This window comes from Megalops cyprinoides, chromosome 23 (genome assembly GCF_013368585.1).
Source record: "Megalops cyprinoides isolate fMegCyp1 chromosome 23, fMegCyp1.pri, whole genome shotgun sequence".
Taxonomy (NCBI): domain Eukaryota; kingdom Metazoa; phylum Chordata; class Actinopteri; order Elopiformes; family Megalopidae; genus Megalops; species Megalops cyprinoides.
In genome coordinates, this window is record NC_050605.1 from 13,800,081 (window position 1) to 13,872,006 (window position 71,926).

General features: G+C 41.7%; 4 protein-coding genes across 4 annotated transcripts in view; 2 read left to right on the forward strand and 2 right to left on the reverse strand.

Annotated features, from left to right (window-relative positions):
* Positions 1-15,183: 15,183 nt before the first annotated feature.
* On the reverse strand, positions 15,184-29,525 carry LOC118770606 (overexpressed in colon carcinoma 1 protein homolog). Its single transcript, XM_036518369.1, has 6 exons — positions 29,461-29,525; positions 24,327-24,351; positions 19,673-19,708; positions 19,191-19,270; positions 16,345-16,395; positions 15,184-16,169 (listed from the first exon to the last, which is right to left on the reverse strand). The coding sequence occupies exons 1-5, from the start codon at positions 29,501-29,503 to the stop codon at positions 16,391-16,393; spliced, it is 189 nt and encodes a 62-aa protein (XP_036374262.1). The 5' UTR covers positions 29,504-29,525; the 3' UTR covers positions 15,184-16,169; positions 16,345-16,390.
* Positions 29,526-33,197: 3,672 nt separating this feature from the next.
* Positions 33,198-50,345, forward strand: LOC118770270 (DCC-interacting protein 13-beta-like). Its single transcript, XM_036517838.1, has 21 exons — positions 33,198-33,334; positions 35,279-35,377; positions 35,796-35,855; positions 37,266-37,337; positions 38,926-39,013; positions 39,341-39,382; positions 39,927-39,985; positions 40,077-40,223; positions 40,374-40,456; positions 41,305-41,457; positions 42,326-42,514; positions 44,128-44,170; positions 44,482-44,538; positions 46,212-46,306; positions 46,553-46,708; positions 47,866-47,918; positions 48,040-48,214; positions 48,915-48,951; positions 49,130-49,285; positions 49,387-49,434; positions 49,822-50,345. Exons 1-21 carry the CDS (start codon positions 33,281-33,283, stop codon positions 49,945-49,947), a joined length of 1,992 nt encoding a protein of 663 aa, XP_036373731.1. The 5' UTR covers positions 33,198-33,280; the 3' UTR covers positions 49,948-50,345.
* Positions 50,346-53,936: 3,591 nt separating this feature from the next.
* Positions 53,937-64,675, reverse strand: pik3cg (phosphatidylinositol-4,5-bisphosphate 3-kinase, catalytic subunit gamma). The gene is made up of 11 exons (XM_036517778.1): positions 64,547-64,675; positions 60,009-62,020; positions 59,127-59,192; positions 58,310-58,535; positions 57,606-57,709; positions 56,503-56,649; positions 55,958-56,048; positions 55,595-55,725; positions 54,990-55,101; positions 54,706-54,863; positions 53,937-54,327 (listed from the first exon to the last, which is right to left on the reverse strand). Exons 2-11 carry the CDS (start codon positions 62,007-62,009, stop codon positions 54,046-54,048), a joined length of 3,318 nt encoding a protein of 1,105 aa, XP_036373671.1. The 5' UTR covers positions 62,010-62,020; positions 64,547-64,675; the 3' UTR covers positions 53,937-54,045.
* A 2,777-nt stretch (positions 64,676-67,452) lies between these two features.
* nampt1 (nicotinamide phosphoribosyltransferase 1) overlaps positions 67,453-71,926 on the forward strand; it is a 16,865-nt gene continuing 12,391 nt past the window's right edge. Inside the window, exon 1 of the mRNA XM_036517828.1 lies at positions 67,453-67,590. Within this exon, the coding sequence (XP_036373721.1) occupies positions 67,537-67,590 (54 nt within the window). The 5' untranslated portion in view covers positions 67,453-67,536. The remainder of the gene's footprint in view (positions 67,591-71,926) is intronic.

The window sequence follows — 71,926 nt, forward strand, 5'->3', positions numbered from 1 at the left end:
ATAACACGTAAAAATTGTAATGTATGTAAGTCAGTCTGGATAACAGTGACTGCTAAATGACTGTAATGTAATAAAATGGATTAGAAAACCTGTTACCAGTTGAGGTCTGTCAGCAGAACAAAAGGGCAAGGTAATTGAAGGTATATTTCAGAGTGACACTAGAAAATATTTTTTTTCAGAGAACTATTAATGTATGGAATTGCTTCACTGAAATTGTAGAAGTAGATCCTTGTTCAAGAACCAGCCTGACACAGTGCTAGATGCACTCCTAGACTATAGGGAAAATTACAGGCCTACATATTCTAAATGGCCTATCTATCCTCATCATAATATTTGTTATATTCATAACAAGTGTCCTGATCCAAACCTGTTTTTGATTGTTGTTCCTGATGAGCAAGCATGCCAATATAAATAAGGAACACCCATCTGAAGAGGATTTCTTTTCCCTTGTCATCTAAAGTCATGGCTCTGTCCTAAAGTATTGCTTCACATAAAACAGTTTTAAGACATAACAAAAAACACACATATTTACAGCAAGTGATTTTCAAATAGTCCCCAGTCTCTTTATTTTAATAAAGTTATTTAGTATAATCCAATCTCTTTGTTGTAATTAAACAAGGGGACAAAGGCAGTCCATGCTTCACACAGTTACATAATTAGAAATCAAGCAGAGATCCTTACTAAAACCAGCCAGGTTGTTAATCATGAACAAAACAGGTTATGAAACCTCAGATTAAGTAATTCCTCTGCCTCCCCTGTTTGCACCGCACCAGCTGCTGTCGCGCTGAGGGTTCCTGTGCGCACGTCAACGAGAGCTGGCCTCCAGCTCCGACACCGTGGTGTCAGAATTGGCAGCACCCCGAGAGTGCCCACGGGTACACAACACTCAACAGAGCACGCAGCGGCAAACAAGAGCCCAGTGTCGCACAGAGACGTCATCAGCGGAGACGTGACGTTAGGTGTCACGGAGGCCACGCGCAGGCAGCGGCCAAAATACTATGGTATCATGACACATAGTATTCAACAACATATTGTGGTGAGGGTTGGGTTGGATGGGAACTGATATCACAGATTTGACTAAAAAATTCAAGAATAACATATTATGGGGGATTATTCTCATCATGAATAAGCCATCACTGAAACGGTCAATGGATTTCATCCCCTACACGCGGCATTTTTTTAGTTCCCAAATTCCATTCATGAAGGACATGCTTCCAGAAATGTTTCTAGAAAGCATTCCAGAACCAGAGTAAAATCACACATGTGTACTGCAAAAAGCTTTGGTAATAACCCACAACATGACAAACATTGTACAGCTCTTCAGTCTTCTTGTCATCAGTCTCAGTGAGAGCCAGCATAGATGGTGCAGATGGGTATCAGCCATCCCATAACTGACTGGAAACCGAGGCAGGCTCAGGCAAGCAGAGATCTCCAACAGAAGATGTTATTCAGTGTTCCCACTACTAAGATTACATAAGACCATTCAGACCAGTACAAGGTATCCTCACAGGTTGATTTATGCATACTCAAACATTGTACAACATGGAAGTGAACAGCTTCTGAAACCCAGGAAGGCTGGCAGAGCATAAATCTGACACCTTATATCAGTTATGAAGGTGAACCGTGTTGGAACAGGTGTCAGGCTGCCCAGGTGCATTGCCATGGGCTCCATAACCACAGTAATAAGTAGGCAGAGAGGGTAATAACAGGGCTGCCAGCTGGGTCAGAGACAGACTCATATACCGTTCCTCATTTCTCCCCTGCTCCCCCTCCCAAATCTCACAGGTACGTATCAAGAGCGTCAGAGTGCTGATGAACCAAAGCAGAAGCCAGCGAGAGTTATATAAGTGGTCTCTGTCTGCTCCCAACCTGTCAGCACTGCAGTGACACCAGCCGGCGTGGGAGGTCACGCACTCCCCGGAACAACCGAAAACAGCAAACAGTCGTCCAAGCACGTGGCAGGGGGTAGAGAGTGAGGCTTTCTAATTAAACACATTGTGCCCTTAATTAATCCAAACAGCAGTGTCCCCACAACGGTTCACAGCTATATGTCACAGCGGGTCCGTCAATGCACGGCCCATTCATTAGTGCTTGCCTGTCTGCTGCAGCGCGGGTGATAGCAAGAGCAGCCAAATGAGGGGGAAAGGTCGGAGGAAAACCTGGAACGTTAAAGGTATAACTGCACCCAAGCACACCCGCTGAACTGCAGTTAACCAAAAAAGGTGGAAACTGGCTGATTCTGACTGGTTGCGTAAAGCCGGCCCTCTGTCGCTGTTTTCGGAACATTCTTTTTGGAACAGCATGTGCCATTTTTATTGCATGCTTGCATTCTTCTGCTATCATTCACGAGAAGGGGAGATGTGGAGATGTGAGCGCAGTGCTCAGGGGCACTACAGCAATGACGCCACACTTCCTGTCTGATGACAGCCTCCCTGAAACAGCGCATATGTAATCGTGACAGTTTCTCACCCCAGCCTTTTCCTGAAACAGAATCGACAACAGATGGATTTATTTTCCTTTGCATTTTCACCATACCAATGTCATATGTGCAGCAGGGTGAATAATGGCTATGATTGCCGATAAGTCAGAGACATCATTATCAGAACGCAGGCCGCCACAATATTTTTATCCATCCCAGAGAGGCCCATCTGGTCTTGTCTGGGTTTATTGTCTCAACTATTTTTTTTCCCAAAAGAACTCCAAAAGTGTTGAGCTCAGGAGCAGCCCAATCAAACTGTAATCAGTCTGCAATTTTTCAGGGAAACCTGACTGACCTTTGTGTGCCTTTGAGAGACAGTGAATCCCACATGGCAATGCCTGGGAGCTGTGCAGCTAGATGTTGGAGCTGGACTTTATAGATGCCTAATGGAACCCTGATGATGAGTTAATAATGCACTAACTTGTCCCTTGGAGTGGGAAGTGGGAATTCACTTTACATTACATTACATTACATTATTGTCATTTAGAAGACTCTCTTATCCAGAGCAACTTACATAGGTTACAATTTTAACATTACCCATTTACACAGCTGGATGTTTTACTGAGGCAGTTCTGGGAAAAGTACTTTGCCCAAGGGTACAGCAACAGTGTCCCTGTGGGGAATTGAACCAGCAACCGTTTGGTTATACGTCCTCCTCCTTACCGGTATGCTATACCGCCACCCCCATCTTTGTCTTATGCAACCTCCTTCTGCTTAGGAGTATGGAGGAGGGGTGTGCATGTGTCCCAAACAAAGCCTGGATCAGGCAGCTGTCAGCTAAAATGGCTGGTTCTGGATTTTCCCCTTTGTGTCCACAGTGTACAGCCACACGGACCTCAGTGACGATGGGGTTTAGCTGCACAGAGGGAGACAGTTAGCATTATGGCTCCTAAAATAGGATAATTAGAAACTCGGAGCTCACCACATCCATGTTTACCATGATGTTTGCTTTCCTGTCTTTCCGGCTACAAAGTGTGCTCTGTTGTGATGCTGGAATGAACATTTATGTAATTCTTTTAACTTCATTTTTTGGATGTTTTGGGGGTGGGAGTCATTAGTCGCAGATTAATGCAAAGTAAGCAAATGAATATGTCATTCAGAGTTGGCTGAAGGACTAGACTGACAGATTACTCAAAGGCAGCCTCCCTTTGCATAATTGGCAAAAAAATAAAAAGTACAAAATCATTACATATTTCAAAAATAAAATAACTGAATGGAAGACATTAATGGGGTGTTAAAATGAGTGACTGTGTATCAAAAGACCTGAAAAAAACAGATATTCTGATGGGTGGATGACGTTGTCTGTCTCATACTCTGATTCATATATCATTTGCACTTACATTTAGTCACTTGGCCAGAACTGTTATCCGGACAGAAATACACAGCAATGGTATACAGGTGCATATAATAAGACCACATGAACAGCAATACATACAGAAGATGTCTATCTGCATCAGAATGTGTCAGTATGACACATAATGCCGTAATAGCTGATCCCATGCAGAACCCAGACTAAATGCTTCAATAAAAAACATCAACGCTTATTGTCAAAGTGCATTAATAGTACCCTAAAGCGATATACAAGCAAGGCAATGTTATAACATGTTATAACTAGGAGCAAGGTACAGTTTGAAGAGGTGGGTCTTCAGTCTGGCCTAGCCTCTATCAGAAGCTCATTCCACCACATGGAGGCCTGAGCAGACAGAGGGTGTGACCAGTATGTGTGGCCCAGCAGGAGCATCACAGAATGAATAAATACATTTATTATTTATACAAGATCCTGTGGTTTTAATGTGTACATTGATTAATGTCTGGTGTACAGAAAATGAATGAAATTGATGGAGTCATTTTTAAACAATTGAAATTTTTTTGAAGTCACACTCTTTTCCTTTCCCATAGAACTCACATTGAGGTAATTAAATTTGCTTCATTTCATTAAATTTTCATTAGAACTCAAGCCACTGTGCACTGTTGTTATAATCTTGATAAAGACATCTGGGCCAAAAAACTAACTCTGCCTCTCTGTGCTGATGATTAAAACCTTGGTTGTTTAAACAATATCAGAGACTCAGACAGAATGGTTAACAGACTCTTGTATGACACACACATCTTCCATGAGATGAAAGTAAAGCAATCCTCAAAATAAATCCTCCAGCACCCTCCAATTGCCATTAGGAGCATTTCAAAAGAGGATAATGCCCCTACCGCATATTGCCCCCTGAGAGAACCCATTCATCAACCCCACCTACCATCACTGAGGAGGGGTCAGTGCAGACACGCTGGCTTTGATATTGTAAGTGCAGAGTGCTTTAGTGCCTGCTAGATGACGTACTGAATAGAGCAACTAGTAAATTCCTGGTGATTCTTGCACTATGCATGCTGGTTAATGGACTTGCTTCGTTTTAGATGTTTCTCAACCCAAACCAAAGTTCACCTGAGGCAATTTGCTTCTGATAGCCATGTTTGGCGCATTGCTGCCCCGCACCAGAGTGATGTAGTGGAGGCAACTTTGAGACAAGCCAGTGGAGAGGTCTGCAAGGCTACTGAGTTCTAGAGTAGAAATCATTAGAGGGTAAAAATGGCCATGCAACAAGGCAGAAATGGCGCTAAGCCAGACAAATGACTGACTGTATGTTTTTTTAAAACCCAGAAAAAAATTATCCATTTGTGTTGAAAGCACATGAGTAAGTGAATTAAGGGGTAGAGGGCAGCACTCGCAGTCCACTGATTAGACATGATGCATACTAAGTCTCCTGGAGCCCCACTTCCTGTATGGGGAAACCACTTCCTGCTCAAGGAAGAGGGGGGCAAAGGCCAGGCAGACACCCCTGCCTGGGTCATCCTCTCGAGGACAGTATGCGGTGTTGCACGCTGCTAACAATGCGTCACACTATGAGCAGCTTGGCTGAAAACAGAGTGACCTGGGGTGGACCTCCTCCTCTATAACACTCACTTATCATCAGCAAAACTCAATCAGCAAATCCAAAGGGCAGCGCCAGGGGTCATTTTGTCCACCCAAAGAGGTGGGTTTCTTGAACAGATTACTGCAGCTGTGTGTTATTCAGGTTGCCAGACTGTGATCCTTCCATATCAATACTCTTCGCCAAACAGTCTGACCTTTTTCAATTTGCGCCTTATTGAGTGATGTGAACCTCCAACCCCGCTGTCATTTTTTTTTTTTTTTTTTAAGAAAACGTCTGTGGACTTTGAGGTTACATTCACTGAGTGAAGTGTAGCCTGCCCCTCACCACCTCCATCATCATGGCAGAGTGAGCTTCCTTTTGGAAAAAGAAGAGTCAAATTATCTCTGAGCTTGTGACTGCCTGCATAGGAGAGTGAAACCCTCAGTGAAAGTTTAGTCTGTACTGTAATGCACACAATACCAAGGACGTGAACAGAGAGTGGGGAGGGGGGGAGAGCCAGACAGAATTGCTATAATCACCTTCAGACCAAATCCCTGATGGCCTGTAATCCTCTGTCTCCTGATATTAGCTACAATCAGCAAACAAAGCAGCTGAAAATTCATTATTTCGTAGCAGTACATTGCAGGGCATTGCTTTTTGTGTGAATGACTGGCATCCATTCTGTTCCATCTGTTTTGAAGGGAAAAGGAAAGGAAAAGAGGTTTGCACAAAAGAAACAGTGAATTGTGCAGAACCAACAGCAGATTCAGACAAGTTCTGGTTCTGTTTCCATTTACAGAAAATGGACTGCAGAAACATGTTAACTTTACCTTCTGGCTGGACACAGATGTTGCGCAGAGGTTGTGTTAGAATCAATGAGGTAATAGGCACAACGCTTTAAATTTGGGTTCAGTGTGGTTGCCAAGCTAACAACCAGTTCATTACAGCTAGTTATGTAAAGCAGGTAGTAACACAGTCACTGTAATGAAACACCAGATTTTCCAGAGCAGAGTGGACTGCACAGCACAGTGCAGAACTCAGCCCAAGCCATAAGGACATGCAGTATTTGAATTTTTCCCAGGGATCATATAAACATACATTACAGCGTTGGAATATAAGAGAAGCATCTGGAATGCAGTTACGAATTAAATGAATGCTAAGAAGAATAGCTGGAAAACTGAATAAGGTTGCATAACATACTGAGGCACAGAACTGGAAAAATGTCTTTTAATGTGGCATGAGAACATGATGAAGTCCACCTGAAGAAATATCTTTGACATCTTGAGCAGGCTAGAACAGGTGCATGGAGAAAAAGAAAGAAGCTCTTGATATATTGCTGATGTGGTCATATGAAGCCAGACAGAGCATCTGCTGGTAAAGACATTTTGATGTTTTACACAATTTACAGTATGGTGAAACTGATCTGACACCAGTTATAATTTACATGGACTACACCTATCTTTTAAATTGTAGTATCAGGTAAGGTAGGACAAATCCATCAAGTAGACACTGGCAGCATATACAGGTTTTCACTTTTTTGTGCTTATTCATGAACAGAAAAGGCACACAGTTACACTTTCCATGAAGAACAGTTGTTATTAGTGACTTTCATGCTTAATGACTGATTAGTGACACACACTATCTCAGTGCAGTGTCACAAAGTTCTTAGTGTCTGAGCATGGCCCGTAGACATGAAGGGAAAAGATTGATCAAGACAGGTTGGAGGTTCAGTGTCTATACTGATGGATTTTTCATTGCTTGTCAGGTGGGGCATTCTCAGGCATTGTTGGCCTTTCCTAAAGAGTAATGCTCGGGGCCAACCTAGTGTATGGTTTCTTTTCACTCCCAAGAAACAGGGCACCTATGAGTTTGCAATTTACCGCTTTAAATCCACAGCATGCACTCACAGAGATATCTCTGCAATCTAGAGGAATGTTTAAGTTTTCGTATTAAAGCGCATTCTTTTCTACATTCAGGAGCAGCTGCTTGAACCATGTGGGTGGAAGAGTCCTTCATGGTCAACAACCTCTCGGAGGTCCAGTGGTTAATTTTGGTTCCAGGGGGGAGAGGACCTTATACCACATTGCATGTGCGTGAAGAGAATGCCTAAAGGCTGGTATTGTGAGGTACTTAAAGTACAAAACAACCCCCCCACCACCACCACTACCACCATCACCACCACCTCCGTTCCCCCAAATCACATTATGGATTTCCTAAATGTTTTAACAGAAACACCTGGGTACCTCTGAGCCATTGGCCACGATGGGAATAGCCTATGGATTCCCTGGTGGAAACCATAACAGGGGTTGCGAGAGGAACGGCAATAACAATAACAACCATGACAATAATGATGCAGAGAGGGCAGCGGAGCCCCTGTGGCGCTTTGAAGTGGTCTGTGCGCACCAATGCGGTCGCTGTAAGAGGAGCCGCCGGACCGCCAGCACCCCCGCGGATTAGCTGGCTATGATTTAGCCCTGTTCTCTCCGGGCCCTGGAATGCTGAGGATGACGGATCTATTTTCCTACATTGTTTCACCTGCTCTAAACAGACCCACATGCTCCCAGGGCCGCCCCTCCTTTGTCTTTAATTGGAAGCACATGGAGTGTGGCTCGTAGCTGGACAGTGCAACACTCAATGTGGGGAGGGGGAGGAGCAGGGACTTGGTGGGGGGGGGGTTGTGACCACTCCATCTCAGGATACCTTCCTTCATCAGTCTGAACAGGGGGACGCACATTATCTTCACCTGGCCCTCAGGCTTGCTTTAGCTTTCAATGGCGGTGGTGGAATATAAAGGGTACAAAATGGAATCCACAACTCAAAATCTGGCCTGGACCTTAATGGTCCTTTAAGTAGCCTTAAGAGCCTAAAGTAGACTGACCCTTACCTTGGTGATGGGTGCAATGATCTCAGACTGCTAAGGAATCTGAGATCATCATCATGCATCACAGGACGATAGCACGAGGATGAGAATGCAAGATATCAGTTCAAATCAAATCAAATCAAATACCTGGTTTTTGTGTGCTGATTGTGTTTATGTGCACACGTGTGCGTGTGTGTGTGTGCGTGTGTGTGTGTGTGTGTGTGTGTGTGTGTGTGTGTGTGTGTGTATGTGTGTGCATGCGCACGTGTGTCTTCAAAAACATATCAGGGGATTACCAAAATCTTCATCACAGACACACCTCCACACAGCCAGCATTGAAAAAAGTCTTGTACCAATGCAGAGATAAAACATAGGTGTAGCAATAGCTCTCTGCATGTAATTGGGTTAATAGGTTAACCTGCTTTCACTGTTCATTGACCTTCATTCTAATTTCCACAGAGATCTGCTCTCTATAGGAATTTGCAACCTGAAAACTAAATTTAACAAAACTGCCACACTTTCCTCTCTCTCGCCTGGTTTTCTGTGAAGGTTGTGAGCTATGTAGGTCAGCTGAGATCTCTGATTTGTATGGCAGCTCAGGTGACATATTGAAGATAGGTCGGGGAGGAGAAGTCCCCCCAACTACTTTTATATCAACTTCTGACAGCTCTGAAACCATTTTCCTGATTAAGACTGAAAACCAGCCATAAACATACCCCCGAACTATCGGAAACAAGCTGAAAATGCAGGTCTGTTTCATCACTTTGTCATTAGCTTTGCACCCACGTTCATTTAGCTTGATTTGCTCTTGCAAGCTTCTTGACTCTAATCTAATGCACCTCTGTGGTACTGGTGTTTCTCTCGCATTGTGAGGTACGGTGTCACAGTCCAATGTATTGGAAATGTTTGGTCTTAACACAGATAAGGCATCATTCTTTTTCAGTTTTCTATGAACTCAATATACCTATGAGCACAGAACTGTGATGAAGGCACTGTGAAATACAGAATAAGGTAGGCATATAAAAAAAAAATCAAGAACAATTCCTCTGTTGTGCACTCCTGACACCTAGTGGGAAAATATGTAACTGCAAGATTAACTGTACAGGACCCATTTTCCTCTGGTAGTGGCCTAAATTTCTTCGCATTCTAAACCAGGCAACACCTATTGGAATTTAATGTTTCAAAATTCCTCAAACCTCCTAGTATGGTGAGAATGTGATTAGATTGCATATTCTCATGATCAAAAGTAAAAAAATGTACAGATGGATGAAATATCTCCTCTGTTTACAAAACGGCTTTAATCTGGATGAGGAATTTCTTTGCCCTAGGATGTTGTTAATCTAAAAAAAAAAATTGTCCATGCTGCAGATGTGACTGTTTGCTAATGTTACAGAATGTCTGTGATTTTTCTTACTTTCCTGATGCCAGAGTCAGACGAATTGAAAGGGCCCTTTAATTCAAGCCCATCAAACCTGCCTTATCTCCTGTGTCTGTGCTGAATGAATCACTGCAGGTGAGCAGATCTCACTTAATTTTTCAGTAATTCCCCCCCCCCCCCCAAATTCACTCTGAACTAAATCAGCGGCATCAATAGTAAAGAGAGTCCTTCGTATGATTGTCATTGTCAGAATGACTGATTCCGTTACGGTGCTTAGTTAGGCCATATCATTTAATTACCTAGGAACACAACAATGAACTGTGCAGACTGAAGTGGAATAAGCAGATTTTTGGGGGAGTAATTGATTAAAATCATATTTGCTGTGATGCATGTCATATCTCACTCGATTAAATTCCACTTTGGCTTCTTCTTTGGTATGCGTGTGAAAGTGAGTGTGTATGTGTGGGAGACAGTTCACATGGGAGAAAGACAGAGAGAGAGCGAGAGAGGGAGACAGTGAGAGGGAGAGGGAGAGACATATTTTGGCCGCCATTATACACTCATGATGTATGTATATTAAGCATTTAGTCAAGCCTTCAGTTCCACAAACCCCTTCACTTTGGTATCACATGACATATAGGTAGCCAATCAGTACAGCCACTGCAAATGGAAAATTTTAGACTGACAACAAAGAATTCACGCATTTCCACACCCACAAGTACATACTTGATTTGTATGAGACTGTGCACATGTGTATAATAATTTGATATGAAATACCAAAATCGCTAGTGCTTCTAAAGTCCTGTTGCAATACACAGCTGCACAGCAATGATCATGTGGGAGATTTTCCCATAGTGCAAGACAAACTGAGGTGATCTATACAGGTCAATACTTCCATTCTGTGCCTAGACACATCAAAAGAAGGACAGTGTTAGACAATTGAAAAATTTCCCTCTGGGAAATCATTGTCATGTTACACACCTGAAAGGTCTTTTAATGATTTATAGTCTGTTAACTACACTCTCAATACCTGAGAGACTGATCAGTCAATGTGCCTATTAGCCTTTCTGATACACAATCAATAGTGACAATGTACATACCAACCTCTCGGGTAGATGATCGATAAAGAAATTGTTCCTCAGCAATACTCAGTTCATCTAAAGAATCAAGGGATGCATGGATTTGTTATTCATAATGTTAATCGTGCACAGAATAGAAACAATAGAGCCAACTGTTTTGTCATAAATAATAGTCATACAGAAGCAATGAAAAAGACTTTATTCATAGATGTTTGTATTTGACAGTGGACTATAAATTCCAGTCACTGTTTTTTGTACCTGATCCCAATTATTTAAATATTCAGCTCATACGAGCCTTGAGTTCGGTGAAAATCTGCAATAAATGACCTGCAACAACTTTATGTACCACTTGTGTTGTGTTGATAATTCCATAATAAATCAGGAATATGACCAACCAAATATGACATTTGCTTAAACATACATAATATGCTTCTCTATTCTACCTTTTCACAGTTCAGGAGTATTGGTAAAGTATAAATATAGAGTTCTGCAGATCTGTGAATAGGTTCACTTGACTTGGACAATCTCCTCTACATTTAGTGTTCTGTAAGCAACAATCATCATCTGAAATAGCATCACTTTAATTTACAGTTTAATGGTGATGGACTAGTGAGATGAGAAATGACCACATGAAGGTGTGAATGTGTTAACCTATTCCTGACAAGAATGTTAGTCCACCCTGGAGGCATAGCTCATCTGCTACACTGGGGCAATAATGACCTTGTCTGCATCTCTCTGTTTGATTACTGAAAGTTTCTTGAGACTAAAAAAACATTGGTAAGAGCAGAGCTTTGACTAAAACAAACCTGGACCCTGATGGCTACATTCATTGTTATAGACCAGCGGTTTTAACCAGCCTCGGTTACTTGTGGGACAAATGTGTTTGTCACATCATGTGTTGTGGCAGTCACTTTGGAAAGCCATACTATATTTTCGCCCAGGACTGTGCTGTGTGCTGGATTCCCCCTTCCCCTAATGCACCCTCCTGACTGCCCGTCTCACAATGTCATTGTTTTGACCCGCATGGTCTCAATGCAGTATCCATGTCATTAACCAGCAAAGAATTATGGTTAGGGATCAAAGCAATCAAGAGTTCTACATAATGAGCCTCATAATGAGCCTCATTATCCTTACCAGGACAGCCATATAGAAGGTGAGCCACTGTGTGTTTTTAGACTTTTATGTGACACAGGGTGAAACTAAGCCCAATCATGCAGTCCCCTGCCTTTTCTATTTCCATTCAAAAACTGTGAACTGATGAATAGGGGAAATATTATCATTCAAACAGTTCTACGTATGTTTATATTGTCGCCCCTTTCCAGCACTTCTGAAAGGAACTATATAACAGTGAGGTTGCCAATGTAATAGTATTATATTAATATTAGGATTCTTACCACTGTAACGAATTAGTGTGATATATAGAATTATGCTATAGTATAGGACTATTATATATTTATTAATGTATGAGAACACTGCACACCATTTGAACATGCAGGGCTTTGTAATGCCATTAAACTATTATGGGACAGACAAGACACAGAACATTTTAGACGTAATAAGGATGTGTCAGTAACAAGCTAAAACTGATTTGTCCTCTCTCAGACACAAAAAGCTTTGTCCTGGGCGAATTTGAGCAGACATGACTTACGCATCATCTAGGACAATTATCTCAAATTGTATTAGTAGTCTGGCTTACAATTATAGCTGCACGTGTACATATGGCAGAAAGTTTGAAAAAAAAAGTCCATGAGTACTTGAAAATACACTCCAGGGGTAGGGTTCATTTGGCCATACCGAGCACTGATTTTCATTGCACTACAGTACAAGCTTATGACAACTTTACAGCAGGACACCAGAACAAATGTAGAGATCTTAGAGGCTGAATTTCTTTTGTAGTAAATGTACAATTACCAGAGTCGCGCTTACATACAGCAAAAAAGAAGCAAGCAAGTGAAAAGGGCTGTTGAGTGGCTGTTGACTAATGAGATGACAGGACACTTGTGCTATACTAAGTCAATGTGTGATTATGACTCTTGTGCTGGAGACTCAGCTCTCTGCCAAGAACATCACTGGGGTATGTCAGACACCGACAGCTGGTAAATATTAACTCTTTAGGCTCGGTCTCATTGATCTTAATGTATTAATGTACCAAATCAGTTGTATAGACCAACAGAAGTACATTGCAGGGCAATAGACTGACATGGTTGATGATGGGCATGTAGCACTGATAGGTTTCATGACATGCCCTGTCAATTTATCTCTCCTTGACTCTTAAAGGCAATGTTGCCGTGCAGCCCTACACCTCTATCACATCTCGTTCTCACTAGCATTCCCATTCTCATTTTTAAATAATATCCAACACTTTCCTGCCTTGCGCCACCATTTTAGCTTGCAGTTCATCAATGCACATTGCATTTTCATCAACATTAGACAACTACAGACTGTGTGAACACCCGTACAAAAAAATATTTACCGAGAATATATTTTAAGATCAATTAATATATTTAAAATATTCAAATTATTGCCATTTTGACAAATATTGCTAAATATTTCCAATTTCCATCCCATTTGTAGTATATCCTTGGGCTGAAGATATTCCTCCATATTCCTTAATATATTTCAATGTATTTCATTTTTATATGGGTATGGTGAAAGTCAAGCCATCTGAGCCCAAAGCAGTCCTCATAACCATGCATTAGTATTCCAGTGTTGCAGCTTATTTTGTTGTCTCATTCCTAGCGCCCAAAATTGGGGATCTCGGTGGATTCATGGTAACGCCCTCTACCTTAAAGGGTTATAGAGTAACAGAGAGCAGGGTATACTCCAGGTGTGTCCATGGGGATAAATAACTGGTGTTCACAAGCAGAGAATGTGCCAAGGAAAGCACTCTGGAGAGTGGAGAACTTTGAAAGAAAGGCCTTGTGTCACAGCAACAATGACAAGTGACCTTCCCTTCAGATCCCATGAGTGTGAGCGCTGGCCTACTTACCCTCTCCACCGGGATCCTACTGCTGACACATTTTATTTAAAAAAGTCCTTCAAGAACAACCTTCAGAAAGCCTCTTTTCTCAACCCCTCCACCTCTTATGGTCTATGGTACCAGAGAACATTTGTATTACTGTATTAGAGCCAAATTAATGAACACGGACCTACATTAATGTGGCTATGCACTTTATATTACAATACTGACAAAAGCTTATAGTCTCTAATGCAAGCTCAAACTACTGAGAATTAAACGCTGCGCGCCACGGTGTCAGGCTAAAGTATTTTAGGATTTCTAATTTTGGTTTGCATTTCTCATCCAGTCTATTGTTGACAAATCTGAAATACATTTTTTAAGAATATTTTAAAAGTATTACGTGACAGCCTAGATTAAAAAAAAAAAAAACTGTGTCGCAGTTTTTGTTCTGTAGTCAAGGATTTTCTCTGAGCCTTGAATCCTGGTTGAGGAAATGTTCATACATTGCAGTGCTCTGTACGTTCCACGTGGCAACATGGTGTGTGACGTGACAATTCATTGGTATTGCACAAACACGCGTTTACAGTGAATCACAATAAAGGCGGAGGGTAAAATGAATAAATGAGAAAGAAATATGTAGGCACCATCAATGGCAGCTACTGGGTTACAAAATGTATTACATCTCCTTATAACCACAAGCAGTAGTGGCTGGTGGCTTACGGAGGAGCAGAAAAGTCACATTAAAACGTATAAGGACCCTGACCCCGTTTTATTTTGTGATTAACAAGCTCGCTTTCTAATTTTAATAAGGATCTTCCATCAGTTGCTAATTCTTTTTTCCTCACAATCCTGCAAAATATAGTCACATTACCTTTGTGCTTCTTATGTTAAATACATTTAATTAACAAAGAGCTTCAATTACATTGTAGAACTAAAATTTTTTGGGGGGTTCATTTTAACTTAATACACAGATGCAACCAAATATAAAAGCATACGCTGCTCGTGTTTGATCCTTATTTAAAATGGCTGTTTGTGGACCATTCAAAACTGAAAAAAACAGAATCAAAGATACTTACCAAATTCTCTGGTTGCCCTAATTGTAGTTCACCTGCCACCACCGTGAACGACAAAATTTTACAATGGACTTTAGAGCAGTCAGTTCTTTCTGACACATTTCTGAACCCATTACCAAAAACAATCTGAAGATGACAAGTTCAAAATTGAAACAAACACATCATCTTATGTGGTCACATCACAATCTTGATTCCACTAACAATATCCATTCACAAACCATACACCTGCTGTTTACATCATAAGAGGAAATATACCTATTTCATTTTATTTTTCACCTTTTTACAGTCTTATGTTTGTAGGTTTTTAAATGGCAAGAGGGACAAATTTATTTTAAAAAGTGAGTTTCAGTGTTTAATGTAGCCCAGTGCCTAGTGTGATGGGAGGAGCTGATGAGTCAGAAAAATGTGTGACCCTTCCTGTGCAGCCTCCCTTACATTTTTTGTCCACCTCTGACCTGAAGGGGACAGCACCTGGTGAAATGAGCTCACCAACAACACAGCATCACTGAGTAGGGCATTCTAACAATGGCCCAGACACTGTGATTACAAAATTAAAATTGGGGGGGGGGGTATCCTCATCACATGGAATATAACAGTTTAGCTCTGCAGGGCTACATTTATCGTGTCTTTGGTCTTTGGTTCACCTCTCCCATATGTATAAATGGTATACTGTAAAAAATAAATTAAAAAAAAATGTCTGAGAGCCATTTTTCTTCCTGCGCTCTTTAGAAGGAAAATGAATACCTTTACCAATTATTTCAAACCGTCTAGATCAATCGTTTGCTTTGTGTTCCTCCAGAGCTGTCATCTTCCGCGGTACCCTGAGAGAACAAACCCCTCCAACACCCAGGACGACACGTCAACCACACTGCTCATTGTTCCGGTTTCTATGCAGCAGGTCTTATTCCGGGGGCCCATTCAGCGAGAGCGAAAGAGGACCCTCCCAAGGACAAAGGCTCTTTTGTGCGGGGGCTACGCCGCTCAGAAACGGCCTCCTCAGGCCTTCTTTGTTTCAGGGCCATCTCTGACATCGTCCATGCCTGGTACCTGGATGTTGTTTTCCGTCTTCATTCCTCTGAGTTATTATTTTTTTTTTTTTGGCCATCCCAAACAGGCACCTTCCCTGCATTCAAATGGCCTGCAAGCACCTGGGAGAGACTCAGTCCCACTGACAACCCACCCACAGAAGAATGCCTTAGCCGTAAGTTTGTCTCCCGGTATGTTTGAAACCTCGCATACCCGTGTGATCATTGGCTGCATCTCATGGAATCTGTCTGTGGTTGAGAGGTGCGTAATAGAAGCCCTTCTGTTCATCTGTGTGTTTGCGGGCCTTTGTCTTTATTGCCTGGTGGACTACAGCCTAATTGTAGACGTTTCATCTTTTAATGGTCAAACTCCTCCCCTCTGGTGGCATGTGGAATGCCCTCAGCAAACATAACTTGAAGAAAAACACAAAAAACAGACGAAATGTTCAATTTTTTATGAACCTATTCAGTATAGCTAATGGCTTATTTAATTAGTTTTCCATCAAAAGAATCACTTCAATGGAATTTTACATTTAATGTACCAGATGACAACATTCACATTTGATTTTAAGTAATAATTACCCATACCTGTTCATACTAGGCCTTATTCTTTAATTTTCTTTTTCATTTTTTGCTAATCTGTTGAAGAAGAACAGATTAAATGAGTCTGTACGAAAAACTAAAAAGTTATTATGAATAATGGAGGAAATAATTGTCTTACACAATGAATTATCTAACCGATTTAATTAAAACAAAGAATAAAAGCCCCCATTTCAGAGCACTATTATTACAACTCAGGAAGTGTAATAAAAAAATGAACACTCCGCCCACACAGTTCTGAGACTGGATAATATAACTGTGATACACAGCCAGGCCTGTCTTGTTCAGGTGAACCTGTGAATCTTTATTTTAAGCTTACACAAGCAGCTTACCTGTGCTCTTGAGATCGGGGGGTGTGTATTATTATGTGCACTCTCAGTGCTGAGTGATCAGGAAATTTATAGAGCACCTCTTCCCTGGGGAGGAGGGGAGGAGTGCAATTCTAACCCCGCCCCCCCCCCCCCCCCCCCCAACACCACCACCAACCCCAACAACAACATCAACACCTCCCCCCCCCCACCCCCTCCCCCGCCACTCCAGCTCCAACTCCAAACTCCAGCAGCTTCATTAGGAGCTCCCATTACAGAGCGCCCCTGCAGCGCAAAGCTAAGCATTTCACCCCCCGCGTCCCTGTTGTCTGTGCCATTACCAATTACCAGCTGCTGGCTCCCGGCTCTCCTGGCGCTAACCGCGCAGGGCTGTCACCTCATATTCGCATCAGCATGGAGCCTCTGCTTCATTTCTCCCTGTTTTTCAGATCCACCATCACCTTATTTTAGGATGGCGAAGATTACTTATGGCAACACCGCAGCAAACAGAAGCAGGGATTCTGAGTGAAATACATAGTGTGTCTGTGAACCTCTTGTGAGGTCTAAAGGACTGGGCTGGGTCTCTTTATACTGGTGTCACAGTTCACAGCTCAATGTAGTGTGTAACACACAAGGTCTCTCTCAGCTTTCAGTAAATGTTCATATTTTCATTGATACTGTGCAACCTTCATTCCAGGATGAAGTGGTGAAAAGTTAAAAAATACCTCAAACAGGCAGTTAAAAATTACATTGTCTTCCTTTCTCTGTGTGCTTTGGCTTTGATTTCTGCACTTTGAGGACAGTTACATAAACCATGGCCAATGAGGTAAAGTAACAACAGAGCACATGAGGCCAATGGGGATATTGAGCAGTGCTTATTATGGGGGACTAAATTCAAGTATTTTGACCTTCAGTATCATTATATCACATTTACATTATTGTCATTTAGCAGATGCTTTTATCCAGAGCAACTTACATTTTTACAATGTTATCCATGTATCAATAAATGTTATGGTGCAGACTCTTGTATTATTTGATATAGTTGTTGGCCTTGAGTAGAACTCAACATCACCATGGTATCCACATGTGTACAATTTCTTTAAAGAGGAACCAGATTTCATAATCATATTTTCCATGTGTCATGTAACTGCATAAACAGCCAATATACAGCAAATGTTCTTATATTACATGTGCCTTCCCCCATATTTGAATACTGACTGCACTGATACGGCAAAACCAGATGATATGAGCAGCAGTCCAATTACTTCTCAGATATGTCTACAATTACCAAGCATTTCTGGTAGCTAATTGTTTGGAATGAAAAGCTGAGATTATTGAGATCCACATGAGGCGGACAGCCTATCTGGCTATCACATCTTTTAAGCCCATTAGCTAAATACCTCACTTAGATAGCTTGCTTCAGTATGGAGGGACAGCTGGCTGGCAAGCAATGTCTTTCTCTATTTACGATGGATTATGAGCAGCGTAATATAAGATATATGGTGTAACTGCATGGGTACTGCAGGTAGGGCCAGTCCTCAGAGGAAGATATACCCTCTGACACCTGATCACACTGACAGGACCGTGAACTGGAAGAACACAGCACTTGGTTGTATTTTACAACAACCAAAACAATCACTGTTGACAATTATATATTGCGTATGTCAATATCAGCACCAATACGGCAGAGGAATTGCATCTGATATGCATTACTATGTTGTCATGTAGGCGTTGCAGTCCTGACACAATGTAATGGGGAAAAGGGATTTCAGCATAATGTTATTTAATGGAGGCTTTAATGCTGGCGAGCAGACCCACAGCATGTGTGCTCAGTGAAATAAACACATTAATGGATTGATTAAGAGAGACCATGCAGATGCACTCTCAGCCATGTCCTCACAAGCATAGGAAACGCAGAGTGATTATCAGGTAGACAGTTAGGAAGGCTCTGTTTGGGGGGGGAGATGTGCCCTGCAGAGGCAGTCTATTCCATCCCTGCACTGTTTACCCCTGAAGATCACCTTCCCTCCCACTGTTCAATCTGCTCCTCACTCCGCAGTGGCACCGCCACACACAGGCTGCTCAAAATAAAACCCCAAAGGCTGCCTAGTTTTCAGCGCACTCAATGCTGTCAGTCAGGATGCTGGCTCGCAGCGGGGGGAACAGAACCTGCAGGTCACTCCGTGATTGGAAGAGGCAGGGGTCCATTTCCTGTTCTCCTAAATCTGATTACTGGCCTTTAATAACAATATAGTTGGACAACAAAACACATGTACCTACTAATGACATTTAGTTAAAAGAAAAAAAATGGGCTTTCTGACTCTCATAAAGAAGCAAGTGTTAGAAACGTAATTTCCAATATGACATTTAAGGGTTTTATTTAAATTCAGGATAAACATTCTAAACTTTAATTCTACCTCATTTTCTTGCTGCGTTATCTTTCAGTCTCACAAAAAGGGGCTTTAGGTTGTGAAAGTGGAAATGGGATTATAACAGCGGATTGGCACAGGAGGTTTCTGCCCTTACCTTTGCGTGTGGACTTAGACTGGCTAGCAGCGACGGCGGTCAAGTCGGCCGGCAGACCCACGTACACCCCGCCATAGTTCCTAAAGAAGGAACACAGCTTAGGGTATAAACACACACACACACACACACACACACAAGCACGTGCACACACAGAGATCAGCACACAGACTAACAAACATAGTGCACCTCGCAGATACAGCCGTATTGAATCAGGTAATACCAGTCAGTTCCAGTTCTGATCTTAAATAGAACATTAAAGTGCTAAATTAATCTTTTGTGCAAATGAAGACAATAAATACCTCGTTAGCACATATTTAAGCTTGGAAATTCAAATGGATCAGTTGCTTTGGGAAGCAGTATATGGGCATCCGGTATATGGGTGAGCATGTGTGTTTTCATGTGTGTGTGTCCCATTGTATAATGTATGTAAGTATAATATAACCTTCAGTGGATGTGAGTGAGGAACATGCCATGTCACATACCTTCTTTTTTCATCGTCAGGTGAGGGGTCCTCTGTCCTGTTAAAAGATAAGCATAAGCGATCGTTGACTTCCTTCAATTCTAGCACAGGGACTTACACATGATGCTGGGATGGAAGGACACAGAACAATAACCTGTGTGATACTTAGCCTTCAGCGCTAGAAAAATAAAACAGAAGTGAACAAAGAGAAAGCTCAAGCTGTATTTGTGACAATATGCTGAATAATCTGACCAAGGCAAGTTATGAAAAAGACAGCCGTGAGAGCATCCCAAATAAAAGACTAGGAGATGAAAATGTACACAAGTGAGGTTTGGCGAAGTCAGGGATAGGAGCACAGTCTTGGAAATGGCATGTGTCAGAACTGGAAATACATCTTATAGATCCTCCTTCCAAATTACTGGAATAGTGTCACTCCCATTGTAATTCCATATGCATAGTCATTATCCTGATTAGTGAGTGAGTACAGTGTTTTCAACAGGATGCACCACAATAATGCAGTTAACTTCTGTGGTTTGCTCAGCACTGACTTAAATCAACGAGAGTGAGTTCAAGGGCTCTTGTAATCAAGACATGCAAAGCATCCTGGATTGTGGCTCTCTTGGGGAGAAACAGGCCACTCTTGGCACCCAGAACAAAGAAACACACAAACTCTTTGTGTAAAGCAGAAAAACACTGTTTTCTGTGTTTCGAAAAAAAAAAAAAAAACAATAGAATTGCTGTATGCATCTCTGGTCAAGCATGAAGAAGAACTCAGTCAGACACTACAGTATCAGTAATGTATCTGAGGCGATTATTTATGTTGTTATGTTATGTTATATGTAACTTATAATTCATCTCAAGTGGCTAGGATAGTCAGCAGACCTATATCATGGTGAAGGCAATACGTGTATTTACAAAAGTACAAATTCTTCCTGGTTTTTGTGACCTTCCCTGTCATGGGACAGGTTTGCAAACAGCTTTGTGGCAGCTGGTGAACAACGAATTGGCTGGGGAGGTCATTGCCTGACTGCCTGATAATAGTCCTGTATCTGTTTCTCTTCTCCATTTTAACTAACATATCTCATGTTGATGTGAAGGCAGGGCAATCACATTACATGTAATCATATTAAAAATGCTGAGTTCCTAATGGCTGAGTCTTATTTTATCTGCCATGACCGTTAAGCATACAGTTCAATTGCAAACAGATTCAGAAAAATTTTCAAACAGGTCATTTTTCTTCCTCCCCTGAGTGTCGCTTGCTGACTGTCACCGAAATTTTATCGCATAAATTGATGCACATGTTAACTTTTCAAGTACACAAAGCAGCATGTGCCAATACAGGGAATGGGGCATCTAAACAATTTCTCCTCTCAGGTGTGGTTTGTAACAAAGCAGTCCTGAGCTAGAAATTCAATTAAAGTTGACAATCTGGATGGCCTTGTTTCTGAAAAACCCTTTAATTCTGAAAAAATAATGCCGCCAGCTTTATCTGGCTACATTAAAGCAAAACTTGCACCAATTTGTTTTCCTATTAACTGCAATAACCACCCCCCTACAATAAAAATAATAAATCCTTAATTTATTTTTATCTGAAATTGTGGAATTTCCATCCTTAATTGTAATGAACTAAAATCTCTTACTTGGTAATTGTATTCTTCATGTGCATATGTTACAGATTAGTCACATTCTGAAGATTCTAGGTACCTAAGAAAGATATCACAGACCTGCTATTAGTAGCTAGGAGTTTTCTTTTTGTAAAATTACTTAACTTTTATTATATAAAGACACTGAAATAGTCATCCATGCCTTGTTCTCCTCCTGGATAGATTATCACAATGCCCTTTTGTATGAACAATTGGGCGCTGTTCCGTCTACTGTTAATTCGGAGCATAGTTAGAACTCTAAAATAATTGCAATATTTGTATTACATAAAATATATACAAATACATATTACCCCATTTTGGCACCTCTACATTGGCTCCCAGTCATTTTTAGAATTAAGTTTAAAATTGTTCTCACTTGCTTGTATGACCTAGGAATATATTTTACAGTCATCAGCCCTGTATGTGGATGCTAAACAATCATCTCAAGGTCATCTGTCTGTTCCACCTACCCCTCTGTCGACAAAGGGTGACCTTGCTTTTTCAGTATTGGCCCCTAAATGATGGAATGCACTGCAAACACATGAGAACCGTAAAATGTTTCTTAAATTCTCTTTTAAAGACACATCTTTATTATTGTACTTAATTGTTTATAATTTCACTGCTGTTGTGTACCTTTTCCATCTGTATATATTTTTGAATTTGCCATATTTAATAAATTATGGATTTATTCTGAACCTTTTGCATATAAAGGACAATTCTGCCTGTGCGCTGCTTCATTACGTGCGTGGAGACAAATGGCCTGATGGATTTTCCCTTGTGCCACGATGCTGTGATTGTGCTGAGCTCTGAAAAGCTGCCTAATTAGCCTTGATTGGCCTGAGTGCAGCAGCCCTGCTCTGAACTTTGTGTGGCAGTGGGGCCGGTCAGATGTTTATCAAAGAGCACAGGCGGCAGCTGGCTCACCCGTTCTGAGAACTGATTTGCAGGGGGGGTTTCCTGCCCGTGCGGTCCCGCAAGCCTTGCTGACTGACAAAGCAGTTCAGGTGAACTGAGGACAGACAGTGGCTTTCAGCTCCTTTTCAGCTTGACGGGATGGAAAATGCCCCTTTTCTCCACAATAAATATTTTCCTCAGCAAAGAGACACACCAGTGGGGATTTAATGTGTGGCTACAAAATTGATGCAGGAAACTGGGGTTCAGGATAATGGGGCACTTGTGTCAGGGCTGCTAATAACAGAAGTGAAGGCCTGTCAAATAAAGTGCTAAGTATGATCAAGAGCTAAGACCAGGGAAAAAGAATCCTGAGAGTGCAGGATACTGCGAGAATGGCCCCCTAAATCCTGGCAATGACATCTCAGTTAAATTGGGGCAGGGAGGTAAATGAGAAGAGCATCAATGTAGAAATAAATATTATCAGCTTCTGGAAAGAGATCATAACCTTAAAACCTTAAAAACCCATAACCTGGAGTGTAATAAATATGACATAATATAATGTATATATTGTACATTGTATATTGTATGTACATATCACCCAGGAAGATGTCAGTTATATGCCTGCAGTTACATCTGATACCCAGGAATAATTAGATAATATTGAAATACAGTAAGTACTACAGTGTAGTCCAGTGCTGTGTGCATTTCTGGGCACCACACAATAAGAATGACATAGCAGCTGAAAAATTACAGAGAAGGGAAACGATGGATTCAAAGTGTCAAAAATTTTTGTTACAAAGATAGACCCCAGACACTTCATCTCTTTAGTCTCAGCAAAAAGAAACCCATTCGAGCTTTGAATGAAGTTTTTTTTTTCTTTTTTTCATTTTTAAAAGGGATATTAAAGTGGACCACAAGCCATTTCAAAAAGAGTTATATCAACTGAGGAGAACATAACTGAAAAGCAGTTAGTTAAATTTCACATTGATACTGCATAATTTTTTCTCTAAATGCATTGAATAGCATACCAGGATTTGTAGAGGAAACAGAATGTACAAGATAAGACTTGGCATAGCGCATATACTCCTGACATTGGGCAGAATGATAAATCAGGTAGGGCTGAATAGAATGTTCTTGTCATCATACTTCTTATATTCTTATGTGCTCTTGAAATGATTGATGCATATTTTTCCACCACATTCATACCATAGATGTACAAAGGCAGAGCAAAGTAATGGCATTTCCTTGGAGGAATGTTAGGTCACTTCCACCAATCCTCCACTAAGGACTCCCATTTATAATATATATATGCTGCCTCAATGGACATGATCACAATATACACAGACATGTAAAATGTATCCTTGACTCAAAGCTAAGGTTATGCCTGTGATTTTAAACCAACATAAAGTCACAACCATTGAGTAACCAGATAAACACATCCCATTGATGAGAGAGAATCAAAGAGCTGACATAAGCCTGCCTAGAATGCTATTTCACAAACAGTTGATCTCCACATTGAGGAAGTTACTGCTAAGACTACTTCAAGAAATTAGAGACTAACTAAATTCCCACTAGAGCACTGTTCTCTGAGCACAAATCAAGAATGTTGCAATTATCTTCCAATTCAAAGCACTGGCCACAAACCCATTCAAAGGCAGGGCACTCATCATGGTGTACACCCGCTGGAAACATTGACATATTGCAGTCTAGAACCAAGAATATGGAAAGTGAACACTATGAAGTACAGAAACAGAATGTACACAATTCCATGTTTCTGCAAATTGCATTGCTAAGAAGTTAAAGTTAACACAACCTTTAGATCCAATGAATAAATGAAAAAAGGACAAGTGATTGCTGCTGTAATTGAGACAAATGCATGTTGAGTATAGTGGAATTTCTTCATATAAAAAAGAAAAACTATGAGTGGTGATGTTGGTTGAACCTAGGCTAAACATTGCATGGCTTTGCCTGAATGACACTGGCAGCATGTGGCTTGTAGATGAATCAATGGAGCCAAATGCCAGCCCTGTCTCTCTCTCTCAAGATCAAGTTTACCTAAGGAGTCAAACCTGTATGTTTTGCTCCAGTGCTTTGTGAGCTGTAGTGAGTTTTATTAAGACCTCCCCCTGTAATACTTACACATCTTTTGAAGCTTCGGCAGGACCTGAGGAAAGAAAAGAAATAATAATGTAAGTTTCTTTCTTCCTCATAACATTGCCACAATTTATAAATTTAGATACCAAGTTTTCATATCCTCCTCCTGGAGGTATAGGTTTCTTGTAGTGACAACAAATAACTATTTATGATTATGAGACCCCCCCCCTTTTTTTTTCTTCCAACTTTTGTAAGTACCAATTGTACATTAGCTTATTCCACCATGACAACCTCTGACCTACTGCAGGAGCATAGGGTGTGGCAAATGCAATCCTCCAATACATATGCATGCTTTCACAATTCTGTTTTCACACTACAAGCCTCATGGTGCACCAGGAAGCAGACTCTGAACAGAGGATAGGTGAATCTCTCTGATGTCATCTGAGCATCTCATAGGTGCCCAAAGATACCAAGAGTGTGAAAACAAGCCCTGGCCAACCTATCCCTGACAGAAATAAGCCAATTTCTCCCACTGCTGTGGGCTCCCGGTCATTGTCGGCAGATGACACAACTGGGTTAAACCTCAGGTGATCGGGCTCACCCCACGCTCGGAACAAGTGCCTTAACTGTCTGAACCGCCAGTGAGCCCCACAAAATGTTTTTGTCCACAATTGCTCTCAGGCTGAACGAGATAGGGATAGGAAAGATAATTGTGCCTTCACTGCCCTGTGAGCATGAAAAACTTTTAACTTTGCCTTTTGTACCAACTCCCAGTGGCAATTTATTTTAAGAGGAAATAAGAATTATTTGAAAACACACACAGGCTCACACACTGTTTTCAAACACACAAATACACAGGCACACTTTAACTGGAAGCCTTCCAACCAACACCAACGCTCCCAGACAAACACTTACTCACAGGCAATAAGAAGCAGGCCTGATTCTCAACAGGTGGGCAGGCACGTCTCTCAGTAGTTCGCAAGAGTCACACACAAATAAACAGACTGTAAGCCATGTGTCAAAATGCATTACATCAACCCAACTATGAGTCATCCCTCTAGACACCTCTGCTGTCTGCTGCCGTGTGTTTTGTGTGTGTGTGTGTGTGTGTGTGTGTGTGTGTGTGTGTGTGTGTGTGTGTGTGTGTGTGTGTGTGCTTGTGGTTATTCCTGTGTGTTTGCACTTACCTGAACATGTGTGTGTGAACTTACCAGTTTACATATTGACCTGAACGTACATGATATCATTTTGTAATGTTGTAGCCCAAAAGCAACATACAGAGTCACGTTTACTTGGTATTGTGCTCCTTTTTTAACAGGTGAATACCAGGGCAGAAGTCAGAAAACAAACAGACATTCTGACAACATAGAAAATGTTCAGTCAAAGCTGACAACAGTTTAGCTGCAAACTAAAGAATTACAGTAATAAGCCACTGTACATACGTAGCATATGATCAAAATCAAAGTTACACAATTGCAGATTGTGAGATCTGTAACAGATTGTGCTAAAAAAAAAAAGATAAAGCTACTGAGTTTTGCATCGTGTTGTAGATGCTATGCTACATTGATCAGGAGATAAAGAATTAAAATAAAGCCTTCAATACACTAAGTGCCTCCCACAGTTTTCACAAAGGGTAGAGCAAGTCTCCAGCGGCACTCAGATACTCTCCTGAAGGACTGGCTGTTACCGGCTCTGCATCGCGCAGCTGCTTAACACCCGTATACATTGGGTAGGACTCGACCACCAAAACCCATTTACACTGAAGGAAATTTAACACCCAGAGCTGTTTTTACCTGGAAGTCACAGATAACACTTTCAGTGGGAAAACTTCACCTCAGTTAGTATGTGTTTGGTCTCAAACCAAACACTGCCTATCTTCCTAAATGGGTGCCTTCAGGTAAGTGGACTTTATTTTTTAAGAAAAAAAAAAAACCATCATGGGTTTGACTCCTAGATAAAGGTTTTTTTCAAACAAATTCAACTATTCAATTGTTTGTGAACAGTTCTATGTGGCTTGTGAATGGCAAAGACATCTATTATGGAGGTAGACAATAATAGTTGTGGGAGCAAGAGTGAGATCTCTGGCTTCTTAGCTAACAATAACCAACACCTTTTTGTTTTCATGCACACTTGTTCCATTCATAAGTCAGTGGTTACATGTTATACAAGTGCATGATTATGCTGACACACAGCTCCCTGCCTCTTTGGGCTATAGAAGTCATTCCTAACACTTACAAAATAATTTTTTTCCAAGCTGGTTGTAGTGGGTTTTACTGCAATCAGTCTGAACCTGTTTCAAGTAGCTTCAAGTGTGAAGAGAGCATACAAGTCAATGGGGTCTCAGACCAGTGAAAACCGGTCTGAGAGATGACAAGGAGGATGAGAGAGACTGTGCTGAACCATCACTGGCCCTTACATTAAAAGCCATCTGGAGGAGCTCAGTCTATTTCAAAATGAAATGGCAGGAAAAACAAGATGGGGCCAGCATGATGACATCCAAGGGCTCAGAAAGATGAGGATCTGTTTGAGATATTCCATCCTTCCACTCTATGTAGCTAAGGATTACCATGTGAACATTTAAAAAACCCAGATGATGTTCCCTTTGAGCTCACCCTGTCCACATTATGATAATTTGCAGCCATTCACAGAAATTTCAAGGACTCAGCACAACAAAAACAGAGTATGTTCTACTGTGCAGTGGTTTCTGGGGACTTAATTTTAATTGGCAAATATTCACACAGAGAAGCTTAATCAGTTTGCATACCTCAGAGGCTATCTTGGCAATGGGGGACTGGAAGAAAACACCCCCGCCACTTATGTTACAGTATGTGCACAGTAGCAGACAATATGGTACACCATTACAACCTGTCTGAGAACAAATCTGAATTGCTATTTTTGCCATTTCTTCCTCTGCTGAGACCATGTCTTGCACACGTCTTCCATGTCTTGTGTTAGCATGTAAATTACGCAGACTTTTATGTCTTTAGAAAAACATATTACTATTCTCTGAATATAGATATATAGATATTTGAAATACATGTACATGTATACATGTATATATGTCATTTGTATATCCTTTTCATTTTTACAGAGGTTTTTAGAGGGAATATAAATGCTGTTATGTTGCTATATAAAAAAAACACAAATCTGCAGGACAGAATAATTGTATATAGCATTAACTACATACCTAAAACCAAATTATTAAAATGTCATATTTTCAGAAAAAAAAGTTAAAATCTGAACATTTAGAAGCAGAATCTAGAAGACTGACCATTAGATGACCATTAAAACACAGCTACATAGGCTATAATTTCCAGTGATGCACCAAGGCAGGAAACAAGAAATGAAAATGACAAAGCAGGAAGTGTGGCTCCCACCCCTATCAGAACAGTACTCACTATGCCACTGGGTCAGACAGCAAGACACAGTAGCACAATACACAGTACAGCAGTACGGTAATACAGAGCAATGTGGCACTGCGAACTTGTTGAGAAGGGTTTGTGGGTGTATTTCCTTGTCCATCAGTGGCTTGCCATCACTGACCCTAGCCATAGTGATTTAACTTTCTTCAGTATGTCTTGATGCCCATTTGGAGAAACAAGGTAATTTTCACAAGTTGAACAGGACCATCTTCACCTGTCCATTGTGGCCACCCCCAGGAGCTTCTGCAAGACCCCTATTCACATGCTTACTCCGAGTCACCCTCATACAGATAGGAAACAGCTCAGACCCTCACCTGCCAATGAGGACTAAGCTTGTCTCTCCATTGACACTACTTTTAATACTCTATATAAAAACTCAATTTTCTCAGATCCCCCTCATGAGTGTGATTCTGTGAGTCACACTGGGGTTTTGATGCCTGAGGCTGACGCGTAGCTTCAGTAATCTGCCTGAGGTGTTATTACACAGGGAGCATGTCTACCTCTTCAGTGATTAGCCCTCACTGTTGCCTCTCATTGGCTCAGAGGATGGTGCTGCTCACGGGTCTGTGCCTGATAAGCAGTCCTGGAATATGGTACTGGAGGGCAGTAATACTGGTGACACACATACTTACATAGAGAAGCATACATGCACACACACACACACACATACACAGAAACATATACACACAAACACACACGTGCATGTGCACACATACACATTCAGAAATCCACACTTATACACACAGACACCCACATATAAAGGCTTGCACAAGCACATACATACACATACACACAAACATACACACATATGAGCAATGCACACATACATATTTATACAGAAATAAGCACACAAAACTAAACACACTTAAACACAAATAATACGTATACATAAACACACATACACACACACAAATACACACTCACAAATAGAGGCATACACACACCTATGGACACACAAATAGGAATATGTGCACACATACATACACAAATTGTATTTTCCTCATCCATACAGCAAACACTCATAGGTGAGATTTATTTCACAGAGGGAGCATCTTCCAAAAAAGACCTCTTTTTCAAAACGTTTACATATCACTGTAATCATGCTGTTCTGTGGCTGAGTCTGACCACCACCCCTCCCCCTCCAAACAGCTAAAGAGATATTTCTAAATACAATCTTCTCTGAGAACACGAAGGGAGCAGGTTTGCAATGCTGGGCTGGAGGTAGATGAATACAGCGAGCGCGTTGTCCTTTGTCTCTTACTGGTGAAATGAAGCCTGACGATCAAAACGTGCTTTCATGGGCTGCCGCCCGTCACAACAGTAACATCCACAACAGAGGACAGTGCAACCTCAGACTCCAGGAGGATGCAGCTGGAGAGATACAGCGAGCACAGTGCCGTTCGTACATTCAAACCCCCGTGTCCCTCGGTCTCCTGCTCTCCTGGATTTCTATCACAGATTAAAAGCTTGACTGATGTAAAAACCAGCAGCGAAATCCCTGACAGCCTTCTTCTTTCTGTAGAGCTGACTACACGGCACTGTCAGCGCTGCTCTGGGATCCCGCAAAGGGCTAGCACTGCCTCCCCTCCCCACACATTCCCCTACTCTCCAGCCCCCCGGTGACCCACAACCATTAAAGGGATGACCAGAGGTCATAGCCAGACCCAGAGATGATAGCGTCCTGCAATGACTAACCACAGGTGTATACCTCTTTCTCTCTCACACACAAACAGCGGGCATAACGCTGGCAAACTCACCCCCTCCAGAGGTGCTGGTGGCTGTGGAGTTCCCACAACCCATCTCACACGGACACCGCTCTGACACAGTGAAAGGCAGAAAGAGGAATTAGGAAGAAAAAAAAAAGAAGGAGAAAAGAAGAGAGGAAGACAGGGGGGAGAGGCAGATTAAGGGGAGGTGGAGGGAGGGAGAAAAGGAAAGAAGGCTGCGGGGGTATACAGTGTCTCGAGCTTCCACTGCGTTTTTCCTGCATCCACTCTCTTTAGCGCTCCCTTTGCCTCTTCCTCCCGTACTTGAAAAGTGTGCAGAGGGAGAGGATGGAGGCAAGCACATATAGAGGGAGGAGGAGAGAGGAGAGAGGGGGCAGAAATACAGAGGGAGGGAGGGAGGGAGGGAGAGAGAGAGAGAGAGAGAGAGAGAGAGAGAGAGATGTTCTTCCCTCACATGCTTTGCTCTTTTCTGCCACCGTGACAGGGTTGTCCAGGCAACGGGGGAGTGGGTAAGGGGGGGAAGGGGGGGAGGGATCTCAGCCAATGGCAAGCATCCAGTTTTGTAACAGAAATTAAGGAAATTTATGTAGCATCTCCAACCTGAACATGTTCCACAATTTTTCAGTTCCTCACATGGTACCATGGGTGTTTTAGTAACACTGGAGTGCATTTATGTTTTCTACAGATAGCATGCTCTCTGTATTGATTTTTTCACCGTATCAGTACTTTCTGGACCCATTAACAGTGAACAAGAAGAGAAATAAAAAAATGTTTACATCACACTTACATTAAAACAATATTTGTTGCTGTGCTTAGTAGTGCTGTATAGTGTAGTACAAGCTATGTCCCTTAATGGTTTTTTCACCTGATCTTTCTCAGAGGACTAGATCAGAGTAGATCAGATTGTCACTCCATTGAAATATCTATTAGGTCCACAGATTCAGAAGACATCAGTGTTTCAGTCTTTTAGGGATGACAGTAATTTGATAAGTAAGTAGCTTGGATGGTGACTTTTTTATCTTAACATTTTTTCATTTGACAAGTCTGATCTTGCAGTAATCTTGCAGTGCTGGTTGCTAACAAAGTGCTGTTTGCTATGGCAGTAGTCAGTCTCTCCTGCTCTCCCACTGTGGACCTCCGTGACTAATGGTCCACCTGACTGCGCAGGATGTGGAAGCAGAAATGGATTATATTTTCATCCGCCCTCCACCCCCTCCCCTCTAACCACCCCCCAACCCCCCCTATACCCCCCCCCTCCTCCTATCTCCATCCCAAGGGCTGACAGTTATCGGTACACAATGAGGTTCTGGCTGTGGCAGACACAACCTATAAATACCTGAGTGTCCAGGTTTCCGGGCCCTCCTCCAGTACGTGATGGAGACACTATGGAAAGGGGACACCTGAGCAACGGGAGAGCCTGATAAGCTCATTAAAGAGAGATCTGCTCAGCGTCAGGGTTAGCCTGTCTCCTCTCCTCACTGACACTTTGACATGAACGAGTTTTGAAGGCAGAGACAAGGGCGGACTACAGCTTGCCTTCCGGACAAAAGAGCAGGCCTGCTTTGAAGTCAATTCGGATCAGACTTTACAATTCTCCAGTCCAAAGGTTAGGGCAAAAGTCGTAGATATATTGGTGAGATGTAGATATGCTACAGCTGCGGACTTTGAGGTCGTGAGGGTAGAACGTGGAGAAATCCACATGATTCCTCCAACTCCGTTCTGACTCCAGCTGAATCAGGCAGACCCTTCTCACTGTTATAATACTAATAGTGCCTCTTTGCTCGGATTGGCTGTGCACAAGCTTGAGCAGCACAGTTCACCACATGCGCTTGCTCTTTTCACCACAGGACTTGTAACCGAAAGGTTGCTGGTTTGATTCCCTGCTGGGGCACTGCTGTTGTACCCCTGGGTAAGGTACTTAACCCAGAATTGCCTCCGTAAATATCCAGCTGTATAAATGGGTAACACGTAAAAAAAACTGTAACCTATGTTAGTCGCTCTGGATAAGAGCGTCTACTAAATGCCAATAACGGAATGTAATGTAACATTGTACCCACATTCTTTCCTTCGGTCAAGCACCAACAATATAAAAGAATGCTTTTATGCCACACACCCCAAAGGCTAAAAAGGCAGCTGAAGTGAGTAGTAGCGGTGAGACAGCAGGGCTGGGTGTCGCTGCATCAGCACTAACGCACAGCACACTGGGAGAGGAAAGGACACCGGGGCAGAGGAAGTGGTTGCAGTGGTCAGTCTGCAAGGAGGAGCCAGCCTACCAAAACAAACATTTGAGGTGACTGGGCAAATGAATGCAGCGTTGCAGTCAAATGTCTTTTGATGTGTATATTTTTTTTATTTTTGCACTTTGTGCTTAATAGCTGCCTGCTATTTACTATGTATGTTCTGAAAAGCCCACAGTTTTTAACAGCTTTTAAGGAATCATGACTGTGATTCCTTAAAAGCTGTAAAAAACTGTAAAAAAAAAAAAAAACTGATTGCAATTGCAGTCAACTCTATCAGCTCTATTATGCTTTATCAGCTCTAGTTTAGGTCTTTATCACTGACACTTAACATGTGGTTTTTACTATATGGCTATAGCAGAGACCTCACAAAAGCAGACAGAACATGCATTCAAGCCACCAATGCATTTATATTACCTGTCTTCTCTCAAATACGCTGGCAGTATAGGCTCACAAACTTTCAAATTCATTCATTTCATTTCAAATTCATTTGAATATCCGTGATTGGGGAGTGTCTTAATCTGCACGAGAAAGCATTTCCTAATTCCCAACCTGAAGAACAAAGCAGTAAATGCCTCATCTTGCTGCCAGCCATTACACCCTGCAACTCTCTCCTGTCTGATTGCTGATGGGAAACCTCCTGGGAAAGCTAGATTGCTGCTAGCATTGGTGTGGGTGAGCCAGTAGGGGACAGTCTTCCCTCAGACCTAACAAGAAACCAATGGCCCATCCAAGTGATGGGAACAGTGTGCGTCTTTTGATAACACCTTAAACTGAGGTCCTGACTCTGTGTGGTCATTGAAGATCCCATAGCAATCTGATCTAATAATCCTGCAGGTTGTCATTGTAAAACTGTTTCTTAGTTGACGGTGCCACCTTAGGTCAAATAAATAAATCCTGTGGAGACTGTGCTTCACCATTTCTGTATTTGATCACAAGATGAAACTACACAAAATGGTGTATATGACCAGTAAAGCTAAAACACTATTCTTGTGCTTCAGTCAGTGTCCTTGTAAATTCAGCCACTGTAAAATGGCTATTACAGATTTTAGCTGTAAACGTTATAGTATTACAGTGTAATACATGTAGTCCTCCGTTTTCCCAGCAGAGGGAACTGTTGTTACACAATGAACTCGACTATCTTCACAAGTTCGCCATTGATGAATCATGACAAGAAAAAAAAAAACTGCGGAAGGCAAACACTTGGTGAGTGCTGCGTACACTCTCAGACGAACTGCATCTGCGTGTGTGCATTATTTAATAATGTCGGAGATCTCAGTATTATGAGTTAAGTACATTTATTTAGGAAAACCCTTCCCAAAACTATCAATCAGTCCTTTTGAAACCTATTGAAAATTAACAGTGTGCTGTTTTTATTCAGGTTACATTGAATGCATTCAGCAGTCATTCCTTTGCTAACTTGCTTACTTATTTGGGATGCGACCCAAACTTTGTCGTAGTAAAGTCTGAATGCTGCTCGGTGCACGCAATTCTTCCTTGGCTGCAATGACCGCCTACTAACATTACGCGTCCCGTTCCATGCACCACACAGCTCCATGGGAAAGAGAGTCATTCCTAAATAATTCAAGATCGTTCTCTTTCCTGTGAACAAGATGCCGGCCGTCCACAAACTATTCCTCGAAGAAGCTCTGCAAGACAGTCCGCAGGCAAGTATATAAATCTGTCCTTTATTATTTGCGTTTTTAGGATTATTTTAAAAAGACACGTTCCGTTCTGGCGAACGACGTGCTAACAACTTAAGAAATCTAGTTTGTTTAGCTGTCCACCACACCTAGCATCCTGTGTTTGCTATACATATGGCTTGTTTACAAAGATATTTGGGGAGTACCTAGTCCAACCAAAACAAAGTAACAGTGGCAAGGTAAAGTTTCAAACGTCATTACGATAAGTACCCCCGTTTACTGTATTTGCATACCCCTTGGGAAACGTCATTTTTCCTCCCTGGCTGTGACGTGTACAATAGTTTTGCAGATGATGGGATGGCGTTAGAAGTGATTAAAGCAAATTTTACTAATGTTGCGATGCTGGACGTGTGGATCGGTATTTGAAATGCTATTTTTAAGAAGTTTTGGAATAGTAACGGGCGAAATTATGAGTGCACTCTTGCGAATTTAAATAACGCTGCTCGGGACTGTGAAGTATGGGGGAGCGGTTTTGATGTCATGGAGTCCATAATGTGAGCTAATACATTGATTTTGTAAAGCGCCATGACGGCTCGGTTGTCACTTGATTCTTGACAGACGCAAGCGAAATTGTTTGTGTTGCCTAGCGAATCCCTTTTCACTGGTGATTTCTAGATTAACTCGAGAATACTCGATTTCTGGGAGTTCCCAGTATACACAGCGCGAACCATTTGTTACTTTACGCTGTTTTACTGTATCGCAGCGAATTTGTGAATGTTTAACTTGCTGTGCACGCCCGTTAAAGCCTGCGGTTCCTCAATGCAGAGTGGCCGGGTTTCGCTAATTCCTCCTGCGCCCCTCTTGAGCAACATTTCTATAAACACTGGTAGCTGCAAAAATACGCGCATCCAACACCCTGCTATTTAAATGTGGAGAGTATTGTCAGTGAAGGCCACGCCGGTGTTTATTTTGGGCGTGTGTGCGTTTCCACAAGGCAAGTCTCCTGCTCTGAGCATATTATTGTCTTTCAAGGCTTTGTGTCCAGAACATTCAAAACCACATGCATGTAGGCAATAAAGAACATTTACATTTACATTTATTCATCTGGCAGACGCTTTTATCAAAGGGTCTTACAAGTGAGATAGAGTGTACTCTTACACTCTTGGAATGTGTGTTACAGCATGGAATGTGTGTTGTATCAGTCAGCTTCTTTAAAATTAAGACTATTAACTCGTTTAATTGATAGCTCAAGAAATCTCTATGTATTTTATTTGTTAATGGACTGCCTTGTCATTCGTTTAGATGCATTGACGGTTCATTAGCCGTAATGCAGGCAAAAGAGATGGGCTTAAACCTGGAATGAAATATTGATGATATTCAGATTTCTACAAATAATGAGGCAAGCCCTTGCATTATTCCCAGGACCTGTAGCAAAAAACCCTGCATAGGCAATATACAAATTTATTAGAGATTTTTGTCATATTCTGTCCATCCTCTAGGGATAAAACACACTGTGTAGGATCCATATGAATTCAAATGCAAATTTCCCTGTTTGCATTTCAAATCCTATACTCCTGGTATGGTATTTTAAAACACTTTAGACCATTTACAAAGGACATGCATTCATTTTGTAAGACATTTCAAGGCCTGAAGCATTGGGGAATGATGTAGACTATTGTGTAGTTATTTACTATACTGCCTGTAGGCTCTTGAGAGGAGACCGTAAAATGTAAAAAACAGTCGTAAAATGACTGTAAATGTCATGTGTGCATTACAGTCCATGCGTGGTAGACAGGTGTGTTTAGATTCCATTATATTCTTTTCATGATTTTTACCACACCCACGTTGTCTGGCATAACCTGTATTCTCTGGTAGAGCAAACAGAACTGGTGTAAAGTCCAATGATAATGTGTGTGTGTGTGTGTGTGTGTGTGTGTGTGTGTGTGTGTGTGTGTGTGTGATCCACAGACCCGCTCCTTGCTAAGTGTGTTTGAAGAGGATGCAGCGGGACTCACAGACTACACCAATCAACTGCTGCAGTCTATGCAGAGAGTGTATGGTGCTCAGGTAGGCCTATGTCAAAATGGAGCAGCCGCAACTATTGCCGTATTGTCAAGAAGTGTCACCGGTAGATCATTTTTCAGGACCATGTGGCAATGACACAGTGACTTTAAATGGGGTCAGACTTAACAGCGCAATGTCACACAGCATAGGTCTACTGAACTCACTTCATTTACTGTGTATTTGCTGTCAGCCAATCCGCATACCATAAAGTTGTGGTTTAGTATCTGTGCATCATCCATACAACGTAACACTTTAAAACACTACCTTCTGTGTATGACAGATGAGGTACAGGTTGTTGTCAGTGGTCACTCAGGACACAGCTGTGCTGGGTCAAAGTGCCGATGCCTGCGAAGACTAAGAAAATAAAAACCTCTCACTGACAGCTCTTCCTTGTCCTGTGCTGTTTATCTGTTCCCTTCAGAATGAAATGGTGCTGGCCACGCAGCAGCTCTCCAAGCATCTTCTGGAGTATGAGCATCAGGTGAGCAGATGTGAGCAGTGCGCATTCATGCACGCCCCCATTGTTCTATAAATTAATGACTTCTGAACCAACAAGCATTACAAGAAAACATGAACAAGACAGTGACATTCCATCAGAGTCAGCGGTGCCTTTATACCACACTCACTGTCCCCGTGTTAAGTTTTCCCATCTGTGTGTTGGCCTGGCTTGTTGTGATTTTTATGGCGTTGCTTGGAAGCGTCTACCCTATCAGGGTTGCACGAATGTGTCAACCCATGGAACTACTGCTAAAATCGCGTGATCCTCATGATTCTTGGGGCATTCCGTGCCAACTGTATGAGATCGGAGATCACCTTGTGTTTTTTTTTTCTGATGTAATGAGTTCTGAAATCATTGTATTTTCTTTTAAATCCCCTTTTGAATTGTGACACCTGAGAAAGATCAAGTGAAAGTGAAATACTGACCTTCACTAGAAAAACCGTGTAGGCTCAATTAGAACATTGTCATCCTATGTAGCACCTCATTTACCTCACAGTGACTTGTGCTTTGTTGAAAGAAAGCAGTCTGGATGCCTTAACTCACAGGATGCCAGATGGGTTGACAGACAGGTTTTTGTCCAACTTCAGCCCCACCCTTTACCCTGTGAAGAGTGCAGATCCTTTATTGTATTACTAAAAATGCATTGTTCATGCATACACACTCGCACACCTTTTGTTAACTCCTTTTCAGTTAGAATGTCTGCACTGTTACCAAGTTTAGGGCAAAATAACTCAAATGGGGGACCTTCTAAAAATTCCAAACTAAAACCCTTTTGATAGGTGTGGAAAGCTGAGGGGGGCTGAAGTTGCCTTTTCGTTCATTACAGCACGTGGACGCACAATGCGACAATGATGGCTGTTGTAAAACGATTTGGCACAGACAAAATTTAGTTCGGTAAAAGTATAAAGTTGGCATTGTGCCTTAGACGATAACGTACCGACAGGGATTGCTCCTAGGTTCACTTAGATTCATAGTCCTGGATTAACACCATCACATCTCAAATCCCCTTGAGAATGTCAGTCAGAGTAATTTCAGGTTAGTCATGCTACAGCACCTCTGGGCAAATGAGATGTACAGGAGCTGCACAGCACACAGCCAGACTTGGGTGGCAGGATTACACTCAGCTATTATTACTAATTATGAACTCCTTATCAACGGTTCACTTTACAACAACACACGCCCTTTTATTGCAGAGAGCTGGGCAGATACAGTCTGCCTTTTTGAGTTGCTTTATCTGTTTATATACCAGTTACAGTAAGTAGCAGAAAGTACATATGTGGGAACACCTTTTTTACATACAGTGGGAGCCATCAAGAATGACATAGTTTATTGTTCGGTCATTCCATGGTGTTAGCTGATATTTGTTTCATGAATAATTTTTTGTCTCTGTAGAATTTTGCCCTTGGGAAAGGGGACGAGGAGGTAATCAGCGTTCTGCAGCTCTTCGCAAAATCCGTAGAAGAGGTGGGTCTGAAACATGGAGAGTGTAGAAAATGACAACACAGAGTGGGGGCTTTGGTGTCACATCTCTGTTCGTTGTACTCGGGGAAAAAAAATTGCACTCAAACAAAATACGAAACTTTCAGTTGTTTCTGATTTAAGGGTAATCCTCTGAGTGAACACTTTGGGTTATGACATACTGCGGTGTGGCATAGTGGTTAGGAGTTGCAGGTGTGAATTCCAGATGGATCACTGCTGTTGTAAACTTAGAAAACCTGATATGCATAAATGTCCAGGTGTAGGTATGGCTGAAGTATGAGTTTAAGGGTCCGTGATTAAAGGCATATTTTTAGACCAGAAATTATGGAACATGCATTTCTGTAGTGATACTGATTGCATTAATCAAACTCCTTTCACTGATTAGACTGATAGTTGGTTCTGTATTGTTATTGGACTGATCGCCCACTGCAGCCAGGAACTGTATTTCCTGTCAGCACTGCGGCTCCACAGTCTGTAATCAGGCTATCGAAATCATCGGGGTTAGCCTGATTACGTCATCAGTGTTCCACACAAAAGAAAAAACTACGGCAAAGCTCATAATTCATGTTTATTCTGCCAAGTGTCATTGCCAGGTTTTCACAGAGTGAAGAGCTACAGGCTGCATTCAGATGCATACAGTAAACGTCAGAATCCTCTCTTCCGTAGGCAAGAGGCCCGATTGTGATGCAGCTAAACCATCTAAAAAAAAGTGAAAGGGTTTAAGCAGATGGGACAATACAGACTTGCCCGGGTCCAGAGTTATTTGTGCTCCTGTCGTTGAAGTTTTTTGATCTTCTCAAATATGTCTTTGCCAGTCTTTTGACTTCTGAGAGTGTAATCTGTGGTCTTTGGCCAGTGGATTGAAAGAAAGCAGAGTAGGTGCATTAATCTTACTTAATCTTGATATTGAACAACCCAAGCAGAGACAAATGCAGAGTTTGATCTCTCAGAAATTGAAGCTGAAGCCTTGTTTGTTATTAGGTCATTTTCCCATTGGTGGAAAGCTCCTGTTGTCATGTATTTGTGTATTCATGTACAGTATGTCCAGGAGTGTTCCTTGAAAATGAACAGTAGTTTACTGTAGAACGCTCCTAAAACTGGCACACCCAATCAAACAGTTTTCCTGGATTTTAGGTGAAGTAACTTTATGGTGTTTATTTAATGTTCAGAAAATACAGCATAATGAAATGGGAAGTTACATGCTCATACAGTATATAAAAAATTAGACATCCTAAGTTGGTAAAAATATTGGCAAAAATAACTTTGCCATTAAAGTTGTTTACATAGTAATCAAGTTAAAAAATTGATCAAGATACAGAACAGTAAACAATTTTGGAAACACTTCTTCACATAATCTGAAAAAGGATTTTTCCAAGGTAGTGCTCAGTGTGTTCTAAATTATTTCACATAATTTGGCCCTGTTTTTTCTCCTCACCATATGTAAAAAATATTATCGTTATCAATTTTTGTGTCACATCCAGTTTTCAAAGTTGTGATATAGCTCCATACGATTGCTAGAGGCCATGCATCAGTACACAGTTTATTTTAGAACATGTCTCCCCTTTCTCCTCAGGTGAACTCATTGTACTCTGACCTAGCCACACAGATGGCCGACAGGATGGTGTTTCCCATGGTCCAGTTCAGAGAGAAAGACCTAACAGGTAGTATCCGTACACTGCACTGATCTGTAGCACTCATGTAGACCAGGTCTGTGGCTCTAACCTTCTCAGACCATGTTTAAAATCAGGTGTCTTTTTCGATGGATTATACATGAATAATGCTGCAGGCTCTAAGAACAACACTGGCACTCTGAGCTGATGTTTGGCACACTTCCACAAGCTTTGCTGTGTTAATATCGTTGACTCTGTATGGTTTTTCACTTGTGTTGTATTGTACCTCACTTGTAAGTCGCTTTGGATAAAAGCATCTGCCAAATGAATATGTTACATTACATTAATCCGTGTTATGAACTTTTATTTACATTTCAGAAATAAGCACATTGAAAGAAATTTTTGGCATTGCTAGTGATGGTATGTACGAAAGTCTTCTATATTCATGAGCTTGAATTACTCAAAGGTTTGCTTTATATTCACGAGCCTGAATTACTCTGTTAAAGTGAATTTACTGTTAAAATCACGAGAAGTTAATTTGTTGGTACTTAGAAGGTGTAAGGTTGGTGTAAAAAACTTTTAAAACACATTAAACCCTTACCAAAAATAATAAATTGAAAATATATTTTAGAGAATACATTTTAGCTCAGTAAATATGTTGAAAATGTATAAATGATTGCCATTTTGGTATATTGAAATGTATTTGTACTTTGCATTTGTATGCTTTAAATGCATTTGCATTATATTCTTGGGCTGAACAACGTACAGTATACTGCTATATATTATAATACATCTCATTTTTGCATGGAATATAGGAGGATGCTAAGTGTCTGTTGTCACAGTATTGTAGATTGCTAGATTCCATTGGAGATGAGAGAGGTGTGAATGTTGATGTATGAAAACATTCAGCTGAGGAGACCAGTGGAGAGTGAGTGTGAACAGGTTTTCATTACCCTCATTCCAGAGCATGAGGCATCCATGGTCAAATACAGCAGATTGTCCAAAAAGAGGGAGAATGAAAAGGTAGGAACTCAAGTCTAAAAAGGAAGGCAGATGTGTATGCAGTATCAGAATGTATTACAGCATTGAGTCATTGTAATTTTGCTTTTCCCAGGTGAAGACAGAGGTGGTGAAAGAGGTGGCCTACACCAGGAGGAAACAGCACCAGGCCTCCATGCAGTATTACTGTGCCCTCAACGCCCTGCAGTACCGTAAGAGAGTGGCTATGTTGGAGCCCATGTTGGGGTACACTCAGGCCCAGGTATATGTCCACCCTCCCCTTTACCTGCAATCACCTCACCCTGTCATTTTCACTCGCCACACACCCTCTGTCATTTACGCCTGCCTCCTAGCCATTTGTTCCCCATCAGGATGTATTGGTTTGGTCACCATCACTCTCAAACTCCTCCAGATGAACTTCTTCAAGAAAGGAATGGATTTGGTTTCGAAGAAGATGGACAGCTTCCTTGCGTCTGTCTCTGACATGACACAAAGGTAAAGGTAAAGATTTTTACACATCTATCAAACTCACATTGCCTCAAGGACAAGTGGAAACCAACTGCTGGTTTGTTTTGTTTTGCCATTCATCCCCTTTACTAACATTACCTTCATATCATCTAGTCATTATTGCCGTTTGCTGTTGTGTTCTATTATAGTATAGATTTTATATAGATTATATATATATATATATATATATATATATATATATATATATAGATATATAGATTTTATATTTTTTTTATATAGATATTATACCATCACAGTCAGTGGTGCCTTCCACCACCATTGCCGTGTGACATTTTCCCTCAAGTGGTTGCCCAGTTTGGTGCGCTTTTTGTTTCGGTACTTGGCAATTTCTACTTTCTCAGGATAGGAATCAAACAAAGGCCTTGTAGACCCACTGAAAATGGTGTGCACTTTGCAATCTGCTGTGGAAACCCACTTGCAACAATTGTGGGTATAATAGATTACTGCATGGAAACTTTGGTTTGGGAGACATGAAAGGCTAAGATGAAGTCAAACCTTGGGTCCAACCACAGTAATGTCATGCACAGTACGTCATTCCTGACAGTCAGAGGAATACTGGATCCCGTGAGATCAACACACAGCACTGATTAATGACCTTTTGAGTAAATCTGTCATCGCTCTCTTTATCCATTTGCACTGGAAGTTTAACATACCCTTAAATTTCCCACTAATCACTGCTACACTGCCAAGAGCCAAAAAAAAATAAGACAAAACAACATCATTTGCCAAAAGCGAGTATTTTACTGGCTGGCTAGTTTGGTCCGTACCAGTGTCTGGTTAGAACCTCTTAGCTGAGGTCAGTCCCTCCCTCTCAGCATCCAGGCCCAGCTGGACTCTGAAGCTGAAGCTATGCGGCTGTCCCAGAGGGAGCTGCTCTCTGTGGAGGACACGGTCTACATGCCCGACTGCGACCAGGACTCTGTCAACCGCTCCCTCATACAGAAGGCAGGCTACCTCAATATCAGGAAGTATGGGACTGATACCTCTTATTATGGTTATTAGCCATGTAGATAGAAAAAAAAGGATTTGCAATGCTTTGTCTAAATCAATGGATTATACTCAATAAAGTTCCCTGAAGACACATACTGAAGTCTGATATCTTGAAGTCTAATATCCTCATTGCTGTACAGAAGATCATTGGGCATTGGAAGCAGGAAATAGTATGGAACAGGGTTTATATAAGAAAGAAAAGCATGTTACAAAGTGAACAGAGACATTTCATCTTGCTGTACATTTTGTTGAAAGGGCAGTTGTTTCCTGAACATATATTTCCGCAGAGTGTCTTGAAGCTCTGTGAGGCGCTGTATTGATGTGCTGCAGTTTAATGGAAGAGCTGTTTAAAGCACTACTAGATCATCTCAGGGCCTGGAGGAGATACTTACAACACAATTTAAGGCATCCTCTTGCAAGTCAGCTTTTATGTAACAATATATTAATGCCTAAAGTGCTGTTTAGTCAGAGTCAGAGTTACAACATGTAAAACTGGTTTATATCCATGTACCCTAACTGAATTATATCCATACACAGATGGAGCAGGCCTAGTTCTGCACGGGGTCCTGGGTGGGCTCAACTTTAACCTTGCTCTACCACCAAGCACTTCAACCAATGGCGGCAGTTTATGGCTCATTGTGCTTCTTAACAGCAGTGTGCCCCCTTCAATATGCCTGCAACAGCACCAGGGAACCCTGCATTATACCCCCTGCCCCCAACATACACACATTGAGGGAGCTGGTGCAAGCCTGGAGGCAGAGAGATCATTTGTTTTTGAACACAATTTGTTGAGTCGTAAATGCAGCGAACTTTGACTAAGTCAAACTTCCTGGGTGTGTCCTGCAGCAAAACGGGCCTGGTGACCACAGCGTGGGACCGGCTTTACTTCTTCACCCAGGGCGGGAACCTGATGTGCCAGCCCCGCGGCGCTGTGGCAGGGGGCATGATCCTGGACCTGGACAACAGCTCAGTGATGGCAGTGGAGTGTGAGGACAGGCGATACTGTTTTCAGATCACGTCTCCCACCGGCAAAACGTACGGTAAACCACATCACCACCCACCCATATTTTCCCCACAGATGGCCGGTTGTCCTCTCATTATATTACAGTACATTACATTACATTCATTTAGCAGACGCTATTATTCAAAGCGACTTCCAGCACAATAGAACAGAATTGTATCCGTTCAAGATGAATGAGCAACAGTGTCAGACCAGGCTAACAACACTCCCAGATCAGTGAGTGTGAGCATAACACTATTCAAGCCCTACCCTAAGTTAACTGACTAGACAAGGGAAGCCAAGTATACTACCATACATCAATCACTAGATCAGAATCCAAAACACATCGTAGTACTACAGGTAAAATGGTGTACTACGCCAGCTATTAGGGGGCAGGGATTGAGGTGGAGGTGAGGCCTGGAAGTAAGAGGACAGAGAGAATCAAGGGAAGGTGACAGAGAAGAGAGAAGGGTGGATGCAGCAGAATCAGTAGAAAGTTTAGTGAAAGAATCAAGGGGCCAGAGAGAGGTGAAAGCTGCAGAAGAGAAAGCTGAAGGTAAGAGGTTGCATATGTTATGGCCTGTTAACTGACCATAGCTGAGTGTAAGGTACACAAACCAACAACAACACAAACTTTCACAAGATCTTTTTTTTTTCAGTAGGAGCCTGGTTTTGTTTGTTAAGGCCCTAAATCTTTTAATTTTCTGTGACGTGGTTGAATCAAGGAATGTCAAATCCGCCACATCTTTAACTGAATTTACAACACCTCTTTATTGGTTGAAATATTCAGATGGTTTATTCTGCCTGATGATTGGGGCTCATGAGGAAAGTATTATCTTTAACTAGTCTGTATAAGGTCATCCATCCGTTTCATTACTTCTGCATTTATTAGTCCAGCTTCATGCTTTCCTTGGCACTATAAGCAAAGCTGTCAGTAGGCCAAGTGGTTAGTAGGCTATTTCAGCTGACTGTTTTTCCCCTCTGCTTCTGTGAAACCATTCATTTCCCAGTTGGTCTCTCCCAGTTCAGATTATATTCATCTGTACAGTTCCTTATAATCAGCTTACTGCACTGACTGAGAGAGAGAGAGAGGACGTCTGATCATGGTCCTGTAATTATTATTATCAGTCTGACATTTTTTTCATCAGTGCTTTTGCAAGTGAAATGAGCTCTTCACAGTGGCTATACTGACCACACTTTGCATTACCTTGATTTGACTTTGCTTCCATAAAATGTACTAATCTAAAGGCTGGTGTAGGCGATTCACTCCTTTTAACCAGTTTGATGTGAACATGAAGGAAAGCTGAGGAGAACTGCTGTAATATATGCACATGTGAAAATATATGTGTTGCTCTGAAATGTAATTCAGCTTTTCTGGTGTTTTGTTTCATTCTGTGTTTACATTGAAACATGTTGACATGCTTTGGAACTATGTTAGTTGTCTTTAGGTACTGTAAAGAACTACAGATACTTGTCAAAAAGTACCCAAGATCTGTTGTAATACATGAATGAAGTGAGCAATATTAATACTGAAGATAGAGAACATTTTCTCAAGCAGTAAAGAACATTTCTGAAACACAAATGTGAAGTATTTCACCTAATGAGGTGATTACATTTTTCCAATAATGTATTTTCATCTGACTTTCAGGTCAATAATTCTTCAGGCAGAAAGCAAAAAAGAATATGAGGAGGTATGCAATTAGAGCTTATTAAAGTCGACATTAGAAGCTTTAGAAGTGTTTCCCTGATGAGTACATGCTGCAGATATGTGCAACAAGAACTCATACTGGAGGACAGCATGTTGATTATGCTCTGACAATGTTACCAATAACTGGATATATAACTGGATATATTTTGTTAATGGAATAGCATATTATTGGATTGCACTATGCAATCATATATTTGGCAGCTGTATAAATGAGTTTTTAATCAGTCTGTCTGTAATTTGTGGGCATGTTTAATAAGTCTAGCTAAAAACCATTTTACTGCTTTTCCTTTGTAGTGGATTTGCACTCTGAACAACATATCCCGACAGATCTACCTGACTGACAACCCTGAGGTACTTTACCGTGAGACAATCTGAACACAACAACAGCATACAGGCCCCGTGCCTGTGATTACAGCCATTTCAATGCCAGAACTACAAAGAGAACACAGAAGGTTATATACCAAACAAGTCTTACATGGATGATAGCAGTAGTTTGAGGGACAAGGCCTGTAACATAAAGAAAGAAGCTGATGTAATCCTGCTTTGGTAGTGAAACATCATTCTGAACATTTAAATGCATACATTGCCATTGAGTCGTATCTTTGTTACCATAATATATCAAAGGTATATAGGAGAGATATATATTTGCTTTCTCTGGTGTAGCACACCTTTGTTTGTTGTGGATTTTTTATAGTGGGGCTTGTCCAAGTGCTACAGCAGAAAGGCTTGAGACTGTAGAGGGGTATTATAATACTCCTGTATAAATTATGGACAATCCAGCCCTGGGAAAACTGAAGAATAGGTTGGTGTGGGTCAGGATATGCAGGCAGAGATGTGCTTTGTGAAATGGGTCTTAATTAAAGATGCAGTGAAGTCCTTATATTATGACCTTGGTTGGCTGAGGTCCAGTAATGATGTTAATTAAATTTTCTGTCTCCAAGGAAAGCTTCTGTGATGAGTGTGCACAAAGGCAAACATCCTGCTTGACTGTATCTCTCACTTCCTGCCTGTTTCCTCTCTCTCCCCTCTGTGCCCCTGACTGCACTGTCAGCTGTTTACAGCACAAGAGATAACTGTCAAAAAAGGAAAAAATTCATTAGGTCTGACTCAAATCAGCCAGAAATACCATATTCAACAATCAGAATGTGTATGAACAAGGCTGGTAATGACTGTGTAGATGCTATATTAATATAGACTATATGGTATATAGGTGAGTGGTACTTGAAATGAGTGTACGGTGTCTTTAACGAATAATATAGCAGGTCCTCTTCTTTCTGAATATGTGTGAGAGGGCACCATCTTGTGGTTAGGTATACCCCTCACAGTAAATGAAATGAAACGCAGTAGAGTGTAAAATTGTAGACAACAGGACAATATCCAACTGTAATATTAAGATATGTCAAGAACGTGGTAATGGACACTTACATTGTTCTGTGAAAAAGAGAGAAGCGCACTTAACACCAAATATATAAAATGCGGAATTAAAATTATACATTTGCCAAAACTGAAAAAAACAGTCTCTACAACAAAACCACAGGAACAAAATTCCTTTTAGCAAGATTGCGATAGTAATACATCACTTTCCAAACAAAGACAAAAAAACAACTAAATATTTCACTAGGCCTTTTTGTGAAACTTGTGAATACAACGGTACAGCCAAGCACATGCCAACAGTTCAGCAGAATAAGGTCTTGTGTGTGCTTTCAGTAATTCAAAGTAACTGACTAAAACAAATATGTTTTGAAAGCGTTTTGTCGTTGTGTGATTTTAATTGAACACTTCAGTCTCCCTGAGCCTCCTTGCTAAGCCTTGCTAATTAGGGCATGGTCTGAGTACATGCGGGAGAGGATGTGAGAGAGCTCAGTTCAGAGAGCTCAGAGAGGAGGAGGACCGAGGGGTAAAAGCGCTGTGGAATCACACAGCGTGCTATCTGCTATTTTCCTGTTGTATTTCAGAAGGCAAATGGCTATTGTAAGGACAAAGTGCAATGGTGTGTGCTCTGCTGTGCTCTCTCCACCGTCCAGGCAGTCGCTATCAGGTTAAACCAGACGGCCATCGAGGCGGTCACTCCCGTCACTAGCTTTGAAAAGCGACTGGAAGGCTCACCCAACCCTGACAGGTCAGACTCTCCACTCTTCTCTTCACTCATGCAGCGCCCCCTAAAAGCGGGGAAAACACATTGCACAGCATCTGTAGTCCATTTTAGGGAGGTTGGGTTGGTATTTGATCTGATGGCTGAATGAATGCAGAATGCTGAATGCACAGATATCCCTTTCCCTCGGCCTAATGAGCTACTGTATCTACTAGCCTCAAGCAGGGGTGTTTTGTTCAAGCATAGCATCTGTGCGTGTGTGTGGGCCTACAGAGCAAAACCGGGTGGGGCACAGTTTTCCATTGAGACCCCCCAGAAGCCCTCTCATACCCCTGAACCGGAGGATCTCATTATCCCTGGGACCCCCATCCAGTTTGACATCATGCTTCCCGCCACCGAATTCCAGGACCAGAACAGGACTGGAGGAAGGTAAAGCACACATGTGTCTGAGGGGTAAACACAAGACATGAATTCCCACTCAGACTGACCAGAGGCCTTATTCATTGAATGTTTGTAGAAATGGTTCTAAATTGATGAATAAATGAATGCATTTTGAACAAAACTGCATATGCACATACACATGAAGAGGGGAAGTATCACTTGTTCATGAACAATGAATAAATCAGGCTTATTCTCTGTGTGCTCACATGGAAAAGCCTTTGAAATCCTCATGTAACACATCCGCAGTTGGACGGTGGAGGTGTGCCTTTATTTGTGATCTGTTCATGTGATGCTGCAACCTTGAAGTGCAATGTTCAAGCTGCAACAATGAAACAGTTGAAACAATGAAAAGCAAATGTCTCAGAGTTCTAGATGGAGATAATAGTGTTGGTGTAAACATGAAAGTGCAAGATGAAACATATACTGTACATATACACCTGCAGTATCTGCTACAGTTATTCATGTATTTAGAAAATACCTCAGCTACATACTGATCAGAGGTGGAAAACCCCAGCTTCAGAAAGTTAAAGTCCTGCCACGTATTTGTTCCACCCATGCACTACACCAGCTGAATTTAATTAGCACAACTCTACAGCCAGGTACAGGAGATAATTAGTGAAATCTCCTTGTTGAGTGAATGGCTAGAACAAATACATGGCAGGACTTTTACTTTTACTGAAGCTGGGGTGTCCACCTCCAGTACTGATATATGCATATAATTTACTGTGTAACATTTGTACTGTGTAATATTGTACTTTTCCAGGTGACGTGAAACATATACTTACCGTCTATTGCCCAGCACACATGTGTTTTTTCTGATTTATCATCAAAATATTGTTTAAATTGTTGAAAGGGTAATGTGATTTTTTTTTGTTGTACACAGAACTGTACTGTAGTAAAACATAGCTATAACAATTCAGTGTAAATTATTGTCAATCAAGTCATTGTGCATGGTCATTCTGTGGTTGTGCTTTGCAGCGTGCCTTTACCAACACAAGGAAATACATGTGTGTGGAGGTAAAAGCCTTTTTACGGCAGGTTAAGCGCGTGTATTTAGGTCTGGATCAAATCCATACCTACACACAGGGCGCAGGGCGCCATGTCATGTTATGCCGGATTTCAGTAGCTGTGTTTCTTCCCTGCAGGCGCACAAATCCTTTTGGGGAGACGGAGGAGGACTGCTGTCCTGATACAGATGGTGAGTGGACGTAGGCCGGGTGCATGAGCGGCCATCCCCCTTCGTGCACTTTTCGTATACCTCAATGCCTGGATGTCCCTCTGCTCAGGCCAGCGCCTCTGTGTCCCTCCCCCCTGGCCAGACCCTCTGCTGCAGCAGGTGTTCACCGTGCGGTTCCTGGGCTCCATGGCCGTGCGCGCGGGACGCACTCGGGAGGTGATCTACGAGGCCGCGCGGCAGGTGCTGGCCGCACGCGCCATACACAACATCTTCCGCACCACGGAGGCCCACCTCATGGTGACCAGCAGCTGCCTGAGGTGAGAGACCCAGAGGCTGGTGGGACGTAGCATTCCTGCCCACTGTATTCCACATCTACAGCCCTCCAGAATGGACTGTGTAGTGGGAATCCCAAAGGGAGCGTCTGCAGCGGGGCTGTAATACATTGTACAAGCAGCTTGCTTGCACAGCTATGAAATTGATTTTTTTCCTGATAAAGTGTTCATTCAACAAAAGACATACAGTAGTTGTTAAAGAATATTAATAATCCATGTAAGGAAATATTCTCCCAGGCAATCAAGTGCTACCAGTGTGTGCAAAGGCGTATAGGGGTAGGGTGTATTATAATGCAGTAGCAGAGCTGTTATTTAAGCTTTACTATAAAATGTCACTCTGACATGGTGAGGGAACAGCTTCATTTATTATTTTACCAGTGGTTTGTTCAGGGTTGTTAATGCATGAATTTGGTTTTTTATGTTTAGAATAATATTAAACATTTTGTAACATTTACTAGTATTTCTTGAATGTTTCCTATCTTTTCATGCTTGTTCATGTTCAGGAAAACTACTGCATATACCAGCCCTCCCCCCAAAACCCAGGCAATCCGAGGCAAAAAACCTTAGGTTCCTTTTGGAAAATATGTTTCATTTGATAATAATATCTTGCTGGTATCCTTGTGTTAAGAGGGGACTCCCTGTATTGCATGTTGGACATATTGTCTATTTTCTTCTTCCTAAACAGGTTGATTGACCCTCAGACACAAGTTACAAGAATAAGTGTGAGTATCTGATTCCTCCTGGGCTTACAGTACATTGATTAGGTGTGAACTAGCCACGTGAAATGAGTCTTTTTTTTCTAATCCTTTCTACCACACATAAACACACACACTTACTCAACAAACACACACACACACACATGCACATACACCTACACACACACCTCTCTCCACCCCACAGTTCCAGCTTCAGGACGTGACCAAGTTTGCGGCCCACCAGGAGAACGGCCGGCTGATGGGCTTCGTGGTCGAGGGGCGAGAATGGGCCGGGGGAACAGTGGAGGGCGAGCCCTCCTTCAGCGCCTTCATTTTTGAGAGCAACACTGAGGGGGAGAAGGTGTGGCCTCCATCGAGGTGTCCCTCATCAGTAAAATAATGTCCCTGGCTCTGTGTAAAAAATTTCATGCATGTATGCAATAATCTTTCTCTTCTTAACAGATATGCTACACTATAAATTTGGGGAAGGAGATTATTGAAGCAAAAAAGGTAACCTTTGGTATCACCTAATTTTAAATAAAAATGAGTCAGTCATGTTTCATTTTGAAAGTCAAAAGTAGTAATGTGAGCTTCTGAAACACACTTACGGCTTATCTTATGATCATATTTGCTATTTTTATTTCAAACAAAATAAAAAGTCTCATATTTTTACGTCATTTTTCATTAGTGGAAAGTTTTGATTAGGTTTTTATTTTTTGTTTAAGCTTGTATCAGTTTTGTTTTTTTTTTTCTTTTTAGCTTGTATCAGTAGGGGCATTTTTGCCTAGGGTGGGTACCCATCATGCCAATTGTGTCTGTTTTGCCAAAAGGTAATAGCACAGCGTTTGTCATGTTTGATTAGCAGACGTCTCTATTTTTAACGTAACCTCTGTGTAGGACCCAGATGCCCTGGCTCAGCTGATGAAGTCAATGCCTTTGACCAAGGACGGGAAGTTCCGGCTGCTGGAGACAGATGAGGAAGAAGACAAAGGAAAGCAGGAGGATTTGGAATCAGAGGCCTAACTAGACCGGACCAGACCAGACCAGACCAGAAGCAAAGAAGGGTCCCCTCACACTGGCCCACTTCAAAAGGTTCCAAAATTTGATGCAATTCTTCCCATTTGTAGGTACAGAAGATCAACTCCATGATATCCTATGGACAGGCAATGAAAACTATATACATTTTTGGGTTACAGAAGCCCTTATTCTGGGTTAAGCCTTTATCATTGTACTGTTTTTCGATTCCACTCACAGCAGATGGTCATTCTTAAAATGTACTCATGAATGTGGTTAACAAATGTGTGTGGCAGCCTCTAAAAATGCAATAATCAGCGTCATCTTATAGCAAACCTCACATAAAAACAGATTACAATTTCCTCAAATCCTCAAATCGGATTTCCTGAACCCCAGACAGTATAGATTTCTCCCACGTTTCCAATGACTTCTCCTAAAAAAATCATAGGACCGACAGTGGTCAAATGTAAGCATGATTGCTGCATTTTTTCTAAAAATGGGAGAAAAGAGGAACCTTTTATAAGTGAAATAAAAAAAACATGGAGATTAGCAAAGCTAGATGACTTGAACATGAAAAAGAAAATAATACAGCTGGCACTGAAACCCTCCAGGCAGTCTCTACACCATACCAGCATTATCCCATAGGGCTATTTGTACATCCCAATTGATATTATTCCTTTTTAATAATCAGGGCATAATGCAGAAAAAAAGCAGCAACTAGACCACACAACGTTATTAAAGAAATTTATTTCAGACATTGTATGCTTGACCGATGAATAGCTCTCAATACAGCTCAATGCCTGCGCTCGCAGCTGGCAGGCCAGGTGCTTGGGAAAGGCCATACATGGATAAAAGGCATGGCGTTTCAAGTAAGATCATTTGTGGGTATGTGGTCAAAGCACACTGCACAATGGGGAAGACTATAGACAGTGCAAACGCCTTGTGTGCTGTCAGTACAGGTAAATGGAACGAAGTCTGTTTGTTCAGCTGTTGTCCCGGTCGTTGCTGGCAAATGACACCGCCGATTTCGAATCCGGGTCATAGGGCTCAGCCTGCATTCAAAGCAAATTCACACTGCTGACTGAGGCACTCTGGATTTTACACTGCCTTTAACACACGTCTGGGATTTTCCATGACTTTATGTCACCCAGTTACTTGGTTGTTCTCTATGTATTATGCAATTGCCCCTTTTTCAGAGTATCACTGCCTCTGCCACCTACAGTTTGATTAATGGCCAGAGCGCCAAGTAAGAAAAAAATTACCTTCAGATGATGTATGTGGAGGACAGAGTGCTGATTTAATAATTTGGTGCACAGCCCCTTGTAATTAGATTTGAAAACAGCCATTCTGTTTAACTATGCACTGAGAGCTGCAGTGGTTATGGCTGCACAGTGGAAGGCAAAGAGTGGAATAAGAGGGGCGTACAATCTTAGGATTTATAGAGAAATATATAGAAATAACCAAAAGTTCTTTGATTGAGTAACCATGTTCGGTACTTTTTAACTTGTTATATTTAAGGTGGATGTGCTTAGTATGAAAGTCAAGTGTTCCGTGTTCTCTGGGCTGAATGTTATTGCACTGTATTAACAGGGCAGGGTCTAATAGGTTTACTCACGTTGGGGGCAGCCTGAGCAAAAGGAGATTAAAAAGACTCTTCCCGCCGTTGCTTTATGATGTGCCAGCTCTTGCGCTGTTACATAAGTGATCTTAATCGTATTGTAATGTGTCCCAAGAAGCATTACTGGAGAGATGCATTTTCAGGGTTTTTTTTGTAGTACATCAGTACATTTACATTTACATTTATTCATTTGGCAGACACTTTTAACCAAAGCGACTTACAAGTGAGACAGAGTACAACACAAGCAAAAATCCATATAAGGCTTTTTAGCCATATAAGGCAACGCATCTAATCATAAGCAGAAGCACAAGCACACCTATGGGAAATTGTGTGTTTGTTATGTGGGACTCTTTTTTATCTAAAGTCTAAGCTTAGAATCTTCAAGGGCTTTTCTTTTTTGGTTGGTTTATTTGGTTTCTTAAAGGGCTGTTGTTGGGGAGTACTTTATGTCTAATACGACTGATAATCATGCATTGAAGGGTTGCTAAGATGAACACCTACATTGTTTACAAGTCGAATTGTGAAATGTGTTTTCTAATGAAAGGGAGGATGCAGTTTTGAGTAATGTTGAGATTGTTTGCTTTCATATTGTCCCAGAATGCCTTTGTTTTATGTGCTTTTAACATGCACTGCTCTAAATCATTCAGGTCTCCTCCAGAGGTAAAAATGTAAACCAGGAAGTGCTTCTTATGCTCATGTTAATCTTTGGTAAATTACCTTTGCATTTAAATGTGTGTCCACATTGTGTAAGGCTTTACACTCACTGTCTGGCCTTGTATTTTCTAAAACCATTTAACTTATGACCTTTAATAAAAGTACTTGACTTTTTTCTAATTTTCTGTGCCATTTTTTCTACCATGTCATCCTTTTGTCTCCCTAAACATTGCCCATAATTCTACCAAATAAAAAAAACAACAGTCTTCAATAAGACATCATCTAATCATAAGCAGAAGCACAAGCACACCTATGGGAAATTGTGTGTTTGTTATGTGGGACTCTTTTTTATCTAAAGTCTAAGCTTAGAATCTTCAAGGGCTTTTCTTTTTTGGTTGGTTTATTTGGTTTCTTAAAGGGCTGTTGTTGGGGAGTACTTTATGTCTAATACGACTGATAATCATGCATTGAAGGGTTGCTAAGATGAACACCTACATTGTTTACAAGTCGAATTGTGAAATGTGTTTTCTAATGAAAGGGAGGATGCAGTTTTGAGTAATGTTGAGATTGTTTGCTTTCATATTGTCCCAGAATGCCTTTGTTTTATGTGCTTTTAACATGCACTGCTCTAAATCATTCAGGTCTCCTCCAGAGGTAAAAATGTAAACCAGGAAGTGCTTCTTATGCTCATGTTAATCTTTGGTAAATTACCTTTGCATTTAAATGTGTGTCCACATTGTGTAAGGCTTTACACTCACTGTCTGGCCTTGTATTTTCTAAAACCATTTAACTTATGACCTTTAATAAAAGTACTTGACTTTTTTCTAATTTTCTGTGCCATTTTTTCTACCATGTCATCCTTTTGTCTCCCTAAACATTGCCCATAATTCTACCAAATAAAAAAAACAACAGTCTTCAATAAGACATCATAATTTCAAATTTGTGTTGAACCATCAATGAAAAGTTATTGTCGTTGCAGTCCCAGAAAACATGATATGTTGAATTACAGTAGCATCAAATATGCCAGTGATTAACACTGGACACAGCATGGTACTCAGGAGTGGGAAAGTCCCATTGTCCATTTACTCCAGGCTGCCTCTGCTGAAGTTACATGAATCATCAGTGGATCAACCACATGATTAATTAGCATATAAAATATCACGACAATAAAACAAATAATGTTTCATATATCCAAAACTTAATTATTTAAAAAGACACAAAATAGCTTTTTTAAAAGTAGTTACACCAGATTGTATTCTGTGTAAGAAATATAGCATGTTGTGTTTACATGATTGTATTAAGGAAATCAATGTGATATTATTCATATAACATTTTCTGTTGTAATACAGATGCAAGTGTAGGTTTCTTGGTTCTTAAAGAATTCAGAACATGTCATTAAAACTGTTATTCTCTGTTGGAAAACTTGATTGAGTGTTATTGATTTGATACACATTAATCTCGCTAGTGCAACCACAATTAGACATTTCAACCTAATACTAATACCCTGTCTATGGGTATGTTGACCTTTTGGCTTGTCCAGAACTAGTCTACCCAAGCTCCAGCCAGCAGAGGGCACTGTTCCATTTACAAATATGTAAGAACTACCTTGGTGTGGCTTCTCTACCAAAATTGTTCTAAAAATCAGTTCTAAAACAACACTTTGAAACAATTTGAAAGCCCATTGTATATATCTAAAGGCACTAGATATATAGACTCTCTACTTCCATTTTATGAAGCCAGGAAAGTACTTAATCCTCTCTGAGACCAGAGTGAAGGTGACAGCCAGACAGATGGAGAGCAAAAAAAGAAAAAACAGTCAGTGCTTAAATGGAACGTTATGCTGACCGCTTTTCCACTCCTTGTTTGATGCCCAGCACCAAGTGCAGGAACCAGTTGAACTGCACGGTCCAGCCCTTGTCCCTGCAGATCTCGATCTGGTCCAGGAAGTGGCGCTGCGCTTCCTCCTCAGAGCGGCCCACGGTCAGCGCCTCGCGGATGTACTCGATGTCCTCCTTGCTGGTCAGCTGCGGCATGCCGGTCATCAGCATCATGGAGAACAGGATGATCAGCAGGTTGGTGTGGTGCCGCAGAGCCAGGTAGGCCTTCACGCACACATCCTGCCAATGAGGGAAGGGAGAGGTTGATACAGATGTATGCAAACACACACATACACAGATACCTGTTCATGTACACACAAACACATGAGGACGACCTCAGTCAAGTAAACACAAACACACAGTCTAACTGGGTGGTGGGTAGCAAGACGATCAAGGGGGCTAACACACATACAGGTACACGCACACAGTGATGCGCCCACATGCACACACACCTTCTGTCAGAGGGTGAAAGGAAAACGTGTTATACACACACACACACACACACACTCAAACCACATAATTTGACTGAAACCACACTGACTTCCAACCTCTCTCCTTATGTGACCTACTGTTAATGCAGTAACTGCACTTTCAGGAATTGTGGATGGGGTTCTGTACCTGAAATTTCTGGAAATGGGGGCTGGTTTTCTTCCCTGTGGTCGCCATGACATACAGGAAGTCTGGCGTCAATACAAACGGGACCCTCTCCTTGCTGATACCCAAGAAGCTCTTGTAATTTCCAAGGATGTGTCCAAAATCAATGTGGAAAAGATTACCTGAAATCAGGGACATTTTCATTTAGAATACAGTAGGTGATTATAATGCCATGATTCACTTTGTGCAGATCAGCACCACAGGATTCAAGAAAGTGTTACCAGAAAAGTACAGGGGAACTTTTGTACCTGATTCTGTGATCATTATGTTGTCATTGTGTCGGTCTCCGATACCCAGGACATAGGTGGCCACACAGTAACCCCCACAGGAGTACACAAAACGCTCGACAGCCTGCTGAAACTAGGGCCAGACAGGGCAGTAACACAGCACATATAAACAGCTGTTCAAGAATGAGTAATAAATCAAATCTACACCTTCACATCTCTGTCCATCTTAACAACATAAAATATGACATGCTCAAATTGAGAAAACTGTAGAGATCTTGAAAAAACGGCATTTAATCCAATGTTTTTGTACCGTTTGTTATACTTTACAATGTGCTAACACATCTGACACAGCTGATGCATTTGGCAGGGTGCCGTGCCATGCAGATGCCTTTCACTGATCTTTAAATCATCTGGATCGCTAATCCAATTCATTGTGCCCCCTATGAACCAATCCACATGCTGACAAGATTCTAAACAGAGTCTGCACAGAATGATCCCCTGCAAGCACCACCAGAGTCTGGAGCTTTCAGGAAGCACTCTGGGGGGTGTTTCCTTCCTTTCTTTCACACACTGCAATACCACCCACCGCTGACACCAAAACAGCGCAGACACAGAGAACAACGTACCCTGTCCTCCGTTAAACACTTGTCTCGCAGCCATTGGTTGAGGATCTCATCTTTAAAGGCACCGGTGTTTCCCACAGTGCTCTGCTGGATGTTGGCGATGGTGGTGGCATCCTTCACTATCTCGATCATCCCTGGGGGAAGAATTCGTCATACATTATGTGCACATATGAACTTCTTGTTGAGTTTTTAGTTCTTTAGGTGAAAGTGGAAAGCAATTCAAACCTGAAGGCCTTTTGTCTGTGATAAGAGTGAACATACACAAATTGTGTTTCAAATATTGGTATTAGTATTTAAAATCATTTCTTTTTGTTAAATAATCAGCAAGGATTTTTCACATTATATTCACAGAGTAGGAAATCTTACCTATTTTATTTCCAGTTGAAATGCAACCATATGGCAACAAAGATAAATCCAAAGACTCCGCTTCCCATATAGATTCCATTATCACCAGAATCTAATAGATAGAAACCCAGTTCACTTAGGCAGTTGATATAATGCAAATGATCCTTAGCATAATTTAACTGCCTGTATAACAGATTGTGATGTTTTTTTCCATACAATAGGAAATGCCACAAAGTCTTATTGAAGAAGAAATTTCATTAGTTTTTCATGATATCCAAAACCACTTCTCCTGCTCTACCACAGCACAAAAGAACTCCTTGAAACCTAAAAATTTCTTTATGATATCTGTCGCTGCTCTTTATGATATCTGTCGAGTGCTGCAAACCTTTAAAGACTGTCCCCTTCAGAAATAAATGATGTTCATCCCACACATGCAATTTCAGAGTGAAACGATTTTGCCATTGTGGACAAGTCAAGAGTCCAGCAGTATGTATAACCTCCTGCACTGCTGCTCTGAAAAACTACCATTGTGGATTTGCCCATGTGGCCCTGGGCGCAAGGTGCACCTGCAAAATGAGCATGTCCTGGCGCAGGTCGTCCCCGTCCTTAAAGATGATCCCGATGGTGTCGCTGGACCGCGTGGTGGGGTCAGCCCGCTTGAATTGCAGCCACAGGGGCTTCTTCTTGGAAGCCATCACTTTGCACTGCTCAATCTGTAAAGAAGCATAGGGAACTGTAATCCACTGACAAGCTGTGTTTGTTACAAACCTGGTAGGCTAGAACAAGCCTGATGCTACTTCTACAGCCCGCTGAGGTACATCGACAACAAGCAGAATCTGCAGCTTGCCATAAAGTTCCACAACACTTTTGTAAAATCAAACTTTTTATTGCTTAAAATACTCATGCGTTCCAGTTTTTTTCCATCAGAGTAATACACCCTTGTATATATGATAGGTAAGGTGTGATATGTTTTATCATGCAATAGCCCCTAGGTGTTGTTGAACTTTAGGCTGAGGTGGGTTACATACCAAGAAAGCAGAAAGAAAACCAGTCAAGACCAGATATAAGAGGAAGGAGAAACGAGGGAATGCCAGACAGTCAGAGATGATAAAGGAGAGAACAAAGGACAGTGAAAAGAGATCACAAGGTAATCAAATATTAATCATTAATCAATATTCAATTAGAATATTATTCACATGACACTCCAGTGATTAAACACATATATATATTTAGGTCTAGAAATCTAACATTACATCACACAAGCACAGATCAATAAACACTAATTAAATGAAAAGATGAAAAAATGTGTGGAGTTTAATCTGACACATTTTGCACATTTTATTTTGATTAAAACAATTTTATTCATTAACACATCAAACTTCCGATCCGTTTCCGTACCTTTAATTTTTGTAAATACCTTTACAAAAGGATGCTATGTAGAGCTTCACAAATCATAGAAGTACATGAAAACTCCCAAGGGGTTTTCCGAGATGTACCAAAGAACTAAAATGGACACTGAAATACTCTGGGGTGAAGTGAGGGGAAGAGCAGAGTGAGAAAGAGGTGTGGAAGAAAGAGCAGGAAAAGGGACTTGTGGAGAAGAAGACAGAGAGAGAGGGAGAGGAAGAAGAAGAGGAAGCCATGGTGGAAAGGTGACAGCTCTGCTCACCACCAGTGCTCCAGCTCTCAGGCCTGGGTCGTAGGGAACTCTGAAGCCCTCTGGCAGGCCTGACGTTTGTAAGTTCTCAAGCTTCTGCCGCAGCTGAAATACAACTGAAATTTCCGCAGCGAGTCAGAATTTCCCAGTACAGTATCTTTCAATGACACATATGACATAAATGACACAGATATAAATGACTATGATATAAAAGTCTCAGAGTGGACATTTGTAATCATCTGTTTACATGACTGGATGCTCTTATCCTTCTTAGTAAACCTTGAGCTTAGTGGTACTTATAGATACGATTCGATGGTTATTACTGACTGTCGTTTACAAACTTAACTAACACAACTTGGCACAAGTACTATTTACATAGTGTTTGCATTCTCCAAACTGCATGATCTAATAGGTTTCCCAAAGGTTTACCAAATGCTGCATGAGAGCCATGATTAATGCACTGGGCTTTGCAATACTAGGGTGGGTCCATGGGTTCGTTTGCAAGGCTACAGGTGGATTCCTACCCTGGTAGCAGGGGGATCAAGCTAAGGGGAAAATGCCATCTGCCAACAGCATGTGTAGAACAGAAGACAACACTGACCCTAATGGAATGCTGTTATTTTTTTAACCCAATGTATATCCTGTTGATGCGGAAATGAAGTGAAAGACAGACCTGACAGCCATGTGAAAACTGCCCGAGGCCCTCAGAGGTTTACCTTGCATGGACACGTCGTACTTTTCAGCAGACATGGCCTTGATCTCGCGCGTCACCTTCTGCAGGGCCTCGGTCATCTCCACCTGCTTCCTGAAGTCCTGCAGCATGGCGTCGCCGCAGCCGCGCAGGTAGGCCTCCAGGATGACGGCGTATCGCTGCTGGTAGTGCATGGACTGAGCGATCTCACTGCGCAGGAACCAAAACAGGAAGTGGCCGATCCGCTTGCTCTGCGAGTGAGAAGAGCATATGATGTGTTATGAATTTGTGCTCTAGGGACTGTTGTATCGTAATATACTTACTTGGCTTTTGTCAAAATGCACAAGCTAACTTGCGGTAGGGCTTGAATAGTGTTATGCTCAAACTCACTGGTCTGGGAGTGTTGTTAGCCTGGTCTGATACTGTTGCTCATTTAAAGTGAATGCATACACTTACGTTCTATTGTGATGGAAGTCGCTCTGGATAAAAGCGTCTGCTAAATGCATGTAATGTAATGTAACGTAAAGCACCCACAGGATTTAAGAAGAAAGAGAAAAGGTGGATAACAGACATGTTCTACAACAAGGACAGATTCTAATACTGCTTATTCTTGTTTATGTATGTTGCACTAGATGCGAGAAGCACATCAAACAAATAAATGAAGAAAATCATTCTGTCAGCCACCCTACTGCATACAAACGTGCATGTACTGCTCCTTGGTGACATCATATTCAATGTTGTTTTTAAGACTGATCTTAAAAATATCTGAGAAAATCATTTGTAAAAAAAAAACCACAGATGGGTGTTTCGGTGACATAGCCTCTAGGCTAGCTGGTACTCACCCTCAGAGCACGTTTCAGTAAGAATCTGGCTAAGGCACTGTCATGGTATGGTTCAAATTTCACAGCCTGTGCATAAAAGATAACAGATAGTCAGTTCATACTTTCAGTATTGCATATCTAGAGCACCAGTTAAAAGTGGTGAGAAAAACGTGCAAAAGCTACTATTAATATACAGGGTGAACCAAACATTGTTAACATCCATGTACAACTGAACAGATCAAGCTACAGGACAACACGCAAAACACAAGTTTTATGACCACGGGGTGATTCCATACTTTTTTCTACCTAGAGTGCAAAGACATTCTTAACAACAGAATGAGGTAAGATCTAATTTGAATGTTTAACCAAGGGATCATTGTTTTCAGCAGAGCAGACAGTTCAGTTGGTTCTCTATTGGTTCTCTAACATTTGCCACATGCAAAACTTACAAAGGGGACAATCTACAGCACTGCAGACAGTGAGTGAGTCAGGGTCTCACCTGTAAAATTTCTAGCAGATACTGAAGCATGGAGAGTAAACCCCCCCCCCCAATTTACATAAATATGAGTCTCTAATATGTAGGGATTAATCCGCATTCCCAAAACCACCTCACATCCAAATAAGCAGAACTAAGTCAGACTTAATATGCAAACTTTTTTCCTCTTCCTGTTCAGCTTCATTCCTCTGAACAAAAAATATCTACTCTGCATTCTGCTTTTTTTATTTCCTTTTTTCTTTTTTCCTGTCTTTTTTTCATAGTCAGCCTACACTTCCAATAGGTGTAAGATTTTAAGACTGTTAGCTATTCAGCCTTCAGATATTTGTATATGTCTTGCCGTAATAATTTTTAGGAAGGTACACATTGTAAGAAATGTGCATTTTATATATGTATGTGTATTTCACCTGTACAAGCTGTAGAAGGTATCTAAGGACGTCATCATCGGCCAGCGTCTCCAGCTTCCTGACAGCCATGGTACGCACATTGGCATCAGAGAAGTTGCAGTCAAGCAGTTGCATAGCGAGGCCCACATCCAGTGAGCTACGGTCCCAGGTGTCACTTTTCTCCAGCAGCTGGTGTGTAGCCGTCACTGCCTCCTGCTTTCCCCACTTCACTGAGCTAAGGAATTTTGGGTAGGCCTTGGGAATCCTCATGCATTCGTGCTTGAAGTGCCAGAGCAGCTCCTTGTCCTCTGGGCTAAGCGGGTGTAGCGGGTCTGTGGCTATAATCTGGTCGAACTGCTTTCGCAGGTGGTTGGGCATTTCCCTGTGCCCTCTCTCCCCTTCTGCCTCTTGGGCTTCGCGACATTTGGGCAGAGCGATGGGGTAACAGTACTTGTCCAGCATGATGGCGATGGCCATGGAGTTGGTCTTGTCCGGGTTGGTGGCAGAGGTGAGCTTGTCGGCGTTGACGCTACTGTTGTCTTCGCTTTTCTCTGGCATCTTCCACATGTGAAGGATGTACTCGCCCTGCCTGAGGAGCCAGCGGTGGTCCACCAGCAACAGATTTACATAGTACAGCAGGCGGTTCTTAGTCTTACCTTCATAGTTTGTGCTGTCTGGGTAGCTCCCCTTGGAAGTCTGGGCTTGGGCCTTGCCACAGGACACCTGCAGGCTCAGCCTGGCTCCTTTAGGAATGTCTTTCATCTTGATGTTGAACTCCAGCCAAGTGTTCCAGAGCACTTCCTCGGTGAAGGGCTTGGAGGATGTCCGCTCCTGGGCCAGCAGCTGCTGTCCATGGAATATGCTGGCCTCCACAAAAACAATCAGCTCTGAATTGCGTGGCAGAACAGGAATATCAATGCCCAGGATCTTGACTCGAAACCTTCGGTTGCAGTCCCAGAGCGAGATGGTAAAGACTTTCTCATGGTCTTTTTCGTCAATGGTCAGCTGCTCGTGGGACCCTGCCACACCAGTGCGGTCGTCCACCAGGGACCAGTCTTCCTTGTGCACCACGTCCTGCCCAGGGTTTGGAGGTGTCTCCAGCACCAGGTGGATCTCGTCCCCATTCTTCAGACACTGCCTCACCCAATGGAAGTCTTTGATGGCATGGTTCCCGAAAATGTACTCCTCCCTGCCGCAAACTCTCAGGACAAAATCGGACTCGCTGACATCCTCAGCAATACCCAAGAGCGCCCTCTTCTTGGCAATCTTGGTGAAGAAGCTCTGAAGAACCTGGATGGGTGTGTCATCAATCGATACCTTGATAGTCTGACTGGAGCTGCTGGTGTGTATGACTAGAAGAATGTTGTTATTGCTGATCTTGCTGAGCAGGTAGTCCGGAAGGGGCTTTGAGCTTATCCAGGGATCCATTGAGTAAAGTCTGGCGTCTCTGTCTGAGAGCTCGTTTTTCCGGGGGGTCAGTAACTTTCGGCGGGTGAACTCCAGCTCATCGTCATGCACATTGCTTACATCAGTGACATCATATCCGATCAGGTAGTTCAAGAACTTCTGGTACTGAATGGACTCCTCAGTGGGCTGTGGTCTAGTGGCTAGGTGAATCCTGCCCTGGTCCCTCTTTAGTGCTTTCCAGTAGCGTATGCAGTCAAGTGTCTGGAATACCTGGTGCTTGTCATAAATTTCACACCAGTTACCCTTCTTTTGGTAAAGCAGAATGCAGTGATCAGGGGTGTACTTCTGGTAGAACTCAGGGCACAGGTTGGTAGCGACAGCTTTCAGCCACACCTGAGTCTTGACCTGCTCAACTGTGCAGTTCCCTGCTATGTCCAGCTGCAGCACGTCTGGGCTCTTCCCAGTCTTGGAGGTGGTGGGGAGCACAAACTCGATGGCTATCTGATCCATAGCTACTGACGAACTGGAGATAAAGGCTTTCATCTTCCTCCTCCTCCTCTTGTTTTCTTCTCTTAAAACCACAGGCTGCTCATCATCACTTACGTGCTGTTCCATAACCAGGGTGTCTAGCATCAGTAAGAGAACAGAATGTATCAATAATCCATTAACATTCCAGTACAGAGAAAGTGTAAAACACTACTGAGTGTACTACAAGGTAACCGACACAAATTCTCTGACATATCTTGTGATACTGTAAGACAATGCACTTAAAGTCTAAACAAAACTAAATATTTTCTTTGAAATTCTCAATGCACATTTATCCTACTAGTCCATAAACAAGCACTGAACAGTATTCGGGAATGAGTATTATAACTGACAGAGCGCTTTCTTTGATTTGTCTTTCATGATTTCACAGACAAAAATCCCTAAAATGCGTAGGTAAAGTACATCTAAACGAAACATTTACCAAAATCAAATCAAAGGGCGAACAAACCAACAAGGAATTCCACACAGAGAGGGATAAGTCCTGGCTAAAACTGCAGCTATAACCCCAGGGCTCACTAATTCTAACCTTGTGATCCCAGAGCACAAATATTTGTTTGGAATGCTGTTTCCTAAGATATGTTTTAGATATCTGAGACCTTACCCGAGCCTGATGGGATGTAGCACAAGAGGTTGGCCTCGGGTAATATCAAGTCGAGTGTGGTGAATATTTTACAGCTAACAATCAGGCTCAAGATTGGGGATTATTTTAGGTTAAAATATTTCCGGTATTTATGTAAGGTCATGAACTAGATAGATCTAATAGGCCCCTAGATTAGATTGCTTCGTATAATCTTCATATCATGTCTTTGCAACACAAGTCATTTTGGAAGGGAGGAAAAGGCGTGCACAGCTGAATGTTATCAGGGGCTAGTAAGCAAAATGATTGGTGAAGCAATCAAAATTATCAGAACGGCTAATTGTGACAGCGAACAAGATCAATACATTGTCAGTTTAGAAGTTTGTTCAGTTGATATTAGAGGTTAACTTAACCACCGTAAGAATATAACAATGATCTAAGTGGTTTTTAATACAAATAACTATCTAGTTAACTAGATAACATGACAACTTTGCTTGTTAGCAATAAGAATGCCTGAAGGCTAACAACTCCTCACTGTTGATTGATAAACTGAAAAAATCTCTCTCTTAAAATGCGTTGAAGGTCCAACAACAAAAAACATGTTAAACTGTACGTTAAACGCATTAACACATTAAACTTCAGCTGTGCTTTTCATCTCAAAGAGTTTCTGTCACAGAATGCCATCGTTGCTAGATGCTGAGTACAGATAGGGTATCCAAAAGAGGACATTATAAACCTCCCACTTTCTCTGCTTGCATTGATGTTCTTGACTCACAGGACCACTCAGTTAGAAAATGTTCACAATGATGGGGCCTCAAGGTGAAGGGGATAGGGGAGAGTGGGTGCTTTGGATGAAGGGCAAGTATGTGTGTATTTAAGATGTTATTACGATTAAATATTTCGGTGTAGATGAAACTTTATAGGGCAAATTAAACCAACATTTCATCAGAAAAATATGTCAGCAAATGACAAAATGCAGCCAGATCAAAAAATGAAAACCTGAATCAAAATAATGGAGGCAGAAATTTAGCTTGCAATACTGTTTTATCACCAGTAATCAAGTTACGAAATGAATTTTGTGGAACTTTTGTTCCCCAAAGAAACGATTCTTTGGCAGCCCTCAAAACTGGGACAGGCGGTGGTTGTTGATTTCAATGGAAATGGAACGCGAAAATCTGATGTAATCCTACTAATTAATGGATAGGGATCCTGACATTGCCAGAAACATTCTGCGCTTATCAAACAATGAGGTACGTAGACGGGGAAACGCGTGGTCTACATTTCTTCTCCGCACCAGGACAGCAAAAGTTTTCTCGTGAAACATCGCCCGTGTGAATATAGCCCTTTGGTGTTTACGCTCCGAAACTAACAGGTGTTCTTTCGCACCCTGTAGTAAACAACTCCACAGAGACAATGCTTACTCTGTTCTAATTCACCAGCAACGGATCACACTAGTCCATCCGTTTGCGACAGTTACTTCTTCTTTCGCATCGACTTGCATGCAAAGGAAGTCTTGCAAGCCAGGAAGCACGTATACCACAATGAAGTCAACATTTAAAAATATTCTGAATGGAAAAGAATAACGATAAATTAGACGAGCATATGGTCTGTATATTTAGTCTAAAACCGACCAACTACAGATAAATAACATAAATAAGTATAAGTATACCCATTATGTATGTAACGTCTTACACTGCAACACTTGTCAGTATGGACTGAATAAGCTACTACATTTATATAGATATAAAACAAAACACAAGTTCATGAACGTCTTGGCTTGGTTTAACTATTTTCAAAGAGGACGGTTCTGGACGAGTGAAATAACTGACGTGCAGTTGTTGTGGTCAAAAAAATAAAAAATGAAAGAATGTTTATACGAGGAACAAATAAAATGTGTAAAAAGGCCTATGTTGATACGTATCCACGACTCGGTCCGAAGGCTCTACAAAATGATGTGTAAAGAAAGGTAACGGTATTGCTGGAAATAATCGGCAAGGCAGGTTCAGGGGAGTGACAAAAAAAAACTTACCGCTCAGCAGCACAAACAGGACAGAAGCCACCAAAAGTGCTTGAATTGAAGAGTTTTCGGCATTTATGCAGCTAAATAAAAACCAGATTATCGAAAAAGAAGCTATGTGGTTTTCCGTCTGTTTCAAACTTTATCAAATTAGCCTCGACGTATACACGTATCACCACTCCTTCGTCTATTCCTGTTTCGGGGACAGCTCGAACATGTTCTTCTCCTATTGGCTGCTTAATGTTCGCTTTCAAAATGCCATGATTGTAGTTCTTAAAACTTCTAAGCGCAACCAGGCAAAAAACTCCCCTTGCGCAGTGCTGTGCTCTGCTCAGAGAGCACATTCATTTGTCAACACGGGGAAGTCTCAGTTTTAGCAAACTTGTAGCTATACTGATGTTATATATGAGTTTTCACAGGAAAATAGGGGAAACTAACTGAACTGAAAATACCATCTGGGTAACTCGTTGGCGGATGTAGCCTAGTATTAGGAACGGGGGCTGTACACCTTGATTTGAGAGGCATTTAGATTGAAGCTCAATCTAAGCGCAATGAGCCTTCCCTTACCGTTAATTACAAATACGGGCAAGTGTTACGTCCTTACTTACACCATATTATGAGGTCGGGTGTCGCTGAAATAAATGAGATATTAGGCTACATATAATTTTAAACTTCGTTTTATACATAGAAGATGTGCAAGGTGATACCGAGATTTTTAGTTTTAGATATGCATGAACGTAATCAACTGAATTTCCTTCATTTGGTGATAACCAAAATAAGCATTTACAAACAAAGAGGTTCTTACGAACAGCACTCCACACTTATCCCAATCAGCTCTTTCGGTATTCAAAATTTATTCTTGATACATAGCCTTCAAAATAAAGTAGCCCGAAAGATTTAATAAGGGGACGACTGCCACCTTCTGGTGACGATTGCTTCTGGAGGGGAAACAACCTAATAGGCCTACGTGCGACACGTGTGTCATCAGAAAATGTGGATGAAGTATATCCACAGTCGTTGTAGATTTAACTCTGCACAGTTCAACACTGTGTGTAATAGGCTATTAATTTTTTAAACGCACAAGGCAAACATAAAGTAGCCTATGAAACTGGAACAACAGGTGCAAGTTCATAAATTTCCCTCAATACTGACAGACGCCACCCAGTTAACGGTAGGATACTTCTTTGTGCCTGTTGAATCGAAGAGCATTTTTGTGAACTGAGCGCTTTCATTATTCTGGATTTCAAGGCTTTGAAAGCGTTCGTCCTGAAGTAAAAGTATTCTTCCTAATGTCTTTAATAGTTGCATTTTATACCCATGGCCAGAGGACAACGGTAACAGATAATTCTTCGTTTAGCGGGTCCATGTCGCAAATACAGCTCCCTGTCATAGACAACAAATATGATTACTCAACACTAACAGACAGCAGAAGCCACTACTGGTACATAACGGGCAGTTGCATTGTACTGTATGCTAATCAACAAGCAGAGGTAGCTGGTAGTCAGCACTTCTACATAACACAGGCAGTAGGATTGGCACCGCTGTAACGCAATAGCTAGTTAGGTGACGTTACCAAAGAATAGTAAAAGATACAACACAAGAACGACTAGCGAGCGGTTAGCACACCCTTCGCTAACCTAGTTCAGCTACTACCCGCAAATCATATAGTCATCGTTAAACTAGTAGGCTAAGAGTTCTAGCGTTAGCTAGCGGCAGTTGTCATGGTAATGTTAACTAACCAGCTTTCTATATTTAAATGAAATACTATGGCAAGAATATGAAAAATATGACACAGACCATAAAATAAAGGGTCTTGTGGTTTTCTGTTTTTTTTTGTTTTTCTGTTTTGAACTAATACAGCCAAAACTAAACACCGGAAATTGTTAGTGCCTTTTGGTAAGAATGTCTATCCTGTGCAAATCAAGTAATAGCATTGCTATTAAACATGGCACAGGTAATGTGAAAGTGCTCATACATGTGCGTTTACTTACTTCATAGATTTCACAGGCCTTGGAATAAAATTTTAATATTTGACCTGCCAAGGCCTGATTTCAGTTTAAGCTTCTGTCCTAGTGCCAGATTAATAGAATCCTCGTTCTGACAGGATGTGTTCTCTTCTTAAGTAGTATGCTTTTGTTCATTATGATACGGTTTAAAGCGACTTGAAATTTTGAATCCTGGAATAGACAATTCTATACTTATTATACAGCTAGAAAAAAAACCCTCATAATAGTAGGGCCTTGTTCTGCTGTGAGGATTTCCCGAGTAGCACGTGGCAGCATGGCACATAAATTAATACACTCCATAGTTTTGCTATGGTTGACAAAATCCAAAACCATTTTTTTAAATTAAAAAAATCATACAAAACATAACATCTCTGACTCGAAATCTGGGGTTGGCATTTTAATTAGCCACTATTATGCATTGTCACTGTACCCACTGGATTAAAGGGTGGCTTTCGTCTACACTGGAACTGCGTTGCATCTGCGCGTAACCATTTAATTTTTCGATATATCACTCTGTGTTTGCCATTCCAGCCGATCCACTTACTAACAGATCTGTGGATCTGCGCAGATGCAACACAGACCCGATCTAGACGAAGGTGCTCTACGGAAAAATACCGAACCGATAGTAAAGCACCCCCCGTGAATTATGCGTGATATTGCAGCTCTGCTGTCTGCGTTTCCCCCAATTCATACGCGAATAAGTGTGCGCGCATAAAAGCACCTGACAGTGACAGCAAGCTCGTTGGTTACAATGACAGCCCCTGCTTGCGGTCGCGCCTCTAGTATCGTCGTCGCTTCTGGAGGCGGGCCGATCTTACTCGCCTCCAATGACTCGTCATCCACCGCCCCCCGCCTGCGTTTGACGGGAACATGAGCTTTAGGCCCGCCTCCTTTTGGTTTGTACATCATCCCTCCTCAGCGACGGCGCTTGGTTGAGTCCCCGGCACTGAGCACGGCATAACAATACTGACAGACGCGACCCAAGACAAGGGGAAGATGGAGCACAGAGACACAGACTTTAACATATTATTAGCGACCGATTCCTATAAGGTGAGGGGGCTGCAGCCGGGTTTTAAAGCTGAATCGTCTGGTTCGCATGGTGCGTCTGGGACTTCATTGAATGAACGTGGAAAAAGCCAAGGTGGCTTCATCCTCCCAAGGCCATCACGCTTGTCTGGGTCGCCCTACATGCCAGTTCTCTAGGCCAAATGGGAGGTAGGATAGCAGGTAGCTAGCTAGCCAGTGAGTACCAAATGTAAAGGCATTGATGTGGTATTGTCTAACCGTGGTGACTGCGTTCGCTAGTACACTTGTTCATACGGCAAGCAAGTTATGTGATATAGCTACAGGGGTTGATGTTTGAACAGTGTGCGATTTTTAGAGATGTGCTTGTGGTGATCTATAAAGGCGGTGCGGGGGCATGTTAGATTGTTGTAACGGGTCAGCAGATGACCCTTTCACCATCCGACCCGATGACGAAACGGTCTTTGCCTAATATTTAAACGACTAGCTAGCTAGAGTAACTCGCTACATTTTTTTCACTGTAATGCTTTTCTGGTGCAAATTCCCTTCAGGAACGGGAACAAAAGTGAAAGTAGCTAACTGCGAGACCTTGAAAGAAACGAAACCGAGTGCTTTCCAAAGCTCGCTGTGCAACGAATTTTGACATCTGACACTCATAGTGTACGAAGATAATGTTTCTGAATCAAATGTATAAATCTGTTTACGTCACCAGCGGATACTGAACGTAGATAATTGAATGCGTGGCGGATTTTGTGTGATGATTAGTTTCTTGGATGTCGGTTAGCCAAATGAAAACAATGACGTTCTCTGAAATGCATAACATCGTAACATATCTGTAATTACAATGTTGCGATATACTGTGATGGGACAGCTAATACAAACCTCCTTGCTAATGTTAAGGCTGGTTTTGCACGCCGTACCTGAGTGCATCTTTGTCACACACATGCTTGATTCGGGCAGTTTTTCTAATTCCCTAGATTTATTAGCGTATTCAATCGGAGATGATGCAGTTGCTGGATAAAATCTCTCTTTCACTTGTTCATGTTGGAAGTTTATTTTATTGTCAGTTTCGTTCAATCAGATTTGCCTTATCTAAGCCAGATTCATTTCACTGTCTGATGCTGACTGAAATGAAAACTAAAACAAGGAAGCGAACGTTAACTGTATGAGGATATGTATTGTGTAATGGGTGTGTGATGGACAGAGGGACATTAACTAACCTGTAATAGAATAGGGAACGATGCACGTGATAGGGAGAGCTGTGGGAGGAGATGAGACAAAAAAGGGCACAGATTGTTTTAACTCACTCACCTGAGCACCATGAGAGACACCTTGTGCAACCTAAAGGATTATTAATAGTTAGCGTTGGAGTTGTTAGTTCATTTGCACCTAATTATTCGCAGCTTGTGCTTGCTAACCTGTTTCACCAAAGTCAGCGAGCTGAGATCTGTTGAGGAAGAGAGGCTCTCTGCCTTTTGAGATTTCTTGAAAAGATGAGTGCTCTTTTCGAAATAATGTAATTCAGATGTTCAGATGTAATTACAGCATTGCGAGAGATGTGATTAATGATTAGTTGAGGTCTACGCCTGGCTGTGAAGAGAGGTAGAAATCTGATATCAGCGAATCAAAACCAAGAATATGCTGTCTGAATGATACAAATCTTTATCTGTTTAGAACTGGATCCTGTATGGAATTTTTCATTGTTTCAGTTGTGAAATATCTTTCGAGTAGTTTCTATTCGCATCTTTCTGGGATGAGAGGAAGTCATGCTTTTAGTGTCTATTTGACATTTCCAGGGGTAGGCCCATCACTTTCATTATCAGAATCTGTGGCATGGCTCACTGAAAACCCACATTTGTAGAACAGGTGAACTGGAGAACCATCAGCAGGACCTTTACTGATATATCTGTTATTTCTCGATCTGAGATTTGGGCAAGCCAGAATTCTCTGGATGATCAGAGATCTTAGAGGGAGAGATGGAAATTTCTCCATGGTCAGAGCTGAGAGAGAGAGAGAGAAATTTTGTAAGAGTGAGAGCTAGAGTTTCACAGATACATTAATTGCTAATTGACTAGCCTTTTCTGGTCCAGTGTGGGTCTACTTGTGCAATCCCATCAGGTTGCTCATACACTAAATAACCAGGACGAAATTCAACCATTGAACAGACATTGAAGATACTTTTATAATAGATGATTATATCCCCTTAGTGCAGAATATTCTAAAATGTGTCATGTTATTATGCTTTATTCGTCTTTAATAAGCACTGACGTTATACTGCCCAGTCCATGTGGCCACATTCATGACCTAAGATTGCTTGTTTTCTAAGGATGACTGGGCAGAACATGTGATTATCCATTTGTAATATAGATCATATTGACCTGGAGAGTGCAACATTGCACATTCTGTGTTTTTGAAGGAATATTAGGCCACAATGTCTTCCCATACAGTACCAACATGAAATAATCCCCCTCCTCTTAGCTTCACTCGAGTCACCTATCATTTCCTACCTCATCCCTTAACAACTTGTCATTAGGTCCACTGTGATCTGTGATTTGTGATAATATTATTATTTACAGTATATTTTTCTACTTGTATTAGTGTAAACGGCACATTCCTGGAAATGTTGACACTGTAACTGTTAAGCTGCAAACTGGTCATGCATAATTGAGAGTTGACTGTAGCTTGTAAAACTGCACGTTGCCAGGAGAAAAACACTTGATCTTATTTACTCACTGCAATAGAGACATACAGAAAACCATGGCAGATTGCATTCAGCAGTCAGGCCCCACTAGTTGAATACACCTGATATAGATTAGCCAACAGCTAATTCACCTACACATTGATTTTCATTATCTGTGTTTCATGAGGACATGGGGACAGGTTTTACAGTCTGATGACGGTGTATTAATTACTGATTTATAAATGTGTACTGTACCATTGTCTTGCAGACAACTGGTTTTCAATAACTTTATATGTCTGCTGGAACGGGTGATGACTGTGTGAATTTTTTGGCTGTTGCAGTAATCGGCCCAGCCTGTTGCAGTAGATGAATTTGCAGAATTAGAACAGAGTTGTACAGCTTTTCACATAGGTGGTGGTTCAGAGCAGGGCAGAGATGTCACTGTACCGTACTGTATGTCCTTGCTTTTGATCTTCCCACTAAACGTGTAATGGTTTCCTCATGCTTGGTGTTAGGGGCTGTGACCGCTTCTGCGCAGCAGTCCTTGACAGACAGTTAATCAGACGCGCAGCGGAGGAGCTTCCTACTCTGTCAGACCTCACAGGCTCCTTTGGGGTCATCAGGTCACGAGTACAAATCCTGCCGAGAGGATTGTTCCCAGCTCTCCTAGGTGCTTTCCCGTCAGTGTTTTTTATGGGAAAATGGTGAGGAGTCGAGGCACAACACGCAGCATGGTTTCCACATATTTAAGAGTTTTATTTGTTGTCCAATCCATTAAAGGGCTGTCTCAGGTTTAAATAGTCATTTTGTGTGGTTCAATAAGTAAAACTACCATAAAAGTGCGTAAAACTGTACTCTTTTGTTATTGCAAAAAGGCAGAACAAAGATACCCTACTTTTTCCCCTTTTAAGCTGGTTAATGTTTTAAAGATAGCTGAAACAAAAGGCTTGGCTTGCAAAAACTCTTCAAAACTCTTCACTTTTCCCTCGTGGAGTACAATTTAAATGCAAACTACAGCTGGTGCTGCTGAAATTGTCACAGTGTTTTTCCTTATATACTCTTCAGCCTCGATGCCAGAACCACTGAAACATATCTAATGATGTAGCCAGTAGAACAGTCGCAGCAACAGTATAGGAACAGCAGAACTTGGTGGTAGGTATGCAGCTTTGTGTGCGTGTGTGTGTGTGTGTGTGTGTGTGTGTGTGTGTGTGTGTGCGTGCGTGTGTGTGTGTGTGTGTGCGTGTGTGTGTGTGTGCGTGTGTGCGTGTGTGTGTGTGTGTGTGTGTGCGTGTGTGTGTGTGTGTGTGCGTGTGTGTGTGTGTGCGTGTGTGCGTGTGTGCGTGTGTGCGTGTGTGTGTGTGTGTGTGCGTGTGTGTGTGTGTGTGTGTGTGTGTGCGTGTGTGCGTGTGTGTGTGCGTGTGTGTGTGTGTGCGTGTGTGCGTGTGTGTGTGTGTGTGTGTGTGTGTGTGTGTGCGTGTGTGCGTGTGTGTGTGTGCGTGTGTGTGTGTGTGCGTGTGTGTGTGTGTGTGCGTGTGTGCGTGTGTGTGTGCGTGTGTGTGTGTGCGTGTGTGTGTGTGTGTGTGCATGTTCCTTCATTAGTGCAGTGCAATTGGGCTTAGGTGTGAAGAGCAAAGGAGCAGGGAAAAGGTTCAATGAAACTGTAGAACACAGTGACATTTAGAA

Bases quoted from the DNA above. Each gene is read 5' to 3' on its own strand.
- LOC118770606 (XM_036518369.1), bottom strand. From the start codon at position 29,503: ATGGGTTGTGGGAACTCCACAGCCACCAGCACCTCTGGAGGGG. The intron at 24,352-29,460 runs GTGAGTTTGCCA...TTCTTTCCTCAG, and splicing joins CACCAGCACCTCTGGAGGGG to GTCCTGCCGAAGCTTCAAAA. The intron at 19,709-24,326 runs GTAAGTATTACA...ATCTTTTAACAG, and splicing joins GCCGAAGCTTCAAAAGATGT to GACAGAGGACCCCTCACCTG.
- LOC118770270 (XM_036517838.1), top strand. From the start codon at position 33,281: ATGCCGGCCGTCCACAAACTATTCCTCGAAGAAGCTCTGCAAGACAGT. The intron at 40,224-40,373 runs GTATATGTCCAC...AAACTCCTCCAG, and splicing joins TGGGGTACACTCAGGCCCAG to ATGAACTTCTTCAAGAAAGG. The intron at 41,458-42,325 runs GTATGGGACTGA...TGTGTCCTGCAG, and splicing joins GGCTACCTCAATATCAGGAA to CAAAACGGGCCTGGTGACCA.
- pik3cg (XM_036517778.1), bottom strand. From the start codon at position 62,009: ATGGAACAGCACGTAAGTGATGATGAGCAGCCTGTGGTTTTAAGAGAA. The intron at 56,650-57,605 runs GTGAGCAGAGCT...GCTTCTTTACAG, and splicing joins TGAGAGCTGGAGCACTGGTG to ATTGAGCAGTGCAAAGTGAT. The intron at 56,049-56,502 runs GTGCACCTTGCG...TCTATCTATTAG, and splicing joins AGGACATGCTCATTTTGCAG to ATTCTGGTGATAATGGAATC.